Genomic DNA, 72,089 nt, shown 5'->3' on the forward strand with positions numbered 1-72,089 from the left:
ATGCTGTGCGAGGAACGCCTTAGGCCAGCAACACATTTGTGTAATGCGAGCGTAAACACACACACACACATACACACAAACACATACACACACATACACACACATACATACACACAGACATACACATACACACAAACACACACATACATGCACACAAACACATACACAATACACACACACATACATGCAGACACACAGACAGACACATAACACACATACATACACACACATACATACACAGAAACACATACACACACATACATAGACACACACATACATACACACAAACACATGCACACACGTACATACACACATACATAGAGACACGCAGACATACACATAAAGACATACAAAAAAACCCACATACATACACACCAGAGGTGGGACAAAGTCATTGTCATGCAAGTCCAAGTCGAGTCTGAAGTCATCAAATTCATGACTCGAGTCTGACTCGAGTCCAAGTCACATGACTCGAGTCCACACCTCAGAGGTGGGACAAAGTCATTGTTATGCAAGTCCAAGTCGAGTCTGAAGTCATCAAATTCATGACTCGAGTCTGACTCGAGTCCAAGTCACATGACTCGAGTCCACACCTCTGATACACACACACATACACACAAACACATACATACATACACACATACATAGAGACACACAGACATACACATAAACACAAACACACATACACATGACCCGGACTTGGATCCACGATGCCCGGCCGCCTTTGTCTCCCCAGTGACGATGTTCACACACGACAGCAGTTACGCGTTTGAGGCTGAGTGGACCTAGGGGAGGGCCAGGTCCGTTTCAAATAATCGTCAGCGGTGGTGGGCGTGAGTTGGAATCGAACTGGAGTCGCTCAAGCAGCTTAATGACTGTTTGTACAAAGAACATATAAAGAATCGATTATAATAACCAGGCAAGAGTCCACATTATAGACTGCCAGTACACGCACTCAGCTTCATAAGCAGGCTAGAGTGTACATGATAGAGTGGCAGTACGCTCACCGAGCTTAATAAGCAGGCTACAGTGTACATGATAGACTGGCAGTACGCTCACCCAGCTTAATGAGTATTTGTACAGTGAACATTAAAGTAATCGATTGTTGGCGCGTTGGGTTTAAAAGTAATATTAATAGCACACATTGTGGTGGGGGTGTAGTGAAGAGTAGGAAAAACTTTGATAAATTTACCTCAGAGTGGCGTGGTGGGTGTCGAGGCCTAGTAGCGTGCAAAGCCTGCGGCCTCGCCTAAAATTGTCGGCTTGGAAGAGGCAGGGTACGGGTGGCGTTCCTTCCCCCCCCCCTAGCGCTCCAACAATACTGTGTAATGGCTATTATTTAATTAAATACGGAGCTTATGAAAGTGGCGAAGGCGTGGCTAGCCGTTGGCAGGGGCAACCGCCGTCCAATGAAACTGCAGCCCTTGGCGAAGGCGTGGCTAGCCGTTGCCAGGTCCAATGAAAGCGGCGAAGGCGTGGCTAGCCGTTGCCAGGGGCAACCGCCGTCCAATGAAAGTGCGTATGGGCCAAAGTCCACACACACACACACAGACAGACAGACAGACATGAACGATTTTATATATATAGATTACACTAACACACAGGGGTGGACAACTTCCCAGGGGTTAGAGGTCCCGGGATAGGTCCCACTAGTCTCTCGTCACAGCCGGCTACCCTGTGCTGCCTCCTCTGTGCCGGCCGTGGGTTCAGCCAACACGGCCGACCTAGGAGCACAGCCACCTCCAGCCCTGTTGTTGCGATCGAAACGTCGTGATCTATTATTTTTCTACCTATGTGACTTTACCGAAATAACCAAAGGGTACTGATAATAGTGGTAAATTGGTCACCCTGGATCGGTAGCCGTACAGACATCAGGTGGTCTGAATGGCTAATTGGAAGGCTGAGGAGTTTGCCAGCGATGGTGTTTTCCATCATGATGCTAACGTCTGATAGGCGTCTCTCCTCTTTGGCTTTCCCTGACCAGAACAGGGTGGAGCCCACCCAGTCTTCAGTAAGGGACCCATGCTCTGCGAAGTGAACTTTGCTGAGTGCTGCAATGTCAATGTCAAGTTTCGCAAGCTCCCTTGAGTGAGCTGTGTGTGTGTTTAAATTTAGTGTTTTAAAGATGTCAATTCTCCTGCTGTGTATTTTACTGCTGTCCCTCCCGGCCATATCTAGTGCCACACTCAACTCTATAAACGGCTACCCGCTTTACTTCGCGTCAATACTTATTGCTAAATTTGCCATACACCTGCTAATAAAACAATTTATAGACACTTATACACTCCATCATTGTATCCTTTTAAACCCTATATTTGTCCCATAACCCCCGTTTGGAATTGATTAAAGCTACCATACTGCCTCTACTTGATTACTGTGACATCGTGTATAAATCAGCCCCAAGTACTGTACTGAAGAAGCTTGACTCAATGTACCACTCGGCCTTAAGATTCGCATTGAACTGCCCATATAGGTCTCACCACTGTGATCTCTACATTGGGTCAAACTTAACATCTCTGAATGTTCGACGGCTTGTGCACCAGATCTTATTTATTCATGATGTACTTACAAAAATATCCGCAGATTACCTGCTGGATCTCCTCTCTGTTTCAAAGAACAAATTTGACCTAAGGTCTACACTCATTTACCAGCTTCATATTCCCTATTGCCGTACATATACTGGAGGAAGGGCCTTTGCTATTGATGCCCCCAGGGTCTGGAATGCTGTTGCCAATAAATTGAAACTTGAGTCACTACCTATGAGATCTTCACTCAAAACTGCTCTAGAGGAGTTGTACACCCCTAGCTGCCAGTGCTATTCAGTGGCCTAAAATAAAATGCTTCGCTCTGGATGATCGCTATAAAGTATGACCTGTGTTTTGATTTAGTGTGCTGTTCTTAAAGGTGCATTGAAAAAAATTAATACTCCGATTGATGCTCCTGCTGTTGTGGAGTGACTCATGCAGCCAGCTATGGCTGCAGGGTTTTGGTAGTACATGTTGTGTATGCCATTTATTGTGAAAATTCCGTCACAGTTCCTATGATCACTGTTTCATTGCTTTCATGGCTTTATTTTGGTGATTTCGAAAAGTGTATTGGTTTAGCCATGTTTGTTTGTTGTAGTACAGAGTTAGACTGATGGCCTTAATCTCAGTTGTCTCGTGATTGTTGTTGGTTGTTTGACTTGCATCCCACTGGGATTTTTGCACACAGCGTTGGTGTACGGTGTTTTTTCTGCAATATTTTGCTGTCTTTAATTAGATTTTCTGTTTGCACTCAGTCACATATTCACTTTAAGATGTTTTTTTGTTCATGTTTTTGTTTTTTGTTTGTTGCGGTTGCACCCGATTCAAGAGCCGAATGGCTCACAGGGCTATACCTAATAAATGAACTTGAACTTGAGTAGAGTTGAGCGTCTTTGTGGTCGGTTGTTTTCATCCGAGTCCATCATTGTGCGAACGTTCCAGCATGCAAATTTTGAGAAGTTTGGATTCTTCTTTTCTCTATGACCACATAAAGGGATGCCCGTTGGCTGCGTTAAGCCAACCGGGTGAGTTGAGGCCAGATCTGTTTAGGCCACCTTTTCTAGGCCTCTCTCCATCAGGAGCAAGCAGTGCTGTCCATAGAAAAGGCTGCTTGCTTGCTCAGGATGCTGCCGGATGATGTTGTTACCTCTAGTCAACAGCCCAACGACCAATACAGCCGAGCCGCCTACATGCAGGTTCAAAGCTGCGGCTGCCAGTGCCATCTTGCACCTACCGTTTTTGCCTTTCCCCCATCGATGTAGATGTTTTATTTTCCTCCCACATGCGCTAGAGTTAATTTAAAGCACAGATCAGCTCTCGCACACCAAACCGACTCTTTAGCCGCAGGGTTACTCCATAGTGGCTCAGCGAGCTAAGACGGCTATGGAAACCACAGAGTTGTAGGTTTTAATTTGGAGTGGCCTTCTCCTAGGTGAGTTGCCACACAACGCTATAGAGCCACATCTACCCAGGGGGGTACTGGGAATTATTACTTAGTCCGGGACCTCCCCCTCGACCTTACCGCCATGGGTGACCCTACCAGGAGCATAACTCCCGACGGCTTCGCTCTCTAGATCATTGGAACACTCAAGTCTTTCCACCACATCAAGGTGAAAATCCTTATAAAGGTAGCTGGCCGGTTCTTCAGCTGGCAAGTACCTCCCAGCTGAGTCCTTGTTTAGTGCGTGCACGCGTCCAGAGTGATTTCCTCAATGCCTGTTCTATATATATGATGATCAATTCGCTGACGCATGACATTATCTACCCGGCTGTGTCTGTGCATTGTAGGGAGCGGTAGTATAGTCGTTAGCGCGCTGCACTACAAATTCGGCGACCCGAGTTCGATGGGTGCCCCATGGTGGCGAGATGTTAACTACCTCGCCTGGTATGCAGGAGGTCTGAGGTTCGATACTTACCTTGAGGCCTAGATATTTTGGATTTGTATTTTCTCCCCCTGGCCGCGTGGATTTTTCTCCGGGCCCTCTGGTTTTCTCTCCACATTTAGAAACATGCGCTTTGAGTATTTGCCTATTATAAATGAAAAGCCACTTTTTTGAGCTATCATCTGTGGCCAGGTCGCCTCTGAAGAAAAGAGCTATATAGCTCAGGGGGCCTTACCTGGTAAATAAATTAATTTTAGATTCCCGTTCACGGCCAACACCAGTGACGATTATCTGGACCGGTCCTGGGCCTCCCCTAGGTCGAGTCAGCCTGAAATTGAGTTTTTGGTGCAGTGTGTAAACATCGCCACTGGAGAAACAAAGGCGGCCGATCTGGGTGTTGGCCACCCCTTCGTGTGCTGTGGCGGCGTTCATAGGTGCTCGATAACAGCACTTGTCCTAATGGTCTGTTAAGGCTATAAGGAGCATCTTAGTCCTTTTTAAAAAAATGGCTTTATTTACCATTACCAGAATAATAATACAGGAGATGTAAAGATGTGGTCTCGTCTTTGCACCGGCGTTAGACCGGTTATTCTCGGTGTGGTGCATCTGTATGTAAACACATCCATCATTATCTCTTTACTGAGCACAAAGTTTTGGAAAAACCTTGTTTCAAAACTGAACATTGTTAATCTTCCTTCAAAAAAATATCTTGAGATCGAAGATCTCGATATAACCCCACTGACAAATGTGATTTTTTACTTGTATCCTTACCCGCCTATCGGCACTTCAATGTCCACGTGCCATTTTATTGAGGAATGACTACTCTGTGGTCTGGGACAGTTTTTTTGCCTGGCCCAAGCTTACATTTAAACTTTATAGTAATATCATTTTTTATTTTTATTTTTTAATCACTTTATATTCATTTTTTATTATTTTATTGTTCTATCTACCCAAAGAATATGAATTTCTGCAGTCACGAAAGCTTTAAGTCAAGATCTTGCATTTATTGTTGAAAAATCGGCAGGAATTAATTGACTTTTGAAATTGTACTTATATACTTGATCTAGCTACATACTATTAACATTCCTTCCCTTTATTAATGCTACTTCTATCCCCTCCCTTTGATGCTGCTAATCCTGCATAATGCACAGGCATAATATGACTTTAAACCCCCCGCCCACCTCCTACGCATTTCACAAGTAGTACTAATCGCATATCTGCATTTCCCATAAAAATGCTAAATTCCTCTTGATATGCAAATTATTTTGTCAAGGCGCTCTCCCCCCTCCAACCCAGCTTAAATAGACGCTCCAAGCCTGGGGTGTCTCATTCAGACTCTGTCTTCTCGACAGACCTGTTCTTCACCTGAGGACGGCTGCTTGCGTTGTGGCCGAAACGTCGTGAGAATTATTTTATTATGTTTTATTTTTATTATTTTATTATTTCCATTCTACGTGACTTTACCGAAAGAACCAAGAAGATACTTTATCTATTTTACGTGTTTATTTTAGTGACTTGCTACTCAGCACTTCTATCGCATTTTTGTATTGTTTATTGTTGTAACGTCATGCCCCTTGCACTTACTGGACATCTATGAACAAGAGCATTCCAGCTCAACGGACTCCTCCCCAATCTAAATAAAGAGCCTAATTCTGATTCCAGGCTGTCCATCAACCAGCCAGTGGCCATGGCATCGTCACACCACGATGAAGAAGGCTGGAGCAGGCACCTTCTGAATACAAATAACTGCAGGGCCTCCAATTTGACATTCACGTCGACGCTAATTGAGAGAAAGTGATTTGTCGTCAGCTTATGGATTTTGTCGAATTAAACAGCCTCATCACAAGGCTGCCGTCAGGGTACCGATGCGGTTACTCGTCGGCAGCAACGGCATCCCTCCCAGCAATAGCAGCAGCCGTGGCTTTTGGCTAACCATGGAACAAAGACGGTGGTCACCGCTTCGCGCGGCGCTTTCAGATGTGCTTCTGCGGAATGTTCTTTATTCCAATATTAGGAAGCCACTGCAGTGAGCAGTGCACTTTTAAATAATCTACATTGACTGCCTCGCTCCCCTGACACCCCCGGCGCGTTATACCAGATTTGTGGCGTACCTCAATAAAAAAATATAATAAATAATATACATTGAAAACTCTTTTTTTTATAACTGCTTGTTGTTGTGTTTAGTTTATTGTCATTTCCTCCACATCTCTGATTAGCACGGTTGGCTAGTTATGGTGCGAAAGAAGTTCAACACACATACATCCTGAGGGTCATCCATTATGCATTTATGGCAGCTGACTGTGGTGATGTCACGCTGCTATGCCTATTGGACAGATCTGATTGGGTTGTTCACAGCATCTTCACCTTTTCCTATTCCGGCATGACTGCAAACTTGCAGGGTGGGCGTCCCGATCACCGCCAAATCTCGGAACGTGCAATAGGCTAAGCGTTAATTTAATTTAGAGAGGAGTGGCAGTGCCATTGTTTTTAAATATATTGTTACCGCAGAGAACTGTAACGACACGACCACACTCTACTATATCTGGGGCCAAACTGTGTCACAAACCCTCTCCGCATGGCCTTGTGCGAGGATTGGTACAGATTAAGTTATTTTATTTTAACATTCAGGAAGGTCACAGGTGACAAGCGGTGTGCCACAAGTTAGTAGACTTTGCCCTGTGCTCTTTCTACTCTACACCGCTGACGTCTTGGTCGCGTGGATTTTTATCCGGGTCCCCTGGTGTTTTCCTCCACATTTAGAGTATTTGGTTGCTGCTATCATTTGTGGCAGGTCTCTTCTGAAAAATAGATATATAGCTCAGTGGGTGTTATCTGATAAAATAAAATAGCTTAGTTAAGTAGATTGCAGTCATCGGCATTGCACATCATCATATCAGCGTGCATGCATATGTCCATCGTGTGCAGCTCTACTATAAATCCAAAACTAATTTGCGTGTTTTTTACATTCCATGTCTGATACCGTGCAATGACTACATAAACAGCTGCATGATGTCAAAGTGTCTGAATTCGACCTGAATTCATCACACTCAGCAACCGCCATTAGCTCACAAGAATAAAATGGTGAGTCCATCACACATAATCGGCTGGCACATTCCAGTGGCGGATAACGCAACGTGCCTCGACATTCTTGCTGACAGTTGACGTTCAAGCTCACATCGGCTTTGTCAGCTGCGCACTGTCCATCGTACACTGATTCGATCGTGACGTGTATGTATGAATGTTAAACTTTTTTCAGGCCGTACATAGCCAACCGTGCTCATCAGAGGTTCGGGGAAAGGTTAGCGCGCATTCGTGGTGGACTGGACTCATGAGTGCACAAAAATAACTGCTCAGATTTACTGACTTACCAGCGAACAATACCAGAAGCCCAACAATACAAGGACACGGGATACAGTATTATAAAACATATTTGTTTGCGTTGTCCTTGTACTGTTCTTCTTTCGCCATTGTTCTCTGGTCTAAAACCGATTTAAATGTAGTGTGTGTCTCACGAGGCACACAAAAATCTGGAGGCACCACGATTTATTAACTGAACAGGCTACGGTTTAACAATACTCGGGGTTACTCTAGACCCACAAAAGGTTCTCTATGTAACTGAGTCCCCGGCGACCGACGCTCAAGCAACGCCGCACCATCAGCTTCCCCCGCCAGACAACCACAATCGCTCTGCCCCCCGTCCCTCTTATCCTCCTGGGCGTGGCCTCGCTCCACCTCTGGCCACGCCCCCTCTTTGGTGTCTCGAGACGGAACCGGAGCCAGCGTCACATGTCCTGCGGAGCCCCCTTCACTCCCTTAATTCGGCACGTCCCCTCTCCCTCTCTTAGACGGGACCCTGTTCTGTAGGGCCTGCTTCTCCGTCGTCTCCCTCGAGAGGTTCGTGCACACACCATTACCATTTGAAGTTGCAGTCGGCATATACACCGTAGATACGCTATTTTCATCTCTACATGAAGACAAGGCGATAAAGGGGGCTCTAGCTGTGGTGTTGGCCAATCAGTTCCAAGGACAATGCGCACAGTATTATTATTAAAGCCTGATTGTTTGCATGGTCTACCACAAGCCTGATGTGTGGTTAATGCAGACTGGATGAGTTGTCTATTTGGTATTTGAACATCTTAATACCTGTTTAACACATAGGCTTTCGCGACCAATATCATGGAGAGGTGATTTGTTTAAACAGAGGGAAGGAGCAGCAATGGGCTCTCCTTTATCTCCTGCTATAGCAAATCTGTAAATGGAAAACTTTGAAACAAGAGCACTTGCCTCGAGCACATGTAAACCATAATTTTAGTTTAGATATGAGGATGACACTTTGGTTGTCTGGCCACATGGTAAAGATACACTTAACGATTTTCTAAATCATCTCAATGCACAAAACCCGTCCATCCAGTTCACCATGGAAATGGAGGTGAATAACACACTCCCGTTCCTGGATATTTTGCTTGGACATGGCCTAAATGGTAAAATAACACAGCGTTTACAGAAAACAAACGCACACTGATGCCTATCTGAATGCAGATTCGCATCATCACCCAGCTCAGAAATTCTCTCTTATCAAGACGCTCATACATCGGGCTAAAACAGTGTCAGATGGTGAAAGTCTAGTGAGAGAAATTAAACAGGTTAAAGAAGCATTACGACAGAATGGCTACAATAATGCTCAAATTAACAGAGCACTAAATGCCAAATCACGATCGCAAAGCGACACTGCTGAAAGCGATCAGATTGTTAAAACAATTAAAATACCATATATCTCAGGAGTAACTGACAAATTAGCCCGTGTTTTGCAAAAGCAAAACATTACAGTAAGATTTGGTACAGTACACAAAATTCAAAAACTAGTAACTTGCACTAAAGACGAATTACCTTAATTATAAACAGAAGGTGTATATCGGAGTAATTGTTTGTGGCAGATGCTATATTGGACAGACGTGGCGTAACACCAGCGTAAGACTAAAGAACACCAAATAAATATTAAATTATCTCAAACACAACTGTCAGCAGTGGCAGAACATGCTTGCCAACAGGGACACTCAATTGATTTTGATATCGTTGAAGTGTTGTGTAAAACTAATTATTACTGGCAAAGACTAATTAGATAATCCATTGAAATTGAGAGAAACAGAAATAACTTTAATTGCTCTGACAGCTACAAGCTTCATGTGGCCTGGAAGCGTATTATTAAATAATACATATTACAATTCCTTATAGGGAAACAAATACTAATTAACTGATTACTAACGTAGCATATTACAATAACACACATTACAACTGTATACTAATCTACAATTCACATCGTACACAATTGACTGATTACCAATCTAGTATATAATTACAATAACCCCCCCCTCTGCCTCAAATCATTGCACCTGATGAGTTAAATGATTACGTCACCCTGCTGCTGCTCTATTTAAGACCAGGAGCACGAGCAGAGCCTCACCATTCTGGCGAATTGCCCGATGAGGAGGGGTGCAACTATCCTGGCTTGCCAGAGGAGACACCAGGAGCACTTAGGTGATCCTTCCAGCCCATCCGGACCTCAAGCTGCTATCGCAACGGCGATCACCCGCGGGACTTAACCACCAGCTCCGAGGCCTGCGAGGGCCCTGGCCGTGAGGCCAGGGATGACCACGCTACCAAGAGGCTGGGACTGCTGGAGCGTGGAGATGGAAGTCGCAGCGGATGACGAGGGGACATGGTGAGAGTCGAGGGCTACGGGTGCCACCCGAGTTGCCGAGGGAGAGCGGGCCGACCGAGCCGCCCAGCTAGCGGTCGCAGCAGACGAAAAGGAGGCAGGGCAAGCGCCAAGAGCAATGGACGCCACCTGCACTGCTGAGGGAGCCTGGGACGACCGAGTTGGCCAGATGGCGATTGCAGGAGGCAAGACAGAGACGCGGAGAGAGCAGAGGGCCACCGACACCACCTGTGGCACCGGGGGGGACTGGAGCAACCAGGCTGACCTGCCGGCGGCAGGGGGAGGTGAGAGGGAGGCACGGCGAGGGGTTGAGAAGAGGGTGGCGGAGGCACGGCAGAGGGGGCGGGTGGCGGAAATGGAGGGGAAGGCGGGAGCTGATGTGGTGGGCGAGGGGGGCCGAGGAGGAGGAGGTATGGTGCCGGGGGGCAGGGGGGCGGGTGCCCCCGAGCGGAGGGTGGGGGACGAGGCCAGGGAGATGCTAGCAACCCTGGGGAAGTGGGAGGCCCGGGGGGAGAAGGTGGCAGTGGACGCTGGACCGGTGGGAGCTGGGAGGCCCCGGGAACGAGCGGGGGGGTGGCGAGGTGGGTCAGGGGCGAGCCTAACACCACCTCACGTCAGACGACATAACTGCGTCAGAGTGGCGAAGGACGAGGTGGCGGAGGAGGTGACCATCGACCAGGCGACCTTTGTACGGTCAATAGTGATGGGCCTGTTACAAATAGAGCCAACAGACCTGTACTGCTTGATAACCCTGCCGGGAGGGAGGGCTTTTGATGTCAGTTTCAACTCGAGCCCCCTGCTACAGAGATTCTTGACCCGCTTCGAGGAGAAGGTGGAGGAGAAGCCGCTGGCATCAATGAAGTTGCAGCTGCTATCGGAGCTGGATACGAAGGTGGTGACTGTCTTCCTATATAATGAAGCTCTACACGACCATGACTCGGAGGTCTGGTTGAGACAGCATTGCACGGGACTGTCGGGCTGTAAGAAGGTGAGGGATTCTGTGGGGATATGGACAGGGGCTAAATAATGAGACACATCCCGAGTGCCCTGAATATAGGAGGCAGCCGGGGATATGTTGTATATGCGGGACAGCCCAAACTGTGTAGAAGGTGTGGCGGACGCGGACACCTGGCCGCAGCGTGCGAGGCGAGGGTCTGCTATAGTGCAAGGCACTGGACCACGTGGTGGAAGAGTGCAGTGTCCCGGTATAATGTAATCTCTGCGGTAGCAGATAACATCTATACAGAAACTGTCCGGAATCGTATGCCAACAGGGTTAGGGCGTATGGGGGGGGGCGGGGGATGAGGAGGGGGGCGGGACCAGACTGGGGCTGGATAGGGAATTGGAGAGGGAGGAGCGAGGGGAGGTGGCCGAGCAGCGGCCACCGGCGACGGGCGGAGCGGGAGAAGGGGAGAGGCCCGCGGAAAGAGAGGAATCGACATCGAGTGAGCAGGAGGGGGGGCTGGTGGGGGAGGGGAGCGACGGCATGGGCAGCATCTCCGAGACGACCGTGGAAGACTGGGCGGAGGCGGTGGAGGAAGATGAAGGAAAAGGGGAACGACAGCAGGAGGAAGACAGCAGCGAGACATGGGAGGGACCAGCCGGAAGGAAAAGGAAGCTACAGAGAGCCCCAAAAAAAGTCGCCCCTTCAGGCAGCCCTGAACCCTTGGACTCTTCGCCTTACACGGAGGCCTCGAGGGAGGGGATGGAGGAAATGGTGGGGAGCCGGCACAGGGGGAAACCCTTGAGAGCAAGGGGCAAGATGAAGCTGCGGGAGCTGGCGAACGAAAGCTGTTACGGAGGACGAGCGGAGAGGGCGGAGTCGGACTGAGACACATCCCGACATGGTACTTACCGTGGCGTCCGTGAATGTGAGACGTTTTGAAGGGAAAGGGGAGGAGAGGAGCGATAATGCAACTGCTGCAGGCTACCAAGAGGGAGGTGGTCTTCCTCCAAGAATTTCACCTACCATATACCCTGGGCCGGGAGGAGCTGTTGGAGGGCTGGGACGGGTACTACTTCTGGTCAGGGAGCAATGAAAACCGATGCACAGGGGTGGTTACCCTCATAGGCAGGAGGGGTATACAAATAACGGGGTCCCAAGAGGTGATCCCGGGACGTCTCCACTATGTGGACGTATCCTATGGGGATGCGGAACTGAGACTGATAAATGTGTACGCCCCCACGACATGTGCAGGAAGGATGGACATGTGGAATGACGTGGCGACCCTGCTGGCCACGAGACGGCAGATCATAATGGGGGGCGATTTTAATTGCCCATTGCACCTGACAGACTTGTTATCGGTTGCCGCGAGGAGGAGGCTTGACCCATCCTCTCGGAAGCTGAAAGAGTTGATGGAGGGCTTTGAAATGACGGATGCCTTCAGAAAGGTGCACCCGATGAGACCAGGATATACGTGGTCGAATAAGGGCGGTGGAACGCAATCACGAATAGACTTCCTTTTTGTGTCTGCCGATGTGAGGGTAGAAGGGGCGGATTTGGAACCTTCCCCCTTTCAGATCACAATTTGGTAAAGGTAAAACTCGGTATTCCAGGCGGCCTGAAAATAGGGAAGGGGACCTGGAAGATGATTGTGAGCCTGTTGGCAGACGGAAAGGTGGTGGAGAACTTCATAAAGCGGTACAAAGACTGGACGACCCTCCAGGAATGCTTCGCCACGAGGGTGGAGTATGGTGAAGGGCAGGATAAAGGCTCTCTTCCAGACATATAGCAGGGGGAGGAGCGTGAAGAGGGAGCTGCAGTTATGGAATGCCAGGATCGAGAAGAAGTACAGATTAATGGAGCTGGGGTTCCCCGTGGGCGAGGACATAGAGAGGTTGAAGGGGAGGCTATCCTCGGTATTAGAGAGGAGAGCCAGGCAGCTGGTATACAGGGCAAGGGTCAGGGCAATGGAAGAGGGGGGAAAGTGTACGAGATACTTCTTTAAGAAATGCAGGACAGGAGATAACACAGTTAAGGAATTGGTGAGCCCGACTAGAGGCAGGCAGGTAACGACTGAGGGAATGATAGAGATAGCGAGGGATTACTATGGGGAGTTGTATGGGAGGAAGGAAACGGATAAGGGGATGCGGGAGGCTCTGCTGGGAGAGCTGATACATGAAGTTAGGAACCCAGAGGGGCTGAAAGAGAGGATCCAGATGGGGGAAGTGGGGGAGGCGGTGAGAAGGCAAAACAGGAACAGGACACCGGGACTAGATGGAATCCCGGCGGAATTCTACATCACTTTTTGGGATTTGTTGAAGGAGACTATGCTGCAAATGTGCAGGGAGACGCTGGAGGGCAGCCTGGTGCCAGAAGACACGAGTGAGGGGCTCATCACACTGATGTATAAGGGGAAGAGGTACCGGAGAGATTTGGGAAACTGGAGGCCAATTATGCTTCTGAACTCGGACTATAAGATCATGGCAAAGATAGTCGCGACACGCTTGGGGAGGGTGGTGGGAAAGGTGGTCGAGCCCAACCAAACATGCGCGGTGCCGGGACAAAAGATCTCGGACTCACTGGTGCTACTGCGGGAGGCGATCGAGGTGGAGGGAGAGAGAGAGTGCCCCCTGGGGCTCCTAAGTCTGGACCTGGAAAAGGCATTCGATCGGCTCTCACACGAGTACGTCTTTGCAGTGCTAGACAGAATGGGAGTGAGGGGGAGCCCTGCGAGGAGGTGGCAGGGGTAAAGAGAGCAGTACACCAGCAAGTATGGAAGAACACCGCATCAAAGGCGCTCACAAATGAGCAAAGAGACTTGCCATGGTTGGCGGTGCGGGATAGGCTAGGGACAAGGAGCTTCATGTTCGCCCGCCAATTAGCAAACTTCCCCCAAATGCCCGAGAGGTTGCGGCAAGGATGAGGATGTGGTACACGCAATGGTGAGGTGCCCCTTTGCGCGGGAGGTATGGAGGAGGAACGGCCCGCTGCTGAACCGGTACTACCCGGCGCAGGTGACTGAGCAGGACATTATGTGGGGTGCCTTGAGGGGGGTGGGGGAGGGAGACAGAGATCGGGCGTGGGCCGTAATAGGTGCGACGAAAGAGGCTTTGTGGGGGGCGCGCAAAAAGGAGCTGGACGGGTCCCCTGTGCTGCCTGTGGGGGTATGTCAATGGGCAAGGAGGTTGCTGGAAAGGGTGATGGAAGTGGACCGGGCAAGGTTGGGACACAGGGCCGTGGGCGTAAAGTGGAGGTGGCCTCTACCCGGGGTGGGGTAGGGAGGGCCCGTGGGTATGGGGAAGGGACGTGAGGGGTGGCCGTGTGTATTTAACTGGCCTACTGAGGTGTGCAGGCGAGGAACGCCCGGACACGGGGGGGGTAGGTCGATGCGAAGGAGCGTTGCGAGGGTGAATGGTGGCGACGGTGGGGAAAGGGGCGCGGGGCGGTGGGCGTTGCGGTGGCTGGCCTTTGTCGTACTGTAGGTGGGGGCGCCCGCGGATGGGACGAAGATCGGAAGGGGCCTGTCGAGACGCCCGGGATGGAATGTTACTCCAACTGTTGCTTTCTTTGGGTTTCTTTGTTATTTCCGCTGAGAAGTGAATAATAACTTTAAATCGCAATTACCAGCGAAACGTCATACTCAAAAATAGTAAATGTTGTAGTTTCACTCTTCAACACACCGGTGGGCGAAAGATGTGAACTATTTGTCTTTTTTCAACGTGACACTTTTTTGCTGATTGGCCTTGTCTGGTGGTGGAGGGTTACGACACATTTATAAATAACGCGATCTAACCCAAAAACGATTATTATGAATCTTAATATCTCCTGTATTGTTGCCAGATAGGGTCATTAAAGCCTTTTCATAGTTTCATCATCGTGATACTGGCAAACAGGGTCCCATAGATCTAACATCAATGATCACACAACAACCACATACTTACAAAGACATGTGGATTACATTTTCTTGTGCAGTATTCATGGTCGGTTGGAGGGGCTCAGAAGGATTGAGTTGCTAAGTTCAGATGGCACGTGTCCGTGATCAAACTTGGCTATAAAGTGAACATAGTGGCATGAAATATTAATGTCAGAATAAGAATGTTTATTTAGACTGAAGGAGGAATGGGATGAGTTATGAAGCTCTTTTTAAATCCTTAAGATTAAGTTCGCTTGCTTGCTTGCTTGCGTGCTTGCTTGCTTACGACCGTGCAAATCTTTCGGTCGTTTTTTAACCCACTTCCCGTGATCCAATCGAGCTGACATTTTCCACACAGACTCGTTGTGCCAGACAATTAATGTTCGTAAAAAAAATTCCCAAAAATTTATACTTTTTAGGCAAACATTTTTTATTTTACATATATTCAAATAGAACTCATTCATCACTTTGGCTGAACGTCACAGTATAAGATCCCAGAGCGTAACCCCTCCACAGGCCGTGGTGGAGTAGCGCAGTTGGTAGCGCCCTCGCTTCCCATGCCAAAGGTCGCGGGATCGATCCCCGCGGCCTCCACAGGCATATATATTTTTTAAATCCTTTATATTAAGTTCGCTGCCACGCATATAAAGGATTTATAGTGAAAAACTTTGTTTTTACGTGTTATACTTATTCACATATCGAGTTCCATAGACTCGCACAGAGACCCACGGACCCGCATATAAACCCACAGACTCACCACGCAGATACCCGTAGACTCGCGTAGAAACCCATAGAATCAAAGACTCAGGCAAAGACTCGTATACTCACACAGACTCGCACAGATACCAATCAACTCGCATAGTGACCCATAGACTTCCACCGAGACCCAGAGACTCTCACGTATATCGATTTGTGATTGAAACGGCTTCCTAAGTGCAGAGAGATCCCCCGTATTGCCTTGAACAGTCTCTTAGTGCAAGTGCTGTTAGCGAGCAACACCTGTGAAGGGCGACACGAGGGGGTGGGTGGCCAGCACCATGCCCGGCCAACTTCCTTTGTCTCTTAGTAGCGATGTTTACACCCCACACCAGGTAGTCATTTGAGGCTGAGTAGACGTAGGGGAGGTTCAGGACCTGGTTTAGATCAATGCTATTACTTTTGTTTGTGGTCGTGGCCGTGAGCGGGAATCAAACTTGGGTCACAGGGTTCGGCGCACATCGCGCTACCGCTGCCCACAGAGACACAGGCACACACGAAACATCGTTATAGTTCTGTAATTAAATTTGCTTCAATTTCTGCTCAGAAAAAAAACGTTAACTCTTGGTTTGATTGGTCAGACGTTACTCTCACATGGCAGGATGGATAGGGCAGTGGAGTGGTGCTGCCCTCTGCTGAATGTGCTGAGCACTGCAGCGTTTTCGTCTGTGAAGAAAACGGCCAACAGAATTGGATTACCTAATCTATATATATAAAATCGTTCATGTCTGTCTGTCTGTCTGTGTGTGTGTGGACTTTGGCCCATACGCACTTTCATTGGACGGCGGTTGCCCCTGGCAACGGCTAGCCACGCCTTCGCCGCTTTCATTGGACCTGGCAACGGCTAGCCACGCCTTCGCCAAGGGCTGCAGTTTCATTGGACGGCGGTTGCCCCTGCCAACAGCTAGCCACGCCTTCGCCACTTTCATAAGCTCCGTATTTAATTAAATAATAGCCATTACACAGTATTGTTGGAGCGCTAGGGGGGGGGGAAGGAACGCCACCCGTACCCTGCCTCTTCCAAGCCGACAATTTTAGGCGAGGCCGCAGGCTTTGCACGCTACTAGGCCTCGACACCCACCACGCCACTCTGAGGTAAATTTATCAAAGTTTTTCCTACTCTTCACTACACCCCCACCACAATGTGTGCTATTAATATTACTTTTAAACCCAACGCGCCAACAATCGATTACTTTAATGTTCACTGTACAAATACTCATTAAGCTGGGTGAGCGTACTGCCAGTCTATCATGTACACTGTAGCCTGCTTATTAAGCTCGGTGAGCGTACTGCCACTCTATCATGTACACTCTAGCCTGCTTATGAAGCTGAGTGCGTGTACTGGCAGTCTATAATGTGGACTCTTGCCTGGTTATTATAATCGATTCTTTATATGTTCTTTGTACAAACAGTCATTAAGCTGCTTGAGCGACCCCAGTTCGATTCCAACTCACGCCCACCACCGCTGACGATTATTTGAAACGGACCTGGCCCTCCCCTAGGTCCACTCAGCCTCAAACGCGTAACTGCTGTCGTGTGTGAACATCGTCACTGGGGAGACAAAGGCGGCCGGGCATCGTGGATCCAAGTCCGGGTCATGTGTATGTGTGTTTGTGTTTATGTGTATGTCTGTGTGTCTCTATGTATGTGTGTATGTATGTATGTATGTGTTTGTGTGTATGTTTGTGTGTATGTATGTGGGTTTTTTTGTATGTCTTTATGTGTATGTCTGCGTGTCTCTATGTATGTGTGTATGTACGTGTGTGCATGTGTTTGTGTGTATGTATGTGTGTGTCTATGTATGTGTGTATGTGTTTCTGTGTTTGTATGTGTGTGTATGTATGTGTGTTATGTGTCTGTCTGTGTGTCTGCATGTATGTGTGTGTGTATTGTGTATGTGTTTGTGTGTGTTTGTGTGTTTACGCTCGCATTACACAAATGTGTAATGCGGGTCTAAGGCGTTCCTTACACAGCATTGCCGCTTTATTATTTCAGTCGTTTACTGCCGTACGCACCTTGAAAGTCGTGTGTGTCTGCAGCAAGCGCGTGTATGTGTACCTATGGACGCGCGCGCGTGTGTTGTGTAGGGGGAACGGTAGTGTAGTGCTTAGCGTGCTGTCTGTGTGTGTGTGTCTGTGTGTGTGTCTGTGTGTGTGCGTGTGTGCTGTGTGGGGAGCGGTAGTGTAGTGGTTAGCGTGCTGTCTGTGTGTGTGTGTGTCTCTGTCTGTGTGTGTCTGCGTGTGTCTGTGTGTGTGTCTGTGTGTGTGTCTGTGCGTGTGTGGTGTGTGAGGAGCGGTGGGTGTAGTGCTTAACGCTACGCTGCGCTACCAACCCGGCGAACCCAGTTCGATTCCCGCTCACGGCCCACCACCGGTGACGATTATTTGAACCTCCCCTAGGTCGACTCTGCCTCAAACGAGTAACTGCTGTAGCGTATTAACATCGCCACTGGGGAGACAAAGGCGGCCGGCCGTGGTAGATACAAGTCCCGGGCGAAGCCGGGTAGTACAGCTAGTTAGTATATATTTATGTTAACAGAGAGAGAACACTTTACCCCAAGGTGCTCTGTAAACGCATAGTTCACAACACGATGACGGAGTGGAATGAGGCATAGGGGAGGGTAGGTGGCCACGAAAGAGGGGCGCGTCGGGGATGGGCAAGAGTAGGGGAGCGGACGTGGTCATAATAGAGGGATGTGTAGGGGTTAGAGAAGGGGAGGTTGTGAGGTTTAGGTCCGTCAGATTCGACATGACCTCTCTCCAAACCCCTCGTGAAGCAGTCCAGCCCACTCGCTCCGAGCTTCGCAGCCACTCTTCAGCACAGTCAACCGAATCGAGGAACCACCGACTTTTAACCAACAACACTTTAATAAGAACAAAACTAAACAATCACAACACCATCACATTAACCAACCCACTCGCGTCTCCCCCAGTCACCCAACCGCAGTTTGCTATGTACCGTGAAAAATAAGTCAACATACAGCTTATGCAGGAGCAACTTGAAGCTTCAGACCCCTGAGCAAGACTCAGGAGCGGGTTACAGCATCAGAACCCTGGGCTCTGATGCAGTGAAGACACGCGCCTGTCACTAGTTGCAGCAGGGTAAATGCCTGGGAGACGAGCAGCCTCCGTACTCACAGAAATATGGGGGTCTTAGGAGGTTCATCAATGGGGAACTCTCTCTCTCATTGAAAGTGCACGGCAGAGGTAGAGCACGACCACCACCGAGACACCGCGGTGGCCGGGAGTGGCCTACATACTGTACCACTCTGCTTGAAACACTGAACCTGTTCATACACTTCCAGTGTCAAACAATCTATCTGCTTAAAGCTTTCGTGACTGCAGGGATTTATCTTCTTGGTTCTTTCGGTAAAGTCACGTAGAAGGGAAGTAGTAAAATAATAAAAATAAAACATAATAAAAAAATTCTTACGACGTTTCGGCTACAACGCAAGCAGCCGTCTTCAGGTGAAGAATGAGACACTACCAAGCTAGCTTGGTAGTGTCTCATTCTCCACCTTCACCTGAAGACGGCTGCTTGCGTTGTAGCCGAAACGTCGTGAGAATTATTTTATTATGTTTATTTTTATTATTTTATTACTTCCCTTCTACGTGACTTTACCGAAAGAACCAAGAAGATGAATCTATCTGCTCAGACTAATTACTCCCTGCCTGCATCAAATACTGCCAAGGAAACCCCTTTACAACCTATGAATAACATTTATCCTGCATTCTCTCACTCTGCCAAAAAACTGAACATTACAATCTGATCACACACATGAACCAGTACTATATGTCCTAACAAATGTTACCTTACTAAGTCACTCCTGTGCAGTTTGGAAAACACTCTAACCAATTAACCACTGTAAATGCAGCCTGAAATATCATGTGTAAAATTAATTTCCGTAAGAATAGGGTTTTTCCCTTTTTTCTGGCAACGAAACTGAAACATTTTTACAAGGAATCATGTCTATTAAATAAAAATGATTTAAACCTGCTCCTGTGTCCGTGTTTTCTTTCTCCGTCTCCCATAATATTTGGCATCGTTACTTACCCCGGTGTAAGGCTATCACCTCCACACTCCCAACCATCACTCGTCGGCTGCTCGGGGCTCAGCAGACCCGTGCAGACTCGGGGATCATCCTCGCTGCAGCGTTGCGGGCGATGGGCAACGTCCGTCATTTCCCGTGTAGAGTAGAGCCGAGACGAGGAGAGGATCCGTCCTTTATTCACCTCCAGCCCCAAGGCCGTAGCCATGGAGTCAACATTGCGGGGGAACAAATCTTTCAGGAGGTCTGGGGCCCCCCCCCCCAGAAAAAAATATCTAAATTTGAAAACGAATTTCCTGCCATTTCTTGCCTAAAATATAAAAAAAATGCACTAACACATAGGATGGACTTTTATTTATTTTTCATAATAATGTCTAACAGTGTATTGTATTACATTGCTCTGTTTTTTTCTTTTTTACCTTTTCTTGTTTCATTGTATGTAATGGGAGAGATTAGGGATTAATAAAGTACAACCATAACCACAATCATATTAACAGAAATCTATTTTATAGCAATATATTGGAGGGGGGGGGGACATTTTGAGCATGTTTGAATATTATAATTACGGCATTGTCCAGCCCACACCTGCCCACAGCCCTCTCCCGATCCGATCCCCGCCGGAATGCCCCTATCTCCTCGCCCGTTCCTCTCCACTTGGCAGCGAATCCTCTCCATGCCCCTTAACCCACTGTCCATCTCCATTCCTACAGCTGACATCCCTTACACCCGTATCCGTTGCCTCTCAGTCTTCGCCTCCACCTACCCTGTACACAAACTACCTTACGTCACCCGTAAAGAAATGCACTCTACTATAGAGTAAAAAATATATAATTTATCTACAGAATGTTGGTGATTTTTTTTCAGTGTACTGTATCTTATTGTACCCTGGATGATTTGTGTTAAAGTGTACTGCCCTATACTAGTGTCGAGCTGGGTTATTTTTGTAGTTTCATGGAACGTTGTGTAGGTCTCGGATTACCGCAGCGTCAACGTGACCCTCCGTTGTCTTCGTGCAGCTCTCGAGGCGGGGGGGGTGGTGAAAAAAAAAATACATTGCTCTGATTTACGTCCTTTCAATATTCATATCGCACCTTTCAGGAACCCATCCCACCGATGTAAAACCGGGGTTTGACTGGACGAAGGCAGTTCGTCCGGTGGGTAAAAGTGGACTGCCAGGCTCAGTGGGAAGGTTCGTCGATTTTCGCCACCATTGTTAGAGGGGAAGCGAGACGGTTTGGAAAGGAGCAACCCGCACAATGAGCATTCAAAACACGGCACCTCTTTATTTAATCGGTACACCAACGGATCTCCAGTGCTACTACACGTGGCTTTGCATTCATGAAAACGTACGTGTTAACATTAACAAATATATTCCGCATACTGGAATGTGTGTATGTGATATTCATCCTAATTACCATTTATAATACAGGTGGTCCCCACTTTTCTGACTCTGCAATGCGTTCATATAAACCCCGTGGTCGTATTTCGGGTCGTTGTTATTCGGACACGATGTTCCCATAGACAGTAGAATCATCACTTGCCCATGTACTTTTTTTCTTCCAAAGTCACGTCGGGAAGCAGACTCTGTTCAAATGCGTTCGGAGTCGTTTCGGAAGATGCGTCGTAAATCCAGCTAAATTGATCCATGCATCATATAAACATCATAGACTGTCAGACTGTCGAAAACTGGAGACAGCCTATAGTACGGTTTTCCTAACCACTATTCATATTACTATGCTCATACTAACTATAATATGCAACACTATACCGGTACTATGATTTAAAATACTGCTCCCATCATAGTTAACACCTACATTGTTGATGAAACCCGATTCAAGAGCTTCTTAGCTCACAGGGCAATTATAAATAAACTTTTCATCTGTTCAAAACTGATCATTACGCATATATCATATCAATTATACAATTTAAAATAACAATAACATATTATAGAGCAAGACTGGCTCTACGATGTAAATAGGCATCAATAATGGCAGCCCACATTTTACAATATGCACCCTGCAGTTATCAATAATAATAATTTACATTTATAAGGCACAATTCATCCATGAACGAAGTCGTGACATAAATACTACAAAGTCCGTAGTCCACTTGTCATAACATGGGAAGTGTAGACCAATCAAAACAGGTGAGTTTTCAGAGAAGACGCAAACGGGCAAGTGGGCTCGCCTCTCTAACCACTGCTGTGGGAGGGCATTCCGTGGTCTTGGCACAGCGCATGCAAAGGCTCGGTCACCCCAGGTGCAGATGATACATCAGCGGATCGGAGAGGTCGTGACGGTACGTGCAGGTGTATCAGTTGTTGAATGTAAAAAAAAATGTGCAAGGCTCTCCTATCTTACAGTTACATGTTAATTTCTCACATTAACATCACTAGCCCCGGCCACTTCTTTATGACCCTTGGGCAACACTCATTTCAAACCTTTTAAAACAGTCTGTCTCAGCAGCATACCATGCTTTCCCACCTGATGACGGATGCTTGTGTTGTGCCCGAAACGTCGTGATTTATTTTATTTTATACCTACGTGACTTTACCGAAAGAACCAAAGAGTGTGGATTCCTGCAGTCACGAAAGCTTCAAATCAATAATGTGAAAGGCTGTTTAAGACACTTGTATGTAGGCAGAACTAATTTAATTTGTATCTGAAATTTAATTGGAGGCCAATGCAGATACAGTATTTTATTATAGGGGTGGCAATGTGCTCAAGGGATGAGGTTTGCGTGAGCATTTTGGCGGTCACATTCTGGACCAGCAGTAATTGGCCCAAGTTCTTCATCAGAACCTCGAGTATAGTAACAAAGCACTGCAATAATCTCTCAGAAAAAGTGGATAAATGATCAATTTCTAGTTTAACCGACTCACAGGAGAAGCAGCTGTTTTGGAGATCAGATTAACCATTACACCATAGAATCAACCTTTTTTGTCAGCAAGTATAAATGTACATCAAACGTGCAACGTGAACACGCTGGTGTCACGATTTCGCTCTGTAGGTAGAGTAATACCCCGACTTAAATACCCACTGTTAACTCTTTGTCAAATACATCGCCACTTTATTTTTCATACAGCTACCTGATTTGCATCGCCTCTCAGCCTTCCCCTCCACCTACCATGTAAATCGCTTTGATTTATGTCATTTCCATATCTGTTGCACATTCCAGGAACGCATCACCGACACAAACAGGGGTATTACTGTAAAAGGCCTCCATTCCGTCTCGAAACCCAGCAAAGGTCACCTCGTGTTGTGAATTTGATATAACTTAACATATTGTTTTAAGTTCACCAGGCTCTTCCATATGTTATAGAAAGTAAAACAAGTGTTATTCTATAATTAAGAATGGCTATAGATTTAATGTTAAACTTAAAAAAAACCAGTACCGATCCTCCCACAAGGTCATGCGGGCAGATGTGTGGCACAGTTTGGTGCCAGCTATCGTAGAGCGCGGTTCTCTGCGGTGAGTAACAACGTCTTCAAAAACGACGGCGCTACGACGCCTCTCTCAATAACATTGAAGCTGAAATGCAGCCTGCGTTCCGATATTTAGCGGTGAACGGGACCCACTGACGAACGGTGGTGCCAAAAATGTGGGGAAAGCGTTGGCGCAGTGGTTAGTGCGCTGCACTACAAACCCCAGCAGAGATCCGAGTTGGATTTCCACTGACGGTCAACACCAGTGCCGATTATCTGAATCAGTTCTGGGCGTGCCCTCTAGGTCGACTTAGGTCTCAAGTGGTGGTGCTGGCCGCCCCCTCGTGTGCAGTGCCGACCTTCATAGGTGCTAATAATAGCACTTGCCCATACCGTCTGTAAAGGCTATACGGGGGATCTTTGTCTTTGGGGCCTAAAGTACGGCCCATCAATCCTGAGCTAATCATGAACCAACACTACCCAAGCGGTTTCTAATGCGGTTATCATGCCCTCCCAAACACATTCGTGCGAATGTTTGCACCATGTATAACGAGAATAAGCACATGGTTTACACAGAGATGCAAGGTGGTCTGAATTGTATTCCAGGCCCCATGTCACCAGTCTTTAAGCATGGCTGGCTACGTGTGGTGAGAAATAAATTAAACGTACGGATGTCATTGTCATAAATAAATAAATAAATACGATTATTAAAGACGAAATAATAAATATGTTTGATATTCAGGAGATCTCTGGCTATTTGTCTGACATGCTTTTTTCTGTTGGGAAATCCTGAAAGAACCGTTAAGCGTGTCTGATCATCTGTTAACAGTTCCCCAGATTTGACGCAATTTTCTATCAAAAGCATTTAATGTAGCTGCCCCAAAGTGTTTGGAACCACCTAGTCTCGTCTCTTGGCATCTCCCTTCTGGCTCTCTGTCTGCATTTCAAATCACCCTATGATTACCATCACTGACTTTGAAATGTGACTGTAATTTTACAAAATAATTACTGCTATTAAGTTACATTTTTTAAATGTAATTGCGGAATAGTTTGTTGTCTGTCGGCTGGCAAGAGTTGCATGGCACCTTAGCCACGTAAAATATAAAAAAATAACTATTTTATATACCAGGTAAGGCACACTAAATACTCTAAACTCATGGTGGTTCTCATGTTGATTCACCTCCAATTAGCACGGTAGGCTACGTATTGTTCAAAAGAAGTTCAGTCCGACGTAAAAAACGGAAGGCCCGGAAAAAAATCCATGCAACAACCATGGGGAGAAAGAGAGAGAACATGCGGACTCCAAATATACAACAGGCATCGTCCGGATCGGGAGTGAACCCACGACATCCTGCATACCATGCGAGGGAGATAACATCTCACTGCCACCACAGATCTGCATGCAAAGAGAGACAGAAAGAGAAATGAGATCTGTCGAGGAACTGATTCCCAGCTCTGTAGATCATGGTAGCCAGCATTCTTCTTGGTGGCATTTATGAAAGAAGCTCTTCCCTTCGTCATTCTGCTAAGGACGACCAGGAGGAAGAAAGAGAGAGGTGTGGCACAAAAGTCAGGACACATAGCATTGTCGTTATACAGGGTGGCACAAAAGTCAGGACACATAGGGTTATTGTTATACAGGGTGGCCAAAAAGTCAGGACACAGAACGTTACTACAGATATTATATTTATGTTAACGAATGCTGAAACTCACTTTCATTATTAACATTTTGCACGTATGCATGAATTATCTTTTGAAAATAGTTTAGGATTTGTTTTCGTATTAACACGTAGGCTTTCGCAACCAGTATCCATAAGAGTTTTTTTGGGTTAGATAGCTATGGACGAAGTGCTGCGTGGAAGCAAATAATAAAATAATACATTGTATAAATGCATGCCTATACAGGTCACCATACTTCAAGAGGTATTATCGTTGGTACGGCTATTCTAATAAACACAATGGACAGGAAGGACAAGATCAAAGGGCTCGTATGATGCACATGCATAATGTACGTTGACTCAGTAATCCCCCCCCCCCCCCACTTTGCACAAGAGCACAGAAGTGTGGTCACCACGTTTACGCTTCTATATAAGGAACAAAACAAGTGGACTTCTCAACAAATCTGGCTGTCGCCTGATGAAGTGAGTTGCATTAACTGGCGAAACGTCGTAATCAGATTGCAAATGTTGTGGCTTGGCTCTCCAACACACCGGTGTGCTGTACTAGTGACGATTTGGCATTTTCTGTTTACGTGACAACCCTTACTAGTTGGCTGTGTCGGGTGGTGGCCTGTTTTAACGACACATTTATATATTTACGTGATCTAACCCAAAAAAACCTCTAATGGAGGGTGCATAATCTTTACATGTTCATCCAGGAAGAAGAAGATGAAGGGATATAAATAATAACGAAAATAATAAGTAAAATGTTAATTTAAAGAATTAAACTGTTTTATTGCCAGTGTTAAAATGAATTTCATAATCTTACTCTACTCCCCTGTCCTCTTACTCGGTTGTTCGCGAACAACACTTGCCCTAACATCCCTGTCAAAGGCTACACGGCAAATCCTTGTCTGTAATGAAAAATATATTAATTTGTTCATAAATAATATAATCATCCCACGGAATAGAAGCGATTCTCGTCTTGCAAAGGGGTTCCGTTTCTGACACCAATTTGAGTCTGCGCGTTCTCTCTCTACCCATGGTCGTAGTGTGGATTTTTATCTGGGTCCTTTGTTTTTTGCCACCACATTTAGAATCAACATGCATTTAGAGGATTTGGCTACTGCTATAAAACCCCACATGATGATAATATAAATACATGTAATATTAATAAATAACATGTAAAATAAAGTCATGTAAAAAGAAAATCTGTTTTATTTTCAGGTACTTTAAGTCCTGGAAGGGGCATAATGAGTCCCATCAGGAAGCTGGGGACTTGTTACATCTAGCGGAAAATCACTGAGCCAAACAAAATGTATTCCACAATTCGGCTTATAAACGAACGTCAGATGGTTAAAAATAATGTCTTATGACGTTCCATTCGTAATTGTGGACGTGCTTAAGTGTAGATGTTCGTAAGTCAGGTGGATGTTCGTAAGTGTGGATGTTTGTAAGTCGGATGTCTGTACCTGTCTCGATGGAGGGATTGAGATGTTCCTTCTCTCTGAAACAAAGAAAGCAGAGGCTTCGGTTAAACGTGAGTCCAGCAACTCCTCGTGTAACATGCTTGGAGTAGATGCGTTCCTGAAAAATGTAAACTGTGTTGAGTTTAAACGCATTATAAGCAAAAACTATGCCACCATGAATAACGTAGCAACAATAACGTTTGATGAAATATGATGTATTACGCACTCCACACAGTGACATGGCGTGAAAAATAACTGAAGGCACGCCGACATTGCGTTACTGCATCACTCTGCGCACTGATTCACTGTACCGCTCAGCCACGCAGCTCAATAAAGTAGTTTGTTATCGACTGCTCGGAAACAGCATTATAACGACGTGTGATCCACATTATAATAGCGCGTGAGTTCTGTGTTGTGGCGGTGCGCATGCCATGCTATAACTGTGCACGAATTTCGAATATCAACTGCTTATTAATTATGTTACTTTACTTCCTTACCCAACAAGGACACCAAAGTAATAATTATTATTTTATGTTTGAACAAACTTAGGTCTAATCGAATCTGTCACCCTGTATAACAAGAACCCGATTTGTCCTAACTGTTGGACCATCCTGGCCAATGTGGAATGTACTTATTCATTTGCTTCTCTTCATCTGCCTCCACTCTCTTCGATCTCGATGGCCTCCTGCACCTATCGCTAGCACAGCACAGGGTAGCAGTGGTAACAACGAGAGAGCAGAGATCAACAAACATCCACAAGCATCCACAGACATTCACAAGCATCCACAGAGATCCACACACGTCCACAGAGATCCACAAGCGTCCACAGACACCCACAATAATCCAGACATGCACAGACATCCACAATCATCCACAAACATCCACAATAATCCACAGATATCCACAAAAATCCAAAGTATCCACAAACATCAACAAGCGTCCACAGACATCCACAAGCATCCACAGACATCCACAAGCATCCACAGACATCCACAAGCATCCACAAACATCCCCAAGCATCCCCAGATATCCACAGACATTGACAGACATCAAAAAACATTCACAAGCATCCACAGACATTCCCAAGCATCCATAAGCATCAACAAGCATCCACACGGGCAACACTGACTTTGTGCAGTGTTGGTTCTATAGGCAGTGTTGTGTCTATGGGCATTATTGTGTCCATGGGCAGGGTTGATTCTATGGTGCAGTGTTGAGTCTATGAGGGGCACTGTTGTGCCTTTGGGCAGTGTTGTGTCTATGGACTCTGTTGAGTTTATCGGCAGTGCTGAGTCTATGGTCCGTGTTGAGTCTATGGGGGACAGTGTTGAGTCTATGTGCTCGTGTTGAGTCTATAGGGGCAGTGTTGAGTTTATTGGCAGTGCTGAGTCTATGGGCTGTGTTGAGCCTATGGGGGCAGTTTTGAGTCTATGGGGGCAGTGTTGAGTCTATGGGCAGTGTTGAGTCTATGGGCAGTGTTGAGTCCCATCCCTGCACACTATCACCCTATTTCATTGCTTTCCTACTACTCCAAACTCGTTGTTGTTCGATCCGACTCACTACCTACATCTCTTCTCACTCTATCCCCTACACCAGTCTGATTTCCCCCCACTCCATTTGACCGAAACCGCTCTCCTCCACGTGCACATCAACTTGGCTAACTCACGTCACTCAGACCTTTCATCTGTCATAATTTCGCTCGACCTGTCCGCAGCTTTCAACACCCTTGATCACTCCATCCTCTTATCCACTCTGTCTAACCTCGGTATCTCTAGTGCCCCATTTCATTGGCTCTGCTCTTAGCTCACTTCCCGTTCATCCACTATTTATTTTAACCGTGGTTATTCCTCCCCCACCCCTGTCACGGTTGCCATCCCCCAGGGTTCTGGACTTGGTCCTCTCCTATTCTCCCTTTACACGTTCCCCCTCGAGCCCATACTTTCTTCTTTCAATCTCTCTCATCACCTATTCGCCAACGACACTCAAGTCTTCTTTTTATTTCAGGCTCTTACTCCCGACCTTTCCGACCACATCTCATCCTGCCTAATGGCAATCCAAGCATGGATGACACGACATTTCCTTTCTAGTTCCCCGCCTCCTGCTCTCCTCCTCCTCCTCCCCTCCATATCTTTCCCCCAGCTCAGTCTCACTTCCTTCGCTTCTGTACAAATTATTGGCATCACCTTTGATTCCTCATTTTCCTTCCCTGCCCACATCGCCACCACCACTTCCATGCCACTTCCATATTTTCAACATCAGAAAAATGATCCCCCTCATCACTATCACTGCTGCGAAACTTCTTGTGCACTCCCTTAGTTTTCACTCGTCTGGATTATTGAGACTCGTTCCTGATCGGTCTCCTTGCCGACGCCCTTGCCCCTCTTACCTTTCTTTTCTCATTTCCTTATATGTTCCATCACGCCTGCTCTGGTCACAAGCTGCCTATCTTCTTGCGGTCCCTCCTCCACGCTGCGGCCGATCTCGCTTTCGCTCCTTCTCTCTGCTTGCTTCCTTACACTGGAACAAACTCCTTCTCCACATCCAACTCTCCCCCTCGCTCTCCACTTTTCGCATTGCCCTCAGGTCCTATCTCCTTTCTCTTGCCTTTTCCCTTCCTCTTCCGCCACCCCAACCAGCACAACCTAGCGCCCCTAACCCCTCCCCAGCCACAGCCTCTACCTTTGCTACTTCCACCCTAGTCACTACCCCAATTCCTATCCCTTATTTTGCCATTTTGTACTATAGTCGGTAAGCATTTTCAAGTGCTTTGGCGAACGGTGTTTTATAAATCCAAAATATAATATAATGGGGGGCAGTGTTGAGTTTACCGGCAGTGCCGACTCTATGGGAAGTGTGTGACTCACCATTTTTTAATAGCGACGCAGATCGCCAGGAGAATGGCAATCGCCACGATCAGCATGATGGCAGCAATGACTCCGATCCTCTCGGAGGCTATAGGCGAGGCCATAGGGCTGTCCACCTTAGGAGTCACTGCATGAACCAAACACAAACGGGATCCCCACCTCCTCCTCATAATGCTCTTGCCATCACAGGGACAGCTGACATTGTGTATATATGTGTGTATGTATGTTGATTGGTGTGGTCGCGGTTTGTGCACTGCGCTATGAACTCGGCGACACAAGTTTGATTCTCGCTCATGGCCACCAACACCAGTGAAAATGATCTGAACCGGTTCTGGGCCTCCCTTAGGTCGATTCAGCGTCAAATGAGTACCTGGTGTGGTAATTAAACTTTGTCACTATGGCAACAAAGGCGGCAGGACATGGTGCTGGCCATCCAACTCTCGTGAGCCATGCCGACCTTCATAGGTGCTCGCTTACAGCACTTGTAAAAGGCTATATGGGAGATGTTAGATACTGCCGTCTTGATCGTCAGCATTTTATTAGCGGAGAACATCACAAGTCCTATGCACAGACTGGGTTGACTTGTTGATGGGTGGTTTGAGTGCAGCAGTCCCTCCACGACGTGCCACAGAGCACGGGGGTCACGAGCCGACTCATTCACATACAGAACATAGAACTGTCTGCAAAACTCAATAGTATGTCGGTTAAATTTCGATTTAAAGCTTTCGTGACTGCAGGGATTCATCTTCTTGGTTCTTTCGGTAAAGTCACGTAGAAGGGAAGTAATAAAATAATAAAATAATACATAATAAAATAATTCTCACGACGTTTCGGCCACAACGCAAGCAGCCGTCCTCAGGTGAAGAATGAAACACCACCAAGCTTGGAGCGTATATTTAAGCTGGGTTGGAGGGGGGGGGGGGTGAGATGAAGAGCGCCTAGACAAAATAATTTGCATATCAAGAGGAATTTATCATATGGCAAAAGCGTAGGAGGTGGGCGGGGGGGTTTCAAATTAATATTATGCCCGTGCATTATGCAGGATTAACAGCATCAAAGGGAGGGGGAAGGGGGGTATCATTAACATTCCTTTCCTTTGTTAATGCTATCCCCCTTCCCCCTCCCTTTGATGCTGCTAATCCTGCATAATGCACGGGCATAATATTAATTTGAAACCCCCCCGCCCACTTCCTACGCTTTTTCCATATCTAAATTCCTCTTGATATGCCAATTATTTTGTCTAGGCGCTCTTCTTCTCACCTCCCCCCTCCAACCCAGCTTAAATATACGCTCCAAGCTTGGTGGTGTTTCATTCTTCACCTGAGGACGGCTGCTTGCGTTGTGGCCGAAACGTCGTGAGAATTATTTTATTATGTTTTATTTTATTACTTCCTTTTTCGTGACTTTACCGAAAGAACCAAGAAGATGAGTATGTCGGTTATCAAATCTGCAGGCGGCTCTGTAAGCGAGTAGTTGTACAGTCTCAAAACCAGAGACATTGATTGTCCAGGGGGTCCCCTAGGTTAAATAAAACATATACTGGTAACTTCTCACTCACCCCGTGGCCTACTCTAGACCCTGAGAGTGACATCCTCCTCCTGCTCTATCCTCGTGCAGCACAGTGTTCCCTGACAGTGGTCGCCAAGGGGGTCCCTTTGGCTAAAGTTACATATAAAGCAACTACTGGCGACTCCTCACTCACTCACTAACTCACCGGAAGATGGACTCAGGACCCTGAGGGTCACGTAGGCCTCTCCTTCATAGTACATGTTGAGTAGCAGGACGCTGCAGCAGTAGGTCCCGGAGTCGGACTCGCGCACATCAGACAAGGAGATGGAGGCGTTGCAGGTCAAGAAGTCTCCTATCCATGCAGCTCGCGGGATCATGGGCCGCGGGACACCGTCCATCATGAGGATCTGGGCCGGCCGGAACGAGGTGGAGATATGTTTATATATAGAGAGAGATATAGAGATGTGTAGAGAAGCATGGTGGGCATGTAGAGATACATAGAGACACGTAGATATAGAGTGAAATAGAGAGAATTTTGACTTTTAAAACAACTTTTATTGCTGCCAGCAGCAACAGCACTCGAGGTGATCCCAATACGAAATACAAAATACACAGTCGCCAGCAACAAATAACACAGACACTATAAAACCACGTGCTGTGGCGCTAGATGCGCTGTGCACAACACAAAAAGTCATATGGTGGTGGTCATCGCACATGCCACGCCGACGAGCGAGCACTTTAGAAGGTGAAGATGAGGGTGCCGTTCACGCTGGTACAGAGGGCTTTTCCGGCACCCCAACGTTCGCAGAAGAGAGAGAGAGATGGAGAGAGACATTTGTGGAGATACGTAGAGACACGAGAGAAAGAGAGCTAGAGAGAGATGTGTAGGGAAGCGTGTAGACACAACGAGAGAGACACCCATTGGAGACACGTAGAGACAGACATACACGTCGAGACAGGCAGAGAGAGACCCATAGAGACACGTCATGAGAGAGATAGATAGAGAGATATGTAGAGAGACAGAGACCCATGGAGACACGTAGTGAGAGACAGATAGAGAGAGACGCGTAGAGGCATGTAGAGAGAGACTCATAGAGACACGTAGTGAGAGAGGAAGATAGAAATGTGTCGAGACACACACAGAGAGAGATCCATAGAGACACGTAAAGAGAGATACATAGAGATGCGTAGAAACTGAGAGAAATCCATAGAGACAAGTAGCGAGAGAGAGAGAGATATAGGCGTGGAGATACATATAGACACATAGATATTTATATATAGAAAAGCTTGGGGGAAACCATAGATCGTGAGGATCTGGGCCAGCAGGACGTGGTGGAGAGATGTCTTGGGGCTCCACGGTGGCTAGGAGATGTAAACTACCTCGCCTGTTTTAAAGGAGGTCGTGGATTCGATAACGACACTCATTATGTCTGTATATTTGGCGTTTGCGTGTCTCTCTCGCTGTGGTCACGTGGATTTTTCTCCGGTTCCTCGGGGTTTTCCTTTCCACATTTAGCATCAACATCGTATGTTTAGACGAGTTGGCTGCTACAAATTTCCACTAGGTAAGCCACTTCGTTGAGTTATCATTTGTGAAAGCCAGGTCGCTTTTGAAAAAAACTATGTGGCTCAGTGGGAATTACCTGGTAAAATAAAAAAAGATTTTTTAAAAATACTTTTATAGAAAATTATATTATATTTCAAACCGTAAAGTCGTAAAAGAGAAATTACTTAAACAAATGCAGCATAGTGAAGAAACGTAATTGTACAGCTATTTATAGAGTACCGGAGATCAATATAACGTATCATTTATTTATTCATTTCTGTGTGCTTATTGTTTTACTTTATTTTTAGCTTGCTGTATTAAATAATAGTAAAAAAAATCCATAGTTCGTTATCACGAAACTTAATTTATAGAATATACAATGCATATCGAGGTATTGCTGTACTTGATGATTGTTTGACATTTATATTCTACGGGATTATTGCATTCTTAGTTACGGATGAGCAGTTTTATTTGAAGAACCATTTTTTGCCAGTATAACATGTAATTATCAAATGCTAACATTATTATTACGAGGTCGCTTCTGAAAATAGCTACATAGTTAAGTGGGAATTACCTGGTAAAATAAAAGTTTGTTTAGTTGGTATAGAGAGTCTATGCATCTCTATGCATCTCTATGCATCTCTACGTGTTTTTATATAGGTCTGCGAGTCTCTCACGCGTCTCCTCTTACCTTATCCCCTCTCCCAACCATCTCCCACTCCACCACTGTGCTCTGCACCCCAACGGTGCCGCAGGGGAAGGAGCAGCCGAGCGTGGCCGTAGCCCCCGTCTGCACCACCACCACACCCGGCGGGGCCTCCACAGCAAGCCGAGCGGCAGCTCCCTCCTTGCAGAGCACCGCGCCTGGCACAGCCAGCCAGAGTTGGTGGGAAGGAGGGGGAGGAGGAGGGGGTTGGAGAACAGCATAAGGACAATGCAAACAAACACTGATGTGATGGTAATGTACGCAGTGCCCCTTGACAATGATTGACCTACACCAGAGCTACAACCTCCTTGTCTCAGCAATTATAGTCCAGAGAACAACGACAAAGGGCGAGCAGTACAAGGACAATGCGAACAACCACGTTTTCATAATAACGTTACACATTCTCCTTAAAACTGATTGGCCTACACCATAGCTGTGTTAAACCAGAGAACAATTCCAAAAGGCGATACAAGGACAATGCAAACAAACATATGTATGTTGACATTTTTTTCCACCATACGTAGCCAACCGTGCTGATCGGAGGTGCAGGGAAGGCCAACAAACTAAGGACAAAAAAGCAGTTCCGAAGAAATGGGTTTGCAAATCTAGTTATCGGAAGGAAGAGCATTCCAGATGGCTGCAGAAGCGCATCTGAAAGCGTGCGAAGATGCGGTGACCCTCTGCGTTCGATGGCTAGCCAATAACCACTGGCTGCCAAGATGACCGGAGTTCGAGTGATGATGGTTTATCATCAAAAATGCATTGATAATAACGAAAGCATTTGATAATATGCGATACTGCCAAAAATGGTCCCACGGATATAACTGCTCAACCCGAGCTATGAATGCAACAATCCCGTATAGTAAAAATGTCAAGAAATCAATAAGCACAGTAATACCTCGATATGTGTAGTATATTCTACAAATTAATTTTCGTTACAAAGAACTTTGGATTTGTTAACGATTATTTTACACAGAAAGCTAAAAATGGAGTAAAACAATAAACACACTGAAATGAATAAATAAATGAAAAGCAACAAAATTACGTTTCTTCACTATGCTGCGTTTGTTTCAGTAATTTCTCTTTTAATACTGTACGTATTCTTGGGTCTTTCGGTAAAGTCACGTTGAAAGGTTCAAAGAAAATAACAAAAAACTACGACGTTTTGATCGCAACACGAGCAATCGTCATCAGGAGAAAAATGAGCGGGAAAGCTGCTGAAGCAGGTTGTTTTAAAGGTTTGAAATGGGTGTACGGTTTGAAATATAATTTTAATTTCTATAAAACTATTTAACAACTAAAACTGTTTTGTATTCTAGCAGGTGTAAGGCCAACTGAGCTAAGCAGCTTGTTTTCCCACCCGTTTCGAGTATTTGACTGCAATAAATGTCCACATGATGATGATATACCACGTCGATGTGCTATACTTTTTGACCGCCAGGTCGCTTCTGAAAAAGAGTCACACAGCTTGGTGGGCCTTATGTGATGCCGCCGCCACGAAGCCGTTCGGCAGGCACCAAATCCCCGACCTCGCCACCACCAAGCAACGGAGCCGACCCCGCGTCCCCCTCACCTCACCTCACATGAACACACCCGCACTCATTTCCCCCCCCCCCCCCCCCATAGAGCTCCGAGGGGAGGTCGCCTGGCCGACCGGTTTTTATCCGAGAGACCCTTATCGGGATTAATTCTCACGGTTTCCGGCGATCAGGGGATTGGATGACCTCCCCCGTGCTACGTGGCACCGCGGCGCTGCGGCCGGCCTTAATATGGTGTGGTCGCGGCGTGGGGCATTCGGCCACCGCGGTTGAGGCGCATTTCCCCCCACACACACCCCCACGGGTCGACGGGGCGAGCAGGGGAGGCACGGGACAGCATGAATAGCGGGGTCACAGGGGCTGTTGCGCATAGTCATGGAGGGTTGGGATAATTGCGCTTGAGCGCGCAGGCCCCATTGTTAGGGAGGGTAAGGGATTAAGTAGGATTTACGCCTTGCACGCAGCACACTGATTAGCATATCAACAGCGCCCAGAACCGCCGTGCGCGTGCCAGAGGATCGCGAGCCCATTGTTTAGCGCAGCATCCCCTTTGAGGTAGGGAGGATAAATAGAGGGGCGCAGAGGGAAAATAGCTCTTCTCTCCAGCGCCAGGCGACAGGACGCTCTCCAGTCCAGCGACCCGATCGTCCGTGAGACGCATCGAGGTGCGCTGCGAGCACGGGATCAACGAACCGCCGTGGGCATCCAGCAGGAAGTAAGTAGGTGAATTAGAATCATAGCAGATGAATCGGGAATAGGTATAAAGGTATCAGCGTAGGCCAGCCTCGTCGACTCACTGATTTAACATTAAATTACCAGGTATCAGATAATAAATCATTAATAGCGAAGCGTGGTCTCGCGTGATATTGTCGTGCAGTGTGAGCGTGTGGGTGCGCGTGTGTACACTGTGGTTCACCACGTGAGTGAGCGCTGCGTAGAGCGGCGCACGAGTGGGTGTCGCATGTGTGCAGGTGTGTGCGCTCGTAGTGTGGGTGAAGGGGTCGGTGCGTCCGCAGGTCCCCGATCCGTCTGTCGCCGCCGGGACTCGCGCAGTGTGAGGGCAGCGTCGTTCGCCCCCGACCCCCGTTTAATAGCGCGTGATCCGTGGAGAGACAACGCAGCGTCTGCAGGTGAACGAGGGCGTGCGGCGAGCTATGCCTCTCACACGAGCTCGCGGAGGGACGGACCAGGGAGGGGAGCCGTCGGGCGATGAGCCCAGCGACGGCAGCAGCTGCTCGCAGAGCAGCGAGGGGTCGGCGCACGGCGGAGCCCCTGCCATAGGCACGGAGCAGGGAGGGACTCCGGGGACCAGCGGCCCCAACACTTACGTGGTAGAATACAGACAGAACAGAAAGAAAAGTGGATGGAGGGAAATCCGACGTGTTAATCCCTGTCATTACCGTAAACACGTTTTGAAAACATTTTTATCGCATTGTGCATTTATTTTTATTTTTCCGTATTAGACTTACAAGACAAGAGTAGAGCTAGGGTCTGCAAGGTTTGGCCAAGGTTCAGCCTTGATTGGTACAGCCTCGCGAATGCCATGGCGAGATCTGTAAAGAGAAGTGATGACAACGCTCGCGTTAGCTCCATTGTAACAAGTTTGAGCCACCGCCGGAAACGTCAGAATTGTAGGTAGTGCGAGTGGTTGACTGAGTGAGTGAGCGGATGGGTGGGTGGGTGTGTGAATGGGTAAGTGGGTGGGTGAGTGGGTGAGTGAGAGAGTGAGTGTGTGTGTGGGGAGCGGTGGCCCAGCAGTTAACGTGCTGCGCTACGAACCCGAAAGAGACCTGAGTTCGATTTCTGATCACGGACACCAGCAACACCACCAGTGAAGGCATTGATTATCTGAACCAGTGCTGGGCCTCCACTAGGTCGACTCAGCCTCAAATGAGTAACCTTATTGCGGCGATGTGTATTAAATAAATATCCTCACTAGGGAGACAAAGGTGGTATGGTGCTGGCCACGCGCCCCCAGGATTTGGGGGCAACAGCACTTGCCCCTACAACCTGTTAGCTATACGTGGGGATATTTGTGTTGCTACTCGCTGTTAAAAGCAATTGCCCCTACAGTTGGTTAGAGGCTATAGGGGGATCTTTGTTCTTTCAAGAGCAGCATATGTGTGATCTATAAGATAAGAAAAGTATCAAATTTCTTGCTAGTTCGCATTCCAAACGTCTTGTGAGTGGGCGTGCAATATGCGCCTGACCTATGATGCACCACGCATTCTTTCATTATTACTGCTAGGCATGCAAATAACTTTACAGACTTATAGCAAAGAGACCCATAAACTCACCCCACAAAGACCTATAGACTCATCACACCGAGACCCATTCTTATCACACAGATACCCTTAGACTCATCATACAACGACCCATAGGCTCACACCACACAGAGACCCATAAAGTCACGTAGAGACTGTGCATATATTCAGTGCTGCGTGCATAGCAGCCATTGGTATTTCGCAATCCGCAATGCATTACAGCTCCTCCGATTATCACGGTTGGCGACCTACAGTGCGAAAGAAGCTCGATATACAGTACGTCCAAAACAGCAATAATTATAATAGTATGTTAATGCTTGTATATGAATAATAATAAAAACAACATAGCGCGTGGAGTCGCCAATCACAGCTTTACTCACCTCACAGAAGAAACCGGCTCTGCTGACCACGGCAGGATGAGGAGGTGTCAATAGGTCTCTGTGATGAGTCTATGGGTCTCTGAGTCTCTGGGTGTATTTGTGATGTGTCTACGGGTCTCTATGTGAGTGTACGGCTCGTTGTGTGACTCTGTGGGTTCCTGTGCTACCGTTGAGTCAATTGCTGAGAGTGGAAAAGCAAGCGGCTGAGCACGTCGACTCTCTCTCTCTCTGTCTCTCCGCGTGGCAGATTTCGCAAGTTTCTCAAAGTCAGGTGATGAACTGGAAAAGTCACGTGTCTGCATACCTGTTGAGTAACATTAAAGAACGCGTGAGAGATGTGATTCATCCTCTACCTCGAGGGTGGGGCCCCTCCCTCCATACCCCTTGTCGCCAAGGTCGCTGGTCACGAGTGCTTACGTCACATTGAACGCAGCTGACTCTCAATGGGTTAAAGTTGTCTTGTGGGTGGGTGAGTGAGTGGGTATGTGAGTGGGTAGTCAAGTGGGTGAGTGAGTGGGTGTCTGAGTGGGTTGGTGTTTGAGTGGGTGGGTAAATGGGTGAGTGGGTGGGTGAGTAGGTTGGTGAGTGGTTGGGTGAATTGGTGTGAGATGGGGCGAGTGAGTGAATCAGTAGTTGGGCCTGGGATTGGTGAGTTGGTGAGTCTGCTCGTGGGTAGGTGAGTGGGTTTGTGAGTGCGTGGGATTCGTTTGGACGGGTAGGTGGTGCGGTTTGAAAGGGTGGGGTCGATGGGAATGGTCGGTGGGGTGAGTGGATGGGTGTGGTGGGTGAGGTGATGTGGACGTGCGGGGATAGGGATGTGTGGGGGAGGGGAGGAGCAGAGTCCAGAGCTAGGATTGAGATAATGGGGTCTAGGGGTTATAGGGCCAGGGTATAGTGGGTGAGTGGGTAGGTGCTTTGGAGATTGGATGAGTGAGTGGGTGCAGTGGGTGGGAGAGTAAGTGGTTGGGTGAATGGGTAGGTGGGTGGGAAAGTGAGTGGGTAAGTGAGGGTATGGATGGGTTAGTGAGTGAGTGGAGGTTGAGGAGGAGCCATACTTCTGGCTCTGCTAGGACTGATGACGCAGTAGTTAGCGCGCTGCAATACGAAACAAGCGGAGACCCGAGTTCGATTCCCGCTCACGGCCACCAACACCATCAGTGACGAATATCTGAGCCGGTCCTGGGCCTCCCCTAGGTCGACTCAGCCTAACATGATTACCTGCTGTGGTGTGTTGTAAACATCGCCACTGGAGAGACAGTGGCGGTCGGGCGTGGTGCTGGCCTCCCGCCTCCTCCTGTGCAGTTACTTTCCTTCATCGGTGCTGCCACTCGCTAACAGCAATTGCCCCAACAGCCTGTCATAGGCTATACGGGGATCTTTGTTTTTGTGTTTCTGTGCAAGATCCACCAAACCTCACTTCCTGTGCACACGATGAGTCGTAGTTTTGCTCATTCTGAATTGGTGGCTTTCCAATGCAACAGGTATGCAGCATTAGAAGAACATGGATTTGGTGATATCCTACGACAGGCCAGACCCAGGTGCCATGGGTTGACTGCTGTGCCAGGCTAGATGCAGGAGGAGGAGCAGGTCACAGAACAGACGCAGGTGTCATGGGTTTATTGCTGTACCAGACGATATGCAAGAGGTGGTCACGAGACAGACCCACGTGCCATAGGTTATACTGTTGTGCCAGGTTATGCGCAAGGTGACTGGCAAATGCATCCCTGTGCTCCCCACTGACAAAAAAAACAAAGATACGCCGTATAGCCGTTACAGACTGTTGGGGCAAGTACTGTTAGTGAGTAGCAGCGCCTATGAAGGCCGGAACTATACACGAGGTGGTGGGTGGCCAGCACCACGCCGGCCGACTTTGTCTTCCCAGTCGCGATATTTATTACACACAACACAAGGTACTCATTTGAGGCAAAGTTGATCCAGTCAGAGGCCCAGCACGGGTTCAGATAATCCCTTTCACTTGTGCGAGTGGAGGTGGCCTTGAGCGGGAATCCAACTCGGGTATCTGCCGGGTTTGGATGCTCAGGTGGCACAACTGCGCATCGGTCTATCGCCCTCTCGTGGTAAATTTGTTTACCTGCACAGTGCTTCAAATTAACACAGAGCTCCGAAGTTCTTCATTGGACATTCTCTTAATGCTGTGTCCACCCTGTATAACAATAACCCTACGTGTCCTGACTATTGGACCACCCTCTATAATATTAACCGAAGTTCAGTATGGTGAGCAAGGTACAGCAACAAACAATACGGAAAAAACCGACACGAGTGCAAAATAGAGAAAAGGTAAGCAAGTCACGTAACAGAAATAAATGTCAATATGAACAAATATAGCAACTATATTAAAATATGTTTTATTTGTATTTTACGAGCTAAGGCCAATTGAGCTATATAGCTATTTTTCTGAAGCGACCTGGCGGTCACAAATGACGGCTAAATTAAGTGGATGATCTCGTGGAAATTGATAACCACAGCCAAGTATTATAAACGCGTGTTGATTCTAAATTCGGAGATAAAATCGGAGGACCCAGAAAAAAATACACGGGACCGCGGGAAGAGACAGATGCAAACTTCAAATATATACTGTAGCAGGTGTAAAGATGGTAATCAATCCCATGACCTTTAGTATACAAGGCGAGGTAGTTAACATCTCACCACCGTGGAGCTCTTAAGTACAAATTGCATGAGTACATGATATCCTGCTGATTTTTCAGCACTAAATTAAAACCTTGGGCAAGGCAGCAGAACAACAAAAAAAACAGTCCCAGACCACAACAACAACACCAGTCCCAGACTACACCAAAACAACAACAGCATCAACAACAGTCGCAGACAACCACAACAACTACAACCACAGTCCCAGACCACAACAACAACAACAGTCTCAGACCACACTAAGACAATAATATCAGTCCCAGACCACAACAACAATAATTACAACCACAGTCCCAGACCACACAAAGACAACAACAACGGTACCAGACTTCACCAAGACAACAACAACAGTCCCAAACCACACCAAGACAACAACAACAACACTCACAAACCACAACAACAACAGTGTCAGACCACACCAAGACAACAACAGTCCCAGTTTCTTGATACAGCTATCGTGCTGTGACGGATCCACCTGAAGACGGAAGCTTGTGTTGCCTCCGAAACGTCGTGATTTTTATTTTTATTTTATTTTTAATTTTACTTTTATTAATTTTAATTTTTGACCACACAAAGACAACAACAACAGTCGCAGACCACAACAACAACAACTACCACATTCCCAGACTACACCAAGACAACAAAATAGTTCCAGACCACACCAAGACACCAACAACAAAAGCAGTCCCAAACTACAACAACAACAACAGTCCGAGACCACAACAACTACCATAGTCCCAGACTACAACAGGACAACAACAACAGTCCCAGACCACACCAAGACAACAACAACATTCCCAGACCACAACAACAGTCCCAGACTACAACAAGAAAACAACAACAACATTTCCAGACCACAACAACAGTCCCAGACCACACCAAGACAACAATACACCGCGTTTATTACTTGGCGAGTAGATATATAGCTTTCTTAGTGTTCTATAGGTAATCCAATAAATTAGGTTATTTGACTTTTTTGTTGCATTATTCCAGGCTAGATCTCTGGTTTTCATAAATTCAGAAATGTTCTGATCAAACCCACGGTGGACCATCGCCCCTGTCAATGATCCTTAGGAATTGGTTCTCTGTAATATATATGTCCAAGCACTGTCAACAACCACAGACCACACCAAGACAACAACAACAGTCCCAGACCACACCAAGACAACAACAATCACAGTCCCAAACCACACAAAGACAACAACAATAACAACCACAGTCCCAAACAATACCAAGAGAACAACAACAACAGTCCCAGATCACACCATGACAAGAACAACATTCCCAGACCACAACAACTACCACAGTCCCATACTACACCAAGAAAACAACAAAAGTCCCAGACCACACTAAGACAAGGACAACAACATTCGGAGACCACACCAACATTCCCAAACCACACCAAGACAAGAATACACTGCGTTTATTACTTGGCGAGTAGATATATAGCTTTCTTAGTGTTCTATAGGTAATCCAATAAATTAGGTTATTTGACTTTTTTGTTGCATTATTCCAGGCTAGATCTCTGGTTTTCATAAATTCAGAAATGTTCTGATCAAACCCACGGTGGACCATCGCCCCTGTCAATGATCCTTAGGAATTGGTTATCTGTAATATATATGTCCAAGCACTGTCAACAACCACAGACCACACAAAGACAAAAACAACATTTCCAGACCACACCAAGACAACAACAATCACAGTCCCAAACCACACAAAGACAACAATAACAACCACAGTCCCAAACAATACCAAGAGAACAACAACAAGTCCCAGATCACACCATGACAAGAACAACATTCCCAGACCACAACAACTACCACAGTCCCATACTACACCAAGAAAACAACAAAAGTCCCAGACCACACTAAGACAAGGACAACAACATTCGGAGACCACACCAACATTCCCAAACCACACCAAGACAAGAATACACAGCGTTTATTACGTGGCGAGTATATAGGTCTCTTACTTAGTGTTCTATTTGTAACTAGCGGTAAGCACCCAGCGTTGCCCGGGCGAAAAAGGCAGACACACACATGTACTTACACACAGACATCGACCCACACACATATAAACAGATGGACTTACACGCACACATACACATATGGACTCACACACACAGACATCGACTTTAGACACACAAATGTAGTTACACACACAAATCGACTGACGCACACATAGAATTACAAACACATAGCAACTCACAGATACATATGTAATAAAGGACTCCTTCACAAGATGTCGCTCTCAGTTGGTCCTTTATTGGGTTCTTTCCTCGCACCCGCTGGTCCTCGCTCCGACCCTCGCCGTGCGCCCCACGCATGCTCCGTGTGGCTCTCTCTCTCTCTCGCCGTACGCCCCGCGCACGCTCCGTGTGGCTCTCGCCACGCCGTCTCCTCCGGCCCCTCCGTGTGCTCTCTCCTCACTCGCCTGGGCCACACCGCCCTTCGGTTACCCCGCACACGCTGCTGGCTCTCTCTATCGCCGTGCGGCCCCGCACGCTCTGCTGCCCGCGCACGCTGGGCCCCAGTGCGCCTATCGGCCCCGACCACGTGGCAATGGCGCCACTTCTCCCTCCACCGCCAGCGTGGCTCCTTCCGTCGTTCACTCTCTTCTCTCCCCGTCCCTCCTGCGTCTCTCTCCTTATATCCCCTCTCTCACGTGACCCAAACTCCACCTTCTCATACCGCCCCTGTCTCCGCCCCCACTCACCCCAACGACCAGACTCCGCAACGAAAGGGAAGGGATTTTGAATGTGTGCGAGTCGCCGGACCGTCCTGCACGGGGTTGCCCCCCCGTGCGGACCGTGGCCTCGACGGGGTTTTAGGAGCGGCGGGACTGGAACCGCCCGCCGCTGTTGGAGGCCCGTCACTCCCAGCATCCCGTTCCCCAAAGAGGCCCGTCATCGAGCCCTCCCGCAACCGTGCCCGAGGTGGGGTGGTAGGGGCAGCGGGGTCAAGTGTCCCCGTCGCCGTGGTAGGCCCACCTGGAGCAGGAATCACCATGTCCGGCAGGATCACCGCTGGTCCGTCTACAGGATGCACGACAGGCGCGCTTGCAGGTTGAACAGGCAAAGTCAATGGCGCGTCGGTCGCGACAGACACCGGCAAGGCAACATTAGGAGATGACGCATCCGTCCGTGGGGCCACATAGGGTTTCAATCGGGACGTATGCATGTACCAACGCCGCGATCTGAACCGAACACGCGCGGACTGCGAAATTGGAACCTCAATAAGCACCACCGGCCCCTGCCACGGCCTATGTAACTTAGGGGAGGTCCCCACCAGTACCTGCGGGCAGTGCAGCCAGGCCATGTCCCCCACCCGCCAGGGGGACTCACCATGCGAGCGTCGTGCACAACGTTCGTTCCGGGCCTGGGTCTTGGCAGTAGCCAATTGGGCCCCCTCCCGCGCCTCAGCCACGCGACGAACGGTGTCCCGAATATAATCGGGGAGAGGCTGCATAATGCACGGGCATAAGTAGTACTAATCACATACCTGCATTTCCCATAAATATGCTAAATTCCTCTTGATATGCAAATTCTTTCGTCAAGGTGCCCTTTCTCCCCCTTCCAACCCAGCTTAAATATATGCTCCAAGCATGGTGCTGTTTCATTCAGACGCTGTCGCCTCGACAGACCTGGTTTTCACCTGAGGACGGCTGCTTGCGTTGTGGCCGAAACGTCGTGAGAATTATTTTATTATGTTTTATTATTTATTATTTTATTACTTCCCTTCTACGTGACTTTACCGAAAGAACCAAGAAGATGAATCCCTGCAGTCACGAAAGCTTTAAATCGAAACTTAAAACAGTTTTTTTATTATCAAATACACAAACAACAATAATCCAATTACACGCCGGCTGTCACGATGTTTCCTTACCACGTCCGTCTAAGTGTTCATCGAGCTGCATTGGCTTTCAGTTGCCGAACCAATTCGTTATGAGGTCGCACTCATTACACACAAAGTGCTTGCCACAAATAAACCACAACACCTCGCTGATCTCGTCAAGGAGCATGAACCACCATCACGCGAACTCTTGTCATCCGCACAGCAGCAGCGGCTTTTGGCTGGCCGTCGAAAAAAGTCGGTCACCGCATCGCGTGATTTCAGATGCAATTCTGCGGCCGTCTGGAATGCTCTTATTTCCGATATTAGGAAGCCACCGGAGCTAAGCACTTTTAAATCATCTAGATTTAAAACTAATTTCTTTAGAACTGCTTTTTGTGTTTAGTTTTATGGTATTCCCCCGTACCTCCAATTAGCATGGTTGGCTACGCATGATGCGAAATAAGTTCAATATCCGTACATACATAGAGCAATGCAATTTTTTGTGGTTAGAGAAATGTCACCCTAAAGCAGATATCACAGAACTATACATCTGCCTTAAAATAACTTCTTGGCCTGCAAAGTGTTAACAGGTGTGGGCAGGGCCGTCCATAGCGGGACGTGCAGGGCCCGGGGAAAATCCTACTTTCAAACTAAACCAGAAGTATGGCATCTGACGGTGCAACTTTAAAGCAGCGTGGTGCCCCCCCAAAGAACGGGGCCCAGGGCACTCGCCTCGATTGGTCGTGTACCCTAGGGATGGCTCTGGGTGAAGGTGAGGTGACTGACTGTCGTGTTTTTTTGTTGCTTTTTGGCTTAAAACGAAAAGCAGAGCGAGTGGTTCTCCTGAAAGAAGCCAGCCAGATGGAGGTAAGAGTTGATGCAAAGTCTCATCGTTGTTATATAATAGACATTTACCATTGTGCAAGTTCTAGTACAGAGTACATGTTTAGGGTTTTCATATCCCGATAAATAGAAGCAATTCGGATCTCTTGCAAAGCAGTACAATTCTTTACTTAGACAAGACAAATACAAAGATCCCCAGTATAGCCTTAACGGACTGTTCGGGCAAGTGCTGTTAGCGAGCAGCACTGAAGAAGGCTGGCACGGCACACGAGGGGGTGGGTGACCAGCACCACGCCCGGCCGCCTTTGCCGCCCTCGTGACGACGATTACTATACACCACACCAGGTACTCATTTTAGAGGCTGAGTCGACCTTGGGGAGGCCCAGGATCGGTTCAGATAATTATAATTATCGAATAATAATTATCGAATAATTATAATCACTATAACTGGTGTTTGGTAGTCATCAGGGGGAATCGAACCCGGATATCTGCCGGGTTCGTAGCACCGCTCGAACCGCCATGCTCCAGAAGAGGCTCCGACAAATGGAGTTGACGGAGAAGAGTCAGACATCCTCTGTCAGAGTGAAAGGTTTGTTTTTGTTTCAGTCAGCTTCACGCCACGTAATCGGAAAATAGTATTCATTCAAATCGAGGATGGCACAGCAGCATCATCAACATCAGGAAGCCACTGTAGCTAAGAATCTCCGGTTATTCTCGTAACAACCAAGATGATCACTGCATCACGTGCTCTGATATGTGCTTTTCGCGACATAAGGAAACTTGAGCTATGCACTTTTGTAGATTGACAAACTAATTTCTTTATAACTGCTTGTTGTGTTTAGTTTGTTATACCTCCACACATCTGATTAGCACGGTTGGCTACGGACGGTGAATACATAGAGACCCATAGACTCACAGAGACTGATTGACTCGCATTGATACCTACAGACTTACTCACACAGAGACCCATAGGCTCACAATGAGACCCACAGACTCACGTAGATTGTGGCATTTCATCACGTGGAATGTACAGCGGGCAAATGTTATAAACGCACGTTTCTAAATGGTGGAGAGAAACATCCACGCGACCACCACGGGCAGAAAGACAGAGAAAGACACGCAAACTCCAGGCGAGGGTGACGAGATGGGAGACGAGACGAGACCGCATGTTGTATTCCACCACGCGCAGTCGACGCATCAATGCGAGCAATGCAGTAGGGGCCAGCCATTTAGTGCGTGCGCATGGAGGGGGAAGGGGGGGTTAACCCAAATGCGTACGCTTACGTATGGGGGGGGGGTCTACTGACAATGTACGTACGCATAGGAAACGGGGGGGGGGCGGGGGTTGGGGGGTGAAGCCTTGATAATAATTTGTGTACATTGGCCTTCAAATGAGTTAGATAGTCGAGCGGTGGATTATCTGTTAGCTTAAACACGTTAATATTATCAATCCTTCATCGTTTCTGTGTGTCTTAAATATCGGCCGTTCTATAGGATTCGGGGGGGGTGCGTCAAGCGTACGTACGTGGGGGGGGGGGGTGTAAAAAGTACGCGTGCGTACAGGGAGGGGTGAAGTTTTGACAGATTTTTGTATATCTACTAAATGGATGGCCCCTTATGACGCGTGCAGGAGGATATATCGCGGTCAACCGCGAATATATGTATTTACGTTGAACTTCTTTCGCACCCTACATCGCCGACCATGCTAAGTGGAGGTGCGGGGGAACGACAACAAATTAAACACAATAAGCAGTTCTAAAGAAATTAGTTTTCAATCTACAGAATGGTCGAGACACAGGGCCACAAAACCATGATAGCTAAACACGCAAGATGGAAAAGGGTTTGCCGTACTTGATCTACAATCTGAGGTATTGTGTATGACATTGGCGTTTCTTGTTGTTGTTGGTCTCCAGGAATTGAACAAACTGAAGGACAAGAAGAAGTTCCACTAGCAAACAGATGAATGAACGATTATCGACCGAAAGAAGAGACAGACGATATTAATGCATAGAGGGAAATAATCCTATCACGTACGAGGTAAACTATTGGCGCAATTGTGCAAATGCGAATACTATGGAAGTAGAACAAATGAAGACATCATGCGTGGAAGGAAGGATAAAAAAAGGATTGGCGTGGCCAAGGTTGATTTTGAAAGGGTCAGAGGGATAGGAACAAAGATGTAAGCAACAAAGTAGACGTGAAAATTATCTAATCTAAATATATACGTCTAAGGATCTCTGCGACAACTCAATTGGCTTCCAAAGAGTGGTTCCTGGAATGGGAAAAACACGGAAAAATGTTCTTATACTCAAGACTACTTCATACTATTTCAGGTAGAGGAGATATAAGAATGCGACCTGCATCAACAGGAATAGCTGACACACTATTAGCTGGGGACCGATTTGCTCATGCATTCGAAAGAAAATAACTGCAACGTCAACTTGCAATATATAGCCAAACACGAAGGAAGCCATAGATATAATCCAATCTAAACTAATCGTCTGGGATGATATAGCTCCAATGTCACGTGTACACAACACATTTCAGGCTGTTGATAGATTATTGCGTGATCTAACTGGAATATTAAACTATTTTGAGGCAAGGCAATATTTCTGGGTGGAGATATCGGACAAGTACTACCAGTTATATAACGTGGTTCACGGTCTCTTGCTTTTGCAATTTGTATAAAGAAGCATCGGCTCTGGAGGGAATTACAGTTGCTGAAGCTGAAACAAAATATGCGAGATCTTGAAAGTGGAAATTAATTCGTGGAATGGCTCCTGGACGTTGGTGATGGAAAAACAGGCGATATAGTAACATCGCCTTCACACTGCTATCCAGAAAATCAAGATACATTTGCACAATTATATGGTGGCATTGACTTTTCTACGGTTACTCCTGAACAACTTAAAATACAGCGATACCTTGACTTTCGCCCACATGACTTTCGTCGCTTCGCTCTTTCGGCCGTTTTAAATTATAACCACATTTCAAATTTCGTCCACGTGCTTTCCTCTTTCAGTCCGATTTCATTCGAGACCTTCCACGACATTCGTGCCACGCGCCATCTTTTTCCTTTAGTCGTTGAATATAAGTCGTTCAGTTAGCATCTCTTATATTTGTGTTTATTCATATATCAATACTGTACTTATTTATGTGCTTATACTATGAACAATTAATATTTATTTTTGTGATAACAGTATAATACTACAGTGTTCATAGTTATTTTAGTGATTATAAAACATGTGTACAGTATTAATACTGTGCTTATTTTTGTGATTACTGTAAAATACTTATTTTTGTGGTGATAGTAAAGCTAAAAGAACCCATAAGGTTCTCAATTTGCAAGAAAAACTTGACATAATCAAACTTAATGAGCAAGGTATGTCCCATGCTGATATAAGTCGCAAGCTAGGCGTTACAAAGTTACTGTAGATATTTGCATGTACGTTTTTATATTTACTGTAGTTATTTGCATGTACGTTTTTCGCTGGCCAACATGAATTTGCAAGACAAATACAGGCTCTGATTTGACGTTTCGTCCATTTCTGATATTCGTCCATGCTCTGGTCGCTAACCAGACGAAAGTGTATTATTAATCGTTATTCTCGTTTTAAAATTGAGTCTAGCTTGATCAATTGCATGTTATTATGACAGGTCTCAGGATTCAGATCTCACCGCAGGATACAGTTCTCGCGTTTGAGATAAATGATGTACGAGTTAGGGAAGAAGCACTTGGACCCTTCTTGATCTAAGAAACGTTAATATCATCTCTAATATCTAAAACACTTATCAGAATAGTAACAACAGTATCCATGCATGTATACGTATTCATCAATCCATAGTGAATGATCATATACGCATTGATAGTGAAATCTCAAGATCGCGTGATTAAAATAGAATACAGTAAAAGGCAAACACCTCAAAATGGCAATATTTGTACGGAATGCGTGCTCATAAATGCGTATCAAATGGTTAGTAAGCATCAACGATCGGATCTCACGATCACGTGATTGAAATACATCAACCCGGCTAATGTCTCATGGTAATGCCACAATGCACACTTCGCTTATTGTGCTGTTTGATGCATGTAAGCTGAGGTTCTTCGCGGCCCACAACCTGTGCAAGGTAAAGTTAACAATGGTGAGTGTAAAGTTAATGTTCCACTGTACGTCTTCTCTCTTCCCGAAAAGTACCTCTAGTCCCACGAAGATGTACGCTCGGTCCGCAGCCGGAGTGCGCTCGCGGACTCTCGAGTCAGCACGCTGCCAGCCAGCTGTTATCTGCCGCGCCACGCTTGCTGATTGTCTGCACGCCAGGCTCGATCTGCAGCTGCGGCATGCTGCGGACACGCCCGCCCAGCACACTGCTTACTCTCAGCGGCGTTTTGGGAGTGCTTGGTTCGCGAGCACTCGTTGTGGCTCACTCTCGAGAGGTATCACGCTGTTCAGCCGTCTGCACGTGACCACACACACTCCCAGCCTCTTTACTCCTCATACAATATCAGTCAGGTCGGCTCGACCACCAACATAACTTTTCCTGCCTATAGCTCGGACAATATTTCCATTCACACTCAACTTTGATGTGGAACTCAAAGCTCCACTGAACGGTTCACACGCCTTATCACGGTATTATATGAACGTGCCTTCGCACACCTCTTAGCTTATCACAACACAACTTCTCGAAGTCCTAGAGTCTGCAAGAGACTCAAAATGTACAGAAAAATATAAAACAAGTCTTGGCTACTATTAGCGACTCAGAGCCTTTGCCTCTGCAAAGCTCAAACGTATGGCTGATTACGAGGGCCAGACCCCGCATTTTGCCTCTGTAAGACTGACGAATATAATGTTTATATACTGTTATATAGGATTTTTTTGCTTAATTAATTCCTAAAGACACATCAAAAGCCCAAAGTTCCTCCCACTTTCACGCCCTCGAGCATCAATCGGGTCAGTCTTAGGTCATAAAAGTTATGACTTGACGTCATAACTTCTATGATACATTAGTCATCCCAAGACTTGTGTGGACACAGAGCCACTGAATTGCCCCTTGGAATGTCTATAGACTCATAAATGTGGGTCCCTAGATGTGGTGTGTGCGTGGAGCAAACGTGTTTAAGTGTGAAACGGCCTTGGGTACCCCTCACCCTTGAGGTCGACGCATCCTTAAATTAATACTTGCTGCAGCATGCAATGATCATCACTGGGGAGACAAAGACGGTCGGGCACGGCTTTGGTTATACCCCTTAAATACATTATTTTGGTCGCATAAAATTGACAATTATAAATCTGATAATACCTATCGTCCTGAATGATCATTAGGTTCAATGCTTGAACACGAGCTTCCGTGATTTCATTATCATTAAGTTTCACATGCTTAACCCAGACCATATGTCATAAGAGTAATTGATGTAAAATAGACATATTAAAACCTTTGACCCTTAACTGCATCGTAATATAATATTACATCCTACCATCAAGTTAACGTTGAATACCATGACGTTTAAGAATATTAAGATGCGGTGATTGTCATTTTGAACGTTTAAACTTTCCAAACAGCAGGGGGTGCTCCTTTGGCCTTCCTGGTGGTGCCTTTGTTGCCTCAATGGAGGAGTTTCACAGGTCTGTGTCACCGGTTATCATCCCAAGCCATCAAGCCTGTTGTTCAACTTCTCATTTGAATGCTAATTAGTTTTGACCTCCGGTTTTTTAATGCTCAGGACGCACTGAATCCCACATGTCTACGAGTAGCGATTATACAAAAATGACAATATCATACTTAATATTCATGTTTAGGAAAGGCATATATCCAACACACCACGACTGTATACTTCACTACTATACGCTACACATGATGCACTGCACTACTATACACTACACTAAACACTACTATGATATACACTGCTTCACTATACAGGCAGTCCTTGCTTATCGCATATGACAGTGCACTCCCGAAAACCACGTCGTCGTAAATAGGATAATCAAAAACAGGACCTCTATTTTCCGATAAACAGTAGATACCATATAAACATAATAGAGGTATTTTCTTCCTTGGATTGGATTGCATACGTATTAATGCGTCGTTAAATCTGCCACCACCAAACAGTAAATTAGTAATGTTTATCACATTGAAGTATGGGAATTGACGGCAGGAACTTCTTGACGGGTAACACACTTTTATTAAATCCTTTAGGTATCACAATACAACGTGTGGTCTTCCTTCTTCCGACGACACACTCCACTAATCTCGTGTAAGCTCTAGGCCTCTGGCTACACCCGATACACTTGACTCGTGTAGACCCTATGCCTCTGGCTACACACAATATACTCGACTCGTGTAAGCCCTATGCCTCTGGCTACACAATACACTCGACTCGTGTAGACCCTATGCCCTGGCTACACACAATACATTCGGCTCGTGTAGACCTATGGCTACACACACTACACTCGCCTCTGGGTTACACAGAGTCCCGGTCCCCTTAGGACAGCGGGGCTAGGTACCGCAGGGCTCTAGGTCTTCATCCCCGTCTTCATTCTTCGCTGGTTACACACTGCCCTTACGCCTGTGTGCATCCCCTTTTATAGCCTCTGCTCACGAGAGACGGAGCTGATGCGGCGTCGACGTGAGCGTCGTTCCTTAATGAACCAATCACGACGCACTCTCTCTACGATCCGCTTTCCCCAGCGCGTGTTAACGTTACTCCACCAATCACACTGCGCTGCCACCTGATCACTCCCTCTCAGCGCGTCACCCGCTCACAGCCAATCGGTACCCCGTAACCCACGACCCCGCGCTGACCCCTGATCCTCCACCGTCAGCGCGCGTCACCACCTACACAGCCAATCATCACGCACTGTGCATACGATCCCTAATCCCAGCGCGTATCACCTCTACATCATTAATAATACATGCCTATTAGTTACTTGCTGAGCACACCAGTGTGTGGGAGAGTAAACCCACAACTTTCACTATTTGAGTACGCTGCTTCACCAGTAAGCATAACCAGCCTCCTCAGGCAACAGCCAGACTTGATTAGAAACATGTTTTGCCGCTGCGTTTTTCTTCATCAGCCACATTTAACAGGGTTTCAAAGGTAAACATCCATTAAAAACACTCGAGAATAACAAAAGCTCCATGCCAAGTCACATCGAAAACCAGACCGACTTTGTTCAAACATGTTGGGAGTCGTGTCGGAAAATGCATCATACATCGCGTTTCTGCGTTGTAAATCGATCCAGGGTGGCGTTATACAACCGTCGTGAATGTAAGTCGATGTAAAGCAAAGAGACCGCCTGTATATATAAATTACAAATTGCCTTGTAACCTGAGTGTGGAGAAAAAAATATATAAATAAGCCCATGGAGTGTGGAGCTGTAAAGACGACTTCGACGCACTTGTCCGGGTTCGGAATTCTTTATTAAGGAGCCACGTGCTGACGCTCGAACCAGCGAAGATCCCGCTGCAGCAGCCTCGTGTCTTCCGCCCATATTCCAGAACCATTTCACTGGCCCGAAACCACTTAGATCTACATGTTGACTCCACTGTCCTATTACATCATCCGGTAATGCCCCTATTCTCGAGCATTCTCGTGGCCACTAGTCCACTCGCACTGTAGCTTGACTCCACTGTCACTACATTACCCCTCCACCCTCTGAAAAATGTAGCCGTCCCAGCAAATACTAAGAAAATACTCATATAAGCACACAACTTTATCTGTGATGAACGCTGCACTTTCCGTCGTTTTCATGCAGGGGGCGCTGCAAACCTATGCGCCCCCTGCATGAACTATGGAGGCGCAGGGACAGACGTTCAATTACGATCTCGCATGGCCAGCTCTATGTCGCCTTATCTCAATCCCGCAATCCCAAACAGGTGAAAGTCTGCATCGAACCTAACCCCCAGCAAGGCCATCTACTTAACGACGAGAGAAATTTCACACGAAATGTCGTTTTCAATTAAGTCTTTCAGATGTAAAATGATATAAGTTTTTAATGAAGAAAACATTATCTCATTCAAAACATAATAAAATAAAATAAAATGTTTCATTTTAAAACTTGAAAACGGAGCGTCGTGTGCTTGCGTGAATGCATCGTTCGTGTGCAATTTTTTTCGTGACTTTCCTGGCCGAAGGCCATAAATGGTTGTGAGGGGTGCCCCAGGCACACCTGAACAATCCCTAGTATACAAATATTTAAATAATTAGGGCAGAATGATAATACACCTGCGTCCAAGAGAAACCGCCGCACGATTATAGCAACGAACCACAACCAACATGACATCATGTGTGAGTGGTGTAAGCCATCTCCCAATGAATGAACAACTGCACACGAAGGGGCACAACAATTTTGGGATGTGGGAAAATAATGTCCATCTTCGTGGTATGGAGAGCCTTTAATAGTGGCCGTTCACTTCTCGACCGGGTACTTGACGCCAGTCCATCAAACGTAGCGGAGTCTTGTGGGCCTCTGTGACTCAAAGGGAGGCATTCTGTGTGCAGCACAACGCATTTTTCGGGTTGCACAGTTACTTCGGGCAGCTTCCCTGGCATGTCGGACACTCTAGACCTCAGCGGGGATGGACGTATGGTTTGAGGCACGATTGGGTGAACGAACTAATGGCCACACCTCGCCTGCACTCGCATGCACTGTGGCCAATTCACCTCTACAACCTCAGTTTCATTTTCATTTATTTATTAGGAATTTACCCTGTGAGCCATTCGGCTCTTGATTTGGGTTCAACCGCAACAAACAATACAATTACAAGATACACCTAAAATTCATTGTACACAAATCTAAACATCACATACGTAAACAATAAAATCCTACAGAAAAAGCACAACCCGTCCATGCTGCGTACAAAAAGTGCAAAAAAATCCATTTCGATTTTTGATCCCAATAACAATCATAATACAATACAGATAAAAAAATGTCATTGTAAATCTTTACTAAATAAAAAAATCGGGCCAAACCAAGCACCTCTAAAACTTACTAAACAATGCTATATAAACAACGTAACAGTTTTCCCAACAAATGTGATTAAAAGTTTACAATAGCGACACACACAACACACATCACTGAACCTAGTATCCTTCGCTAGCTGCATAAGTCAATCTATAACAGCCGGATTAACAATAGCAGTAGCAGCGCACTATAATCAAAATACATAATAAGTTCATACGTCGGTCATCTATAGCTATATTTTTTATTTCAGGCCACAGAATAGCAGTGGCAGCTATGGTTGTACGACTCCTCGATAGCATTTTTGAGTGACCGTCTTGTTGGTAACAATCAAAGCTGGAGTTTATTTGCGATAGCAATCCAGACCCTGGGGGCATCTATAGCAAAAGCCCTGTCTCCAGTATTTGTACGGCAATTAGGAATGCGAAGCTGGTAAATGAGCGAAGATCTTAGCTCAGATTTATTTTCCGAAATAATAAGGAGATCCATGAGGTAATCTGCGGATTTTTCTGTAAGTACATCGTAAATAAATAATATCTGATGCATAAGATGTCGATCATTAAGAGATGTGAAGTTTGACCCAATGTAGAGATCGCAGTGGTGGGTCCTATATGGGCAGTTCAATGCAAATCTTAAGGCCGAATGATATATTGAGTCAAGCTTCTTCAGAACAGTACTGGGTGCTGAATTATTAACGATGTCACAGTAATCAAGTAGAGGCATTATGGTAGCTTTTATCAATCGCCATGGGCGGTGCAGTTTTTGCGATGTACACAGCAGCACATGTGGGCAATGCAACCATACCTTATCCCCAATTGTCCAAGGAAGCACGTTTGCACAACGCCATATTTTCCTCTCGTTAGCGGCCTGCTCCCTGGTGACATTTACCTTTGCCGCCACACGTGCTTCCCTCACCCGCTTGAGCGTAACCTGCAGTGGCACGGGTACGTCCCGTCGTTTTTCGGGGGCTTTCCTCAGTTGAGCTTCTATGGGGGGCTCTTGCTCCCACCCGTAAATCAGAAAAAGGGGAGAACCCCATAAGCCGCCACAACCCCTGGGACATGTTGATCCCAATCCGTTTGCGCCTCATTTACTGCTTGATAGAGCATGGATGATATCATTCGACGCCCACGAGGAGAAACCTGTTCTCCCTTTGCAAACATGGAAAGGGACCCAGAATATACAGCGTTAACAATTAATTTATCTTGGGCACTGTGATGGACTGTAATGGGGGCTGTGACACTTTTTTCAACGGAGGTTTCCGGCGTGCACACTCCGTGCAACCCGCGATTAAGTGATGTACATCAGCCGACATTCCTGGCCAGTAGAAATCGCGTTGCAAAGTCAACAGCGTCTTACAACGACCTATGTGCAGCAGCTTCGTCTCAAGCACCGCACGCGGTAGCTACCCCTCAGGGGTGTGGGAACGACCAGGCATCGTCGCTGAGTGATCCCATCCCACCGCTTCAAAAGTCCCCCATGGTTAACAAATGGAGAGACTCCCAAGGATCAGGGGTATCCCGGTTCGCTTGTGCGCAATGTCACAGGGTTAACAGACTGGTATCATTCATTTGCAACTGGCCCCATTCTACATGTGTAAGCCCCAGTGTGCTGTCTTTGCGCACTTCTGCCATGGTGGGTTCTTCACTTTGAAGTGAAGCCATGATTGCTGCCGACATGGATGCAGCTGGTGTACACTGGCCAGCGCCTGACGCGCACGCGCATGGTTACTCGCGAGGCAACCGAGACAGCGCTTCCGCGGTACTGTGCCTTGCACCCTTCCTATATACAACTTGGAAAAAGTACTCCTGCTGTATTTACATCCAGCGTGACAGCTGGCCGGAAGGTGGGTCTATGCGCAGAAGTACTGCAGGGCTGCATGGTCAGTACGAACCACGAATTCCCTGTCATAAAGGTAGGACTGTACTGCTGCATGAAGTAAACCATTGCTAGCAGCTCCTGCTGGGTAACACAATAGTACTGCTCTGCCGGTGACAAGACGCGACTACCATAGGCAATAACTACGTCGACACTGTTCTTCACCTGAGACAGGACAGCCCCTATACTCAGGTCACTGGTGTCCGTATCTAAGATGAAGGACAAGGAGAAGTCAGGGTAAGCCTAAGGGGCGCGTTTGAGAGTCGGTCACGTAGTATGACAAAAACGACCTTCTCCTCACCCCATTAGAATTTCTGAGTGGCTTCCACCTCTGGGACCTCCACCGCGCTCTCCGCTGCTCCTGCTCTCGCCACAACCATAGCGAGATGCACGGTGAGCTGCAAGACGTCCCTCCACTTTCTCCTATTTTTCTGCTTCATGCTGCTACTGGCTGGCCTCCGCCATATATATAGCAACCAGAGCAGCCGATCACGCTTGTACCAGGCTGAGTGCATCTTGAGGCCACGTGAAACGTCGAAGGTTCGCTGGCAGGAAACTAAGCCAGTTGCTGATTACTTATATGTATATACATTCATAGAGGTACACACATAAAAGCGACGGTCGCACGGGCACTTCCTACTCAACGAAACAGGGTGGAATACTCCTGTGTGAGCTCGCGAGGTGCAGTGGTTTCCCAGTGGTGGTGTGGAATAATGAGCCTGCGACGGACACCGGCGCACTCGGAAGGGGAGGAGGAGTACCCCTCAAGAGGGCTGGGCTCGGGGCAAGTGTCGCTTGGGGCTGCCTCTCCGCCCCCAGTCCATCTCTCCCCATGCTTTTCTCCAGGACTCGGATGTGGAGTAGACCGAGCCATCCGGTGCGGAGAGCCAGCTCGCGGAAGGCCGGAGGCGAGGGAGGGGGCGGGGAGGGGGAACTACCCCACCTGGGCGAGGGCGAGCAGCTGCTAGTTGGCCCACGGCCATCAAGCTAGAGGCCCCTGCGTGCTCGGGGCAAGGGCTCTCCCTACCTATGAGTGGAGGATGACAGCGAGGAAGAGAGCAAAACTTGCCAGAGCAGGGCAACCACCAAGCCCCCAGCCCGGCTCGGCGGCATGGTAGAGGGCTGCGAAACACACCCCGTCCGAGTTGCTAGCAGAGAGTAGTGATGATGGCGCACGTGGGCCTGAAAGAGATGGGGAGCTAACCCAGGCTGGCACTCGCCGTGCCGCAAAGCCTCGGGTGGCACCTCCGCCCCCCCCCCCCCCGCAATTCCCACACACTGCTTGCATAGACTTTGCATCGCGGGGCAGCTCCGAACGGAATAATATTTTCATCCATATTACAGGTTTTTTGGGTTAGATCGAGTAAATATATAAATGTGTCATTAAACCCGCCACCACCCGACACAGCCAACTTGTAAGGGTTGTCACGTAAACAGAACGTGCCAATTCGTCACTAGTACAGCACACCAGTGTGTTGGAGAGCCAAGCCAAAACATTTACAATCTGAGTACGACGTTTCGCCAGTAATTTCAACCAGATTCATCAGGCGACAGCCAGATTTGTGGAGGTCTACCTGTTTCACGACGTTTTGATCGCAACACGAGCAATCGTCTTCAGGTGAAAAAATACAGCAGGCGAGCTGCTAAGGCAGGAGAAATATAGCGGGAGAGCTGTATAACCTCCTGCTGCAGCAGCTCTCCCGCTATATTTCTCCTGCCTCAGCAGCTCGCCTGCAGAATTTTTTCACCTGAAGACGATCTAAACGTCGTGATTTTTTTTTCTATCTACGTGACTTTACCGAAAGACCCAAAGAGTATGAATTCCTGCAGTCACAAAAGCTTTAAATCAAGATTCCACCTTTTTCGTTCCTTAAATAGAGGCGTAGATGTGATGACAACTCTTGTTGGCTCTTCTTGCGCAAAGTTGGGGGGGATTACTGAGTCAACGTCCACTATGCATGCGCATTATGCGGCCCATTGATCTTGTAGTTCCTATCCATTGTGTGTACTAAAATAGCCGTGCCAACAGTAATCCCTATTGAAGTATGGTGGCCTGTATATCGGCATCCTATCCGACCGGTTAACATTATTTTTATTTATCTCAATTTAGATAGATTTTATAATTAGTCTTGGCCAGGAGTCACTAGTTTTGCACACAACTTCAACATTATCAAAATTAATTGAGTGTCCTTGTTGGCACGCGTGTTCTGCGGTACGAGAGTATATAGCGCTGAGTGGACTTGCCAATGATTGCTACCAGCAGTGTCAAGATCGGCCTCTCTGGAGGAGGCTCGTGAAGGACGTTACTGGGCAGCTGGAGGCAGTCGCCCTCCAGCAACAACGGAGGGCAGAGAAGCGACGCTCACAACAACGAGCGGAGCGCCGGGCGACTAAAACACAGTTCGTTGGCCCAGTAGGGGGCTCAGGTGGGTATGTCCCATGACCTCCTGCCAGCGGGCGTTTGAGACTTCACGTGGCCTTAAAGTGCACATAGCATGGCACAAGCGCCATGGTGACGTCCGCACCGCTTAGTTGCGAATGGCGATTGTTGATGCGGTAGTGTAGTGGTTAGCGCACTATGCTATGAACCCATGAGACCCAAGTTTGATTCGTGCTCACGGCCAACACGAGTGACGATTATTTGAATCGGTCCTGGGCCTCTCCGAGGTCGACTCAGCATAAATGAGCACATGGCGTGGTGTGTAAATATCGCCACTCGGGAGACAAAGGCGGTCGGGAGAGGTACTGACTACGCACCCCCTCGTGTACCGTGGTGGCCTTCAAATGTGCTGCTCACGAACAGCACATGCCCCAGAAGCCTGTTTTGGATTTACGGGGGTCTTTGTTTTTGGTGAAGTGAGTGGTGCAGAAGGAGGAGGCTTCTTTCCTCCATGGCAAACTTTCACCCACCCCCGGAGCCCCCCCTACAGCGCGGTGAGAGAGGACGGGGGGTGGGGTGGCTGGGCGTGGGATCACGGTCACCGCCACCTCCACCAGCGCACGCAATGAGACCATAGGACCTGCAGATTCACCGAAGGGTGAGCGACTGAGCGTGTGGGTGAGTGATCGGGTAAGTACGTGACAGAGAGAGTGACTGAGTAATCACTGACTGAGTGTGAGTGACTGAGTGGATCAGTGACTGAGTGGGTGAGTGACTGGGTGAGTGGTGCATGCAGCACGCTGAGCGTGCAAGTACTTGGGGCAAGAAAGAACTGTGTCTATACATCACTCACACTGCGCTGTGTCTACACATAACACTCACTGCGCTGTGTCTACACATCATTCACACTGGGCTGTGTCTATAAATCACTCACACTGGGCAGTGTCTACACATCACACTCACTGGGCAGTGTCTACACACCACATTCACTGGGCTGTGTCTACACATCACACTCACTGGGCGGTGTCTACACACCACACTCACTGGGCTGTGTCTACACATCACACTCACTGGGCAGTGTCTACACATCACTCACTGGGCTGTGTCTACACATCACACTCACACTGGACAGTGTCTACACATCACACTCACACTGGGCAGTGTCTACACATCACACTCACTGGGCAGTGTCTACACATCACTCACACTGGGCAGTGTCTACACATCACACTCACTGGGCAGTGTCTACACATCACACTCACTGGGCAGTGTCTACACATCACTCACACTGGGCAGTGTCTACACATCACACTCACTGGGCAGTGTCTACACATCACACTCACTGGGCAGGGTCTACACATCACTCACTGGGCACATCACAATCACTGGGCAGTGTTTACACATCACACACACTGGGCTGTGTCTACACATCACTCACTGGGCTGTGTCTACACATCACACTCACTGCGCATTGTCTACACATCACACTCACTGCGCATTGTCTACACATCACTCACACTGGGCAGTGTCTACACATCACACTCACTGGGCAGTGTCTCCACATCACACACACTGGGCAGTGTCTACACATCACACTCACACTGGGCAGTGTCTACACATCACACTCACTGGGCAGTGTCTACACATCACTCACACTGGGCAGTGTCTACACATCACACTCACTGGGCAGTGTCTACACATCACACTCACTGGGCAGTGTCTACACATCACTCACACTGGGCAGTGTCTACACATCACACTCACTGGGCAGTGTCTACACATCACACTCACTGGGCAGGGTCTACACATCACTCACTGGGCACATCACAATCACTGGGCAGTGTTTACACATCACACACACTGGGCTGTGTCTACACATCACTCACTGGGCTGTGTCTACACATCACACTCACTGCGCATTGTCTACACATCAAACTCACTGCGCATTGTCTACACATCACTCACACTGGGCAGTTTCTACACATCACACTCACTGGGCAGTGTCTCCACATCACACACACTGGGCAGTGTCTACACATCGTTCTAACTCGGTAAGTGTCTACACATCACACTCACTGCGCAGTGTCTACACATCACACACACTGGGCAGTGTCTACACATCACACTCACTGGGCAGTGTCTACACATCACTTACTGGGCTGTGTCTACACATCACACTCACACTGGACAGTGTCTACACATCACACTCACACTGGGCAGTGTCTACACATCACACTCACTGGGCAGTGTCTACACATCACTCACACTGGGCAGTGTCTACACATCACACTCATTGGGCAGTGTCTACACATCACACTCACTGGGCAGTGTCTACACATCACTCACACTGGGCAGTGTCTACACATCACACTCACTGGGCAGTGTCTACACATCACACTCACTGGGCAGGGTCTACACATCACTCACTGGGCACATCACAATCACTGGGCAGTGTTTACACATCACACACACTGGGCTGTGTCTACACATCACTCACTGGGCTGTGTCTACACATCACACTCACTGCGAATTGTCTACACATCACACTCACTGCGCATTGTCTACACATCACACTCACTGGGCAGTGTCTACACATCACACACTGGGCAGTGTCTACACATCACACTCACTGGGCAGTGTCTACACATCACACTCACTAGGCAGTGTCTACACATCACTCACACTGGGCAGTGTCTACACATCACACTCACTGGGCAGTGTCTACACATCACACTCACTGGGCAGGGTCTACACATCACTCACTGGGCACATCACAATCACTGGGCAGTGTTTACACATCACACACACTGGGCTGTGTCTACACATCACTCACTGGGCTGTGTCTACACATCACACTCACTGCGCATTGTCTACACATCACACTCACAGCGCATTGTCTACACATCACTCACACTGGGCAGTGTCTACACATCACACTCACTGGGCAGTGTCTCCACATCACACACACTGGGCAGTGTCTACACATCACACTCACACTGGGCAGTGTCTACACATCACACTCACTGGGCAGTGTCTACACATCACTCACACTGGGCAGTGTCTACACATCACACTCACTGGGCAGTGTCTACACATCACACTCACTGGGCAGTGTCTACACATCACTCACACTGGGCAGTGTCTACACATCACACTCACTGGGCAGTGTCTACACATCACACTCACTGGGCAGGGTCTACACATCACTCACTGGGCACATCACAATCACTGGGCAGTGTTTACACATCACACACACTGGGCTGTGTCTACACATCACTCACTGGGCTGTGTCTACACATCACACTCACTGATCATTGTCTACACATCACACTCACTGCGCATTGTCTACACATCACTCACACTGGGCAGTTTCTACACATCACACTCACTGGGCAGTGTCTCCACATCACACACACTGGGCAGTGTCTACACATCGTTCTAACTCGGTAAGTGTCTACACATCACACTCACTGCGCAGTGTCTACACATCACACACACTGGGCAGTGTCTACACATCACACTCACTGGGCAGTGTCTACACATCACACTCACTGGGCAGTGTCTACACATCACTCACACTGGACAGTGTCTACACATCACACTCACTGGGCAGTGTCTACACATGACACTCACTGGGCAGTGTCTACACATCACTCACACTGGGCAGTGTCTACACATCACACTCACTGGGCAGTGTCTACACATCACACTCACTGGGCAGGGTCTACACATCACTCACTGGGCACATCACAATCACTGGGCAGTGTTTACACATCACACACACTGGGCTGTGTCTACACATCACTCACTGGGCTGTGTCTACACATCACACTCACTGCGAATTGTCTACACATCACACTCACTGCGCATTGTCTACACATCACACTCACTGGGCAGTGTCTACACATCACTCACACTGGGCAGTGTCTACACATCACACTCACTGGGCAGTGTCTACACATCACACTCACTGGGCAGTGTCTACACATCACTCACACTGGGCAGTGTCTACACATCACACTCACTGGGCAGTGTCTACACATCACACTCACTGGGCAGGGTCTACACATCACTCACTGGGCACATCACAATCACTGGGCAGTGTTTACACATCACACACACTGGGCTGTGTCTACACATCACTCACTGGGCTGTGTCTACACATCACACTCACTGCGCATTGTCTACACATCACACTCACAGCGCATTGTCTACACATCACTCACACTGGGCAGTGTCTACACATCACACTCACTGGGCAGTGTCTCCACATCACACACACTGGGCAGTGTCTACACATCACACTCACACTGGGCAGTGTCTACACATCACACTCACTGGGCAGTGTCTACACATCACTCACACTGGGCAGTGTCTACACATCACACTCACTGGGCAGTGTCTACACATCACACTCACTGGGCAGTGTCTACACATCACTCACACTGGGCAGTGTCTACACATCACACTCACTGGGCAGTGTCTACACATCACACTCACTGGGCAGGGTCTACACATCACTCACTGGGCACATCACAATCACTGGGCAGTGTTTACACATCACACACACTGGGCTGTGTCTACACATCACTCACTGGGCTGTGTCTACACATCACACTCACTGATCATTGTCTACACATCACACTCACTGCGCATTGTCTACACATCACTCACACTGGGCAGTTTCTACACATCACACTCACTGGGCAGTGTCTCCACATCACACACACTGGGCAGTGTCTACACATCGTTCTAACTCGGTAAGTGTCTACACATCACACTCACTGCGCAGTGTCTACACATCACACACACTGGGCAGTGTCTACACATCACACTCACTGGGCAGTGTCTACACATCACTCACTGGGCTGTGTCTACACATCACACTCACACTGGACAGTGTCTACACATCACACTCACTGGGCAGTGTCTCCACATCACACACACTGGGCAGTGTCTACACATCGTTCTAACTCGGTAAGTGTCTACACATCACACTCACTGCGCAGTGTCTACACATCACACACACTGGGCAGTGTCTACACATCACACTCACTGGGCAGTGTCTACACATCACTTACTGGGCTGTGTCTACACATCACACTCACACTGGACAGTGTCTACACATCACACTCACACTGGGCAGTGTCTACACATCACACTCACTGGGCAGTGTCTACACATCACTCACACTGGGCAGTGTCTACACATCACACTCATTGGGCAGTGTCTACACATCACACTCACTGGGCAGTGTCTACACATCACTCACACTGGGCAGTGTCTACACATCACACTCACTGGGCAGTGTCTACACATCACACTCACTGGGCAGGGTCTACACATCACTCACTGGGCACATCACAATCACTGGGCAGTGTTTACACATCACACACACTGGGCTGTGTCTACACATCACTCACTGGGCTGTGTCTACACATCACACTCACTGCGAATTGTCTACACATCACACTCACTGCGCATTGTCTACACATCACACTCACTGGGCAGTGTCTACACATCACACACTGGGCAGTGTCTACACATCACACTCACTGGGCAGTGTCTACACATCACACTCACTAGGCAGTGTCTACACATCACTCACACTGGGCAGTGTCTACACATCACACTCACTGGGCAGTGTCTACACATCACACTCACTGGGCAGGGTCTACACATCACTCACTGGGCACATCACAATCACTGGGCAGTGTTTACACATCACACACACTGGGCTGTGTCTACACATCACTCACTGGGCTGTGTCTACACATCACACTCACTGCGCATTGTCTACACATCACACTCACAGCGCATTGTCTACACATCACTCACACTGGGCAGTGTCTACACATCACACTCACTGGGCAGTGTCTCCACATCACACACACTGGGCAGTGTCTACACATCACACTCACACTGGGCAGTGTCTACACATCACACTCACTGGGCAGTGTCTACACATCACTCACACTGGGCAGTGTCTACACATCACACTCACTGGGCAGTGTCTACACATCACACTCACTGGGCAGTGTCTACACATCACTCACACTGGGCAGTGTCTACACATCACACTCACTGGGCAGTGTCTACACATCACACTCACTGGGCAGGGTCTACACATCACTCACTGGGCACATCACAATCACTGGGCAGTGTTTACACATCACACACACTGGGCTGTGTCTACACATCACTCACTGGGCTGTGTCTACACATCACACTCACTGATCATTGTCTACACATCACACTCACTGCGCATTGTCTACACATCACTCACACTGGGCAGTTTCTACACATCACACTCACTGGGCAGTGTCTCCACATCACACACACTGGGCAGTGTCTACACATCGTTCTAACTCGGTAAGTGTCTACACATCACACTCACTGCGCAGTGTCTACACATCACACACACTGGGCAGTGTCTACACATCACACTCACTGGGCAGTGTCTACACATCACACTCACTGGGCAGTGTCTACACATCACTCACACTGGACAGTGTCTACACATCACACTCACTGGGCAGTGTCTACACATGACACTCACTGGGCAGTGTCTACACATCACTCACACTGGGCAGTGTCTACACATCACACTCACTGGGCAGTGTCTACACATCACACTCACTGGGCAGGGTCTACACATCACTCACTGGGCACATCACAATCACTGGGCAGTGTTTACACATCACACACACTGGGCTGTGTCTACACATCACTCACTGGGCTGTGTCTACACATCACACTCACTGCGAATTGTCTACACATCACACTCACTGCGCATTGTCTACACATCACACTCACTGGGCAGTGTCTACACATCACTCACACTGGGCAGTGTCTACACATCACACTCACTGGGCAGTGTCTACACATCACACTCACTGGGCAGTGTCTACACATCACTCACACTGGGCAGTGTCTACACATCACACTCACTGGGCAGTGTCTACACATCACACTCACTGGGCAGGGTCTACACATCACTCACTGGGCACATCACAATCACTGGGCAGTGTTTACACATCACACACACTGGGCTGTGTCTACACATCACTCACTGGGCTGTGTCTACACATCACACTCACTGCGCATTGTCTACACATCACACTCACAGCGCATTGTCTACACATCACTCACACTGGGCAGTGTCTACACATCACACTCACTGGGCAGTGTCTCCACATCACACACACTGGGCAGTGTCTACACATCACACTCACACTGGGCAGTGTCTACACATCACACTCACTGGGCAGTGTCTACACATCACTCACACTGGGCAGTGTCTACACATCACACTCACTGGGCAGTGTCTACACATCACACTCACTGGGCAGTGTCTACACATCACTCACACTGGGCAGTGTCTACACATCACACTCACTGGGCAGTGTCTACACATCACACTCACTGGGCAGGGTCTACACATCACTCACTGGGCACATCACAATCACTGGGCAGTGTTTACACATCACACACACTGGGCTGTGTCTACACATCACTCACTGGGCTGTGTCTACACATCACACTCACTGATCATTGTCTACACATCACACTCACTGCGCATTGTCTACACATCACTCACACTGGGCAGTTTCTACACATCACACTCACTGGGCAGTGTCTCCACATCACACACACTGGGCAGTGTCTACACATCGTTCTAACTCGGTAAGTGTCTACACATCACACTCACTGCGCAGTGTCTACACATCACACACACTGGGCAGTGTCTACACATCACACTCACTGGGCAGTGTCTACACATCACTCACTGGGCTGTGTCTACACATCACACTCACACTGGACAGTGTCTACACATCACACTCACTGGGCAGTGTCTACACATGACACTCACTGGGCAGTGTCTACACATCACTCACACTGGGCAGTGTCTACACATCACACTCACTGGGCAGTGTCTACACATCACACTCACTGGGCAGGGTCTACAAATCACTCACTGGGCACATCACAATCACTGGGCAGTGTTTACACATCACACACACTGGGCTGTGTCTACACATCACTCACTGGGCTGTGTCTACACATCACACTCACTGCGCATTGTCTACACATCACACTCACTGCGCATTGTCTACACATCACTCACACTGGGCAGTGTCTACACATCACACTCACTGGGCAGTGTCTCCACATCACACACACTGGGCAGTGTCTACACATCACACTCACACTGGGCAGTGTCTACACATCACACTCACTGGGCAGTGTCTACACATCACTCACACTGGGCAGTGTCTACACATCACACTCACTGGGCAGTGTCTACACATCACACTCACTGGGCAGTGTCTACACATCACTCACACTGGGCAGTGTCTACACATCACACTCACTGGGCAGTGTCTACACATCACACTCACTGGGCAGGGTCTACACATCACTCACTGGGCACATCACAATCACTGGGCAGTGTTTACACATCACACACACTGGGCTGTGTCTACACATCACTCACTGGGCTGTGTCTACACATCACACTCACTGCGCATTGTCTACACATCACACTCACTGCGCATTGTCTACACATCACTCACACTGGGCAGTGTCTACACATCACACTCACTGGGCAGTGTCTCCACATCACACACACTGGGCAGTGTCTACACATCACTCTCACTGGGCAGTGTCTACACATCACACTCACTGCGCAGTGTCTACACATCACACACACTGGGCAGTGTCTACACATCACACTCACTGGGCAGTGTCTACACATCACACACACTGGGCAGTGTCTACACATCACTCACACTGGGCAGTGTCTACACATCACTCACACTGGGCTGTGTCTACACATCACACTCACTGGGCAGTGTCTACACATAACACTCACTGGGCAGTGTCTACACATCACACTCACTGGGCAGGGTCTACACATCACTCACTGGGCACATCACACTCACTGGGCAGTGTTTACACATCACACACACTGGGCTGTGTCTACACATCACACTTACACTGGGCAGTGTCTACACATCACACTCACTGGGCAGTGTCTACACATCACACTCACTGGGCTGTGTCTACACATCACTCACACTGGGCAGTATCTACACATCACTCACTGGGCTGTGTCTACACATCACACACACTGGGCAGTGTCTACACATCACACTCACTGGGCAGTGTCTACACATCACACTCACTGGGCAGTGTCTACACATCACTCACTGGGCAGTGTCTACACATCACACTCACTGGGCAGTGTCTACACATCACACTCACTGGGCAGGGTCTACACATCACTCACTGGGCACATCACAATCACTGGGCAGTGTTTACACATCACACACACTGGGCTGTGTCTACACATCACTCACTGGGCTGTGTCTACACATCACACTCACTGCGCATTGTCTACACATCACACTCACTGCGCATTGTCTACACATCACTCACACTGGGCAGTTTCTACACATCACACTCACTGGGCAGTGTCTCCACATCACACACACTGGGCAGTGTCTACACATCGTTCTAACTCGGTAAGTGTCTACACATCACACTCACTGCGCAGTGTCTACACATCACACACACTGGGCAGTGTCTACACATCACACTCACTGGGCAGTGTCTACACATCACTTACTGGGCTGTGTCTACACATCACACTCACACTGGACAGTGTCTACACATCACACTCACACTGGGCAGTGTCTACACATCACACTCACTGGGCAGTGTCTACACATCACTCACACTGGGCAGTGTCTACACATCACACTCATTGGGCAGTGTCTACACATCACACTCACTGGGCAGTGTCTACACATCACTCACACTGGGCAGTGTCTACACATCACACTCACTGGGCAGTGTCTACACATCACACTCACTGGGCAGGGTCTACACATCACTCACTGGGCACATCACAATCACTGGGCAGTGTTTACACATCACACACACTGGGCTGTGTCTACACATCACTCACTGGGCTGTGTCTACACATCACACTCACTGCGAATTGTCTACACATCACACTCACTGCGCATTGTCTACACATCACACTCACTGGGCAGTGTCTACACATCACACACTGGGCAGTGTCTACACATCACTCACACTGGGCAGTGTCTACACATCACACTCACTGGGCAGTGTCTACACATCACACTCACTGGGCAGGGTCTACACATCACTCACTCACAGTTCGGCTGACCTTCATAACCTTTGTTTTCTTTTAATTAATTCGTAAGCCCCATATTTGACTCTCTGTGGCAACCTCGTCCAAGATTTGTTGTAGGTCTTGTTCCGAATCGGCCAGCAGTGCAGTGTCGTCGGCATACCTGATGTTGTTAATGTATTGTCCATTGACTTTAATACCAATGTTTTTTTCTGCTAGTGTTCGATCAAAAATCTGCTTCGAGTAGATGTTGAAAAGACTGGGTGAATGTGGGCAGCCTTGTCTTACACCTTTTTGTATTGGTGTTGGGTCTGTCAATTCGTTGTAATATCGGAGTTGGGCTGTTTGCTTCCAATAAAGAGCAATGATGAAGTTGATGTCGTTTTTATCTAGTCCCAGTTGTTTAAATAGAGCTGCTAGTCGGTCGTGGTCTACTGAGTCAAAGGCTTTCTCGTAATCTATGAAGCAGATGTACACTTCTTTCTGATGTTCGTAGCATCGCTGTAGTAGTATCTGTAGACAGAAGATTGCTTCTATTGTGCCTAGTCCTTTGCAGAAGCCAAACTGTGTGTTCTTCAATGCATTTTCGCATGTGGAGCGTATGCGCTGTTGGATCACCTTCAGGAAGACTTTCAGCACGTGGCTCATCAAGCTTATCAGTCTGTAGTCCTCGCATTTCCGGCTTGTTGCTTTCTTTGGTATGGCCACAACGATGGATTGTAGCCAGTCGGATGGAATTTTATTGCCATTGTATATATGATTGTACCAATTAGTCAGTTGTCGTATGTTGTTACTGTCTAATAGTTTGAGCAATTCTACATGAATTGTGTCGGGCCCGCACGCTTTGCCTGACTTAGCTGTTTTGATTGCATGTTCTACTTCTGATGTTAAAATGTGTAGAGCGTCTTTCGACATTTGTTGGTCTTTTTCTGCAGGTGTTCTCGCGGCGCCATGGAGCTTGTGTATATAGTTTGACCAGGTGTCCATTTTTTCTTGTTTATTTAGGATTGGTTGGTTGTTGTCCGCATACAAAGTAGTTGTTGGTGCTGGTCTGTAGATGTTACCAGCTTCTTTGAGCTTCTTGTGCAGAGTAAAATTGTCATGTTTTTTAATTAGTTCTTCAATCTCGGCGCATTGTTCTTCCATCCACTTTTCTTTTGCCTGTCGGATTGCTTCTCTGATCTTCTGTTGCATTTGTTTGTACTTCTCCAAGCTGTTATTTTTGTACATTCTTCGTTTGCTCATTAGATCGAGAATACAATGTGTCATCCATCGTTGTTTCTTTTTCAGTGGCTGATGTCCCAGCATGACTTCTGTTGTTTCTGTGATGCATTGTTTGAACGAGCGCCAGTACTCCTGAACATCTGCTGTTTCTGTTGTTATTGAGCGGATGCTATCGTTGAGATGTTTCTGTACTTGGCGTTTATCGGCGCTGTTCTTCAGTTTCTCCAGGTCTGCTCGTCTCGTCTTTGTACATTGTATTGATCGCAATTTGAGTCTTATTGTAGCTGTTACTGGGTTATGATCTGACGATATATCGGCTCCAGGGTAGGTTTTTGCTGTAATCACACTGGACTTAAACCTGATGTTAATTAGGATATAATCGATTTGGTTGCTGACGATGTTGTTGTCGGAGTCTTGCGGCGAGGTCCACGTGTACAGTAGTCGAGGTGGTAATTGGAACCACGTGTTAGCAATACTGAAACGTTCTTCTTGGCAGAATTTAACCAGTCTGTCGCCTCGTCCATTCCTTGTTCCTCGTCCGTGTTCTCCGACAATGTTCTGCATTCGACCGTGGCCAACCTTGGCGTTGAAGTCGCCGAGGATTATAGTGATGTCTTGTTTCTTCAGCGGCTTCAGCGTGTTGGTTAGTTGCTCATAGAACGATTCGATTTCATGATCTTGTTTATCTGCTGTTAGAGCATAAACCTGTAGAATGTTCACATTGACTTTGTTGCCAGCTAATTGTAGTAGTGCTATTCGTTCTGATACTGGGGTAAAGTTGTTGACTTTATTCGCTAATTTATTGTGTACTATAAAGGCGACACCGTATGTTTGTTTGGTGTTTTCTTCTCCTCCGGAGCAGAAGATGTGGTGTTCGCTCGATATAAACTTTTTGGTTCCAGGCCATTTAGTTTCGCTTAGACCGATTATGTTGGTTTTAAGTCGATCCATTTCTTGTATGACGTTGGCTAGTTTTCCTGCTTGAAGTAAACTTCTAACGTTCCAAGTTGCTACTTTGAAAGGGTTCTTTGACACAAGCTCGGAGATTCTTAGCACCCCTGTCCTATTTAAAGGACGCCGATACTCAGGGCCTTTGTTGATTTTGCTTGTCATCATTGAAGTTTTCAAGGGAGAAATAATCCAAGTAGTTTCCCGTTGCTTTCTTGGATCACAATTTATTTGAAAAGGTCATGTGAGGACCTTTCGAAACGGGTTTTGTCTGACGTCTCCACTGAAGTCTTCTCGCCTTGGGTGACCCTTCTGAGAGCACTAGGCTCTCGACGGTATAGCGATCAGCTTCTCAGACATACACAAACTCTCTCGCCGCATTAAGGCACCGTTTCTCGAAAGAGAGTTATATAATAGATTAGTAATAAGTTCATTCGTATGCGTATCCTCTATGAGGAATTGTAATTGTAAGATGTATTACGTAATATTACGCTTCCAGGCCGCACTAAGCCTGTAGCTGTCAGAGCGGTTAAAATTGGTTGTATTTCTCTCAATTTCAATGGATTCTCGAATTTGTCTTGCCCAGTAATAATTAAATTTCGATTTAAAGCTTTCGTGACTGCAGGGATTAATCTTCTTGGTTCTTTCGGTAAAGTCACGTAGAATGGAAATAATAAAAAAAATCTCACGACGTTTCGATCGCAACACAAGCAATCGTCATCAGGTGAAAATTATCGCTGAGAATATAAATATATTGTGGGAGCTCTGCTCTAAGGCAGGGAGTTATTAAGGTCTGAGATGAGTGGAGCCCGAGGGTCAGTGGGCGGGGCTAGAGATGAAGTTGCATGTTAGTGTAAGATCAGAAAACCATCTCGATTTGATCTTTTCGTGACTGCAAGGATCCATACTCTTTGGTTCCTTCAGCAAAGTTACGCAGGTAGAAAATAAAATAAATCATAACTAAATCACGACGTTTCGGAGGCAACACAGAAGCTTGTGTTGCCTCCGAAACCTCGTGATTCAGCTATTCTCCATTTTCATTTTCCACCCACGCGACCCTATTTAGCATATTAATATAAATATGCTAAATTCCTCTTGATATGCAAATTATTTTGTCAAGGCGCTCTTCCCCCCCTCCATTCCAGCTTAAATAGACGATCCAAGCCTGGGGTGTGTCATTCAAACTCTGTCTTCTCGACAGACCTGTTCTCCACCTGAGGACGGCTGCTTGCGTTGTGGCCGAAACGTCGTGAGAATTATTTTATTATGTTTTATTTTTATTATTTTATTATTTCCATTCTACGTGACTTTACTGAAAGAACCAAGAAGGAGCATTCATACTCTTTGGTTCTTTCGGTAGGGTCGCGTGGGTGGAAAATGAAAATGGAGTATAGCTGAATCACGACGTTTCAGAGGCAACACAGGCTTCCGTGTTGCCTCCGAAACGTCGTGATTTGGTTATGATTTATTGTATTTTCTACCTGCGTGACTTTGCCGAAGGAACCAAAGAGTATGGATCCTTGCAGTCACGAAAACTTCAAATCCAGAACAAACATCATTCTTTTCTGACCCTCTCTGGCTCTTTCGGTAAACTCACGTAGTTAGAAATGAAAAAAAACTAAATCACGACGTTTCGATCGTAACACAAGCGGTCGTCATCGTCGCTTTGCCGAAAGAACCAAAGAGTATGGATCCTTGCAGTCACGAAAACATCAAATCGAGATGGTTTTCTGATCTTACATTAACATGCAGATTTCATCTCTAGCCCTGCCCACTGACCCTCGGGCTCCACCCATCTCAGACCTTCATAACTCCCTGCCTTAGAGCAGAGCTCCCACAATATATTTATATTCTCAGTGCTATTTTTCACCTGATGATGATTGCGTGTGTTGTGATCGAAACGTCGTGAGAATTATTTTATTATGTTTTATTTTTATTATTGTATTATTTCCATTTTACGTGACTTTACCGAAAGAACCAAGAAGACAGTAATAATTAGTTTTGCACAACACTTCAATGTCATCAAAATCAATTGAGTGTCCTTGTTGGCA

General features: G+C 47.4%; 1 protein-coding gene across 4 annotated transcripts; it reads right to left on the bottom strand.

Moving 5' to 3' along the window:
• Window positions 1–21,047: 21,047 nt before the first annotated feature.
• On the bottom strand, window positions 21,048–37,639 carry LOC133348682 (myelin protein P0-like). 4 transcript variants are annotated; one of them, XM_061561630.1, is made up of 8 exons: window positions 37,144–37,639; window positions 35,969–36,052; window positions 32,947–33,119; window positions 30,915–31,116; window positions 29,201–29,327; window positions 26,968–27,027; window positions 26,340–26,374; window positions 21,048–24,734 (listed from the first exon to the last, which is right to left on the bottom strand). In XM_061561630.1, the coding sequence occupies exons 2-8, from the start codon at window positions 36,042–36,044 to the stop codon at window positions 24,727–24,729; spliced, it is 681 nt and encodes a 226-aa protein (XP_061417614.1). In that variant the 5' UTR covers window positions 36,045–36,052; window positions 37,144–37,639; the 3' UTR covers window positions 21,048–24,726. The 4 variants fall into 4 exon arrangements, with proteins under 4 accessions (XP_061417614.1, XP_061417615.1, XP_061417613.1 ...); XM_061561631.1 differs by having other exon boundaries at window positions 21,048–24,731; window positions 37,144–37,638; XM_061561629.1 differs by having other exon boundaries at window positions 21,048–24,731; window positions 26,968–27,033; window positions 37,144–37,577.
• Window positions 37,640–72,089: the final 34,450 nt, after the last annotated feature.

This window comes from Lethenteron reissneri, chromosome 27 (assembly GCF_015708825.2).
Source record: "Lethenteron reissneri isolate LAM-NWPU_2019-01 chromosome 27, ASM1570882v1, whole genome shotgun sequence".
Lineage (NCBI taxonomy): Eukaryota > Metazoa > Chordata > Hyperoartia > Petromyzontiformes > Petromyzontidae > Lethenteron > Lethenteron reissneri.

Coding starts and splice junctions, on each gene's coding strand:
- LOC133348682 (XM_061561628.1), bottom strand. CDS start 36,044: ATGGCATTCGCGAGGCTGTACCAATCAAGGCTGAACCTTGGCCAAACC. Junction 31,117..32,946: donor TGGTTGGGAGAGGGGATAAG/GTAAGAGGAGAC, acceptor CGGCCGGCCCAG/ATCCTCATGATGGACGGTGT. Junction 26,375..26,967: donor GAAGAGAAGCAAATGAATAA/GTACATTCCACA, acceptor TCTTTGTTTCAG/AGAGAAGGAACATCTCAATC.